The sequence below is a fragment of the Metopolophium dirhodum genome, chromosome 1, assembly GCF_019925205.1.
Source record: "Metopolophium dirhodum isolate CAU chromosome 1, ASM1992520v1, whole genome shotgun sequence".
Lineage (NCBI taxonomy): Eukaryota > Metazoa > Arthropoda > Insecta > Hemiptera > Aphididae > Metopolophium > Metopolophium dirhodum.
The window spans coordinates 58,014,081-58,070,370 of record NC_083560.1 but is presented as its reverse complement, the minus strand read 5'-3'; the positions used below and the strand labels follow the sequence as shown (position 1 = coordinate 58,070,370).

The following is a 56,290-nucleotide window of genomic DNA, read 5'->3' as shown; positions in this document are numbered from 1 at the left end:
GATTTTGCTATCTGGGACTGTAACAAAAAAATATATAAGCACAGTTTTTTTCATTGTAATTTTAAGTTAAAACTTGGACGAAGTTAGATGTTTAAACAAAGATTAACGATATTCATTATTTGGTTATAATTCAAAAACATATTCGTGGCAACTTATAACTTTTACTTATATTATTATATTTTATACATACAAAGAAGTTTTATAATGCAATGTTTTAAACAAAATTTAATTCAACACATTGTTTTACTATTAGTTAAATAAATAACTTAAATAGGTAGTGGCAATATAAATATAATATCATCTATTTGCCTATAATAGACTATTGTAAGTATCATATGAAAAAGATATTGGTAGGTATTAAAACTAAAGCAATTATTAATGCTTTTACTTAATATTTTATTATAGTACAGTACTAAAAAAGGTATTATGATAATATTAAAAATAGAATATAACCATTAACCAAAAAATATACATATATTTACATGGGTATAAGAAAAAAATGTCATAGTTCTAATTTTTACTGAATGGTATGATGTACCTAGCTAAAAGCTTATTTAACTAAATCAGTGACTGTGAATATCGTTTTAAGATGATAATAACTTGGTTTTCATTTTTAGGAGGCTTGTTCTGGAGATTAACTTAATTGTAATGTGTTAAAATATTAAATAATGCTATAATGTAAAAATAATGCAGTAAATATTATAACTTGTGAAAATATTTTTTAGATTAAAAATTAGTGCGATATGGGGGGGGGGGGGGGGTCCCCACGACTTAGTTCTAATATCCTATGGGGGTAGGTGGGTATAAGTTATTGTTCATTGCCACACATACAAAATTTAGTTCGGCGCCACTGAATTCTTGTGAATAAAACCAAAAATCAATTTTAGTTGTGATTTAACCTGATACAGCCACACACAATTTTAAGGGGTTTTATATAGTCAAATTTTATGAACGTTCAAGAAAAATTAAAATTGTAAATCTTAAATATATATTCACCTACTAATTCAAAGTATCTACTTTGAAAGTGGTACCATGTTATAAGTTATAACATTCTGCTTTGATATTTTAATTTTCCGTTGTTGGTATTAGTTTTTTTATTTTGAAATATTTTCCATCAAAATGAGTGGAATAAACAAATTATTTTTAATTTCAGAAATATTAATATTATATTACATACAATCTGAGTTAGTATAGTAAAGGCAAACGTTCGTAACATAGTGACTTACAGTCCGCACTCCGCAGAACACCAGCAGGCTGTGTAGCCGGCGGTGTTTGTGTAAACACCTAATCTACTAATTTTGTCGTGTTCATTACCTACTTAATTGTGAAAGTTGATGGGGGGAGGGGAAGGTCAAAAGTAAAAATTTCTCAGTAGTTTTCAAACGCGACGTGAAAAACAAAAGAAAAATTAAGGAAAAACGGGAATTTTTACACAAAATCTGTTTTCGAGAAAATCGATTTTGGTTTTTGGTGCAACTCTAAAACAAATGACCGTAGGTACTTGAAATTTTGACTGAATGTTTATATTAGCATTTTCTATACACCATAACATTTTCCAAATATTTTGACTTATTTTGAGCTGTTTACGGACATTTTCAGTTTCCATTTTTTTTAGTTTAAAATTATTAAACTAAAAAAAAGGTAAAAAAGCTTGAAAATTAAATAGAAGGCTCCTAGATTATTGTTTCAAAGGCAGATGAAAAAAATTAAAAATTCTTAATCACAGTTTTTATTTATAAGCATTTAAAATCAAATTTTGACAAAATTTATCAAATTTAAAATGTAATAATTATTTTGTAGTTAAAAATGTATAAAATGTTCAACTTTTGTAGCTAAGGATTGAAAATTTAAAACAAGGTTCCACATAAATTAGTAAATATATAAATTACTTTATTCACAATAATATCATCAAATATACTTAGTAATATCATAGGCTGACTGACCGTTTTCGCTCAGAATCGTTTTTCTTATACAATGATATTATATCATTGAATTCAAATTTAACACCATCCTACTAACCCACTTGTAACCTACTGTACAGAAGAGCGACATCCACTTACCCACCTTTTTTTTACTAATTGATAGTTGGAATATATTTATATTTAGACGTAAGCGGGGACGTACTCATTGTATGTATAGTTATGTATTTATGTATGTTGTTTGTGCGAGTGTGTATTGTGAAGGGAAATGAACATTTTAATATTGTTGTATGCACAACAATAATAATAATATAGTTTAATTTCTAAAATCTAAAATTAATACAAAATCTAAAAACAACAACCAAATGGCACTCTTATTAATAATCATTGAGGACGGACTTCAGTTAACTTGCGACAGTCGTGTATGATTCATCTATTCTGGGTAGGTATTGTGTCAGTGGAGACATTTCAGTTTTCAATAGAGGGGGGCACAGGTTTTGACCGGCCCGAATGGGTAAAAAAACAGCAAAAATATTAGTAGTTTATTAGGATATCTACTTTTTTTATTTTTGAAAATATAGCAACTGCATTATCTATAAATCAATTTTACCTGATTCATTACTCTTATTTAGGTATATGATATATTTACAAATTAATATTATCTTAAATTATAATATATTTTTTTTTTATTGCTTGCTTACCGGCTCAAGTTTTGTCTGTTTATTAAACATACTAGAAATTATTTTCGATACTTTTCGAGCAGTTTGCGGTAATTTTATATTTTAGCCGCACCACACATTTATTTTTTTTAGATCATATTTTGCCCAAATTAAAAGATTAAAGTAAACATGCGTCACGAAAAAATTAATTTTAATTTAGGTAGAATAAGGTACTCAACTAAATTAACACAATACGCAGAATAGTTGAATCATACACGACTGTCGCAAGTTAACTGAACTAGTGAACTCTGAAGTACGTGATCAATGATAATTGATGAATAATAATAGTGCCAATCGGTTGTTGTTTTTAGAATTTTTATTAATTTTAGATTTTAGAAATTAAACTATACGAGATTGTGATCAGTGCCGCAATAACTGGGTATGTTGCGTGTGCTAAACACACGGGCTCGGGGCACCAACCCATGATGGGGGGCCCAATGATAAAAATTTAAAAATATATAGAAAGAAAAAAATAAAACCATTTTGTTATAATAATAATTACTAGTAAAGATTGAACAATAGATCGGTTTGGTTTTGAACACAACATTATCATACATCAACGTTTCTTTTGAGGACTGTAAAACCGAAATTAAAAAGTTTGGTTGCAATTGTTTAAAGTGCGTCGTACGAAGGAACGCTCATTTTGACCGGTTTAGTTCGAGTGTGCTTACGCGTTTCAATTATTGGTGCCTATTTTTATTATGCGAGAAAAACACATTTTATATTGCACGTTCAAAAGACGGGTCTTCTACGGTCGGCGTTTTGTAGTCGGTCAATAAGCTATCCATTTCGATAACGTATGTGAAAACTTAGTTGCGATATTTATTTGAATAATTAAATTTATAAAATAATAAATAAATGATAGCCATAATTTTTTAAAGTGAGTAAAGTATTTATTTTTGAGTTTCTAATTGACTGTTAACGTATGGTACCTATATTCAATTTATTTGTAGTTTGATAATTATTTATATTTAAAATGAATAAAAAAGGCTACAAATTATTACATTTATTTATTTGTAAATACTTAGGTACCTACGCGTTTTAATTATGTTAACATTATTTTGTACGAGTAAAAACTCAAAATTCCAAAGTATGTTTTCAAATTTGGAAAAATTAATTTTACAATAGCCGATAGATTAATTTTTCTATTTTCAAAAGTAAGGGGCCCATTCATTTTATTTACACACGGGCCCAAATTGGCGTAGTTGCGGCACTGATTGTGATACTAACTGTTAATTTTCCTTCAAAAAACCCACTCACACAAACAAACATACATAAATACATACCTATACATACAATGTGTACGTCCCCGCATACGTCTAAATATAAATATACTCCAAATATCAATTAGTAAAAATGTATCATTGTGCCAATAATTTCTTAGTACATACTATAATATTTTCTGAAAATATTATAAAATATCCCAGACAGCAAATGTTTGACTAAAAATATTATTATAACATTATTGTAGGCACGTTTTTGCGCTAATAAAATATAATAATGGTAAAACGGCAACAACTGGGCACCGGCCCATAGGGTCGCTTTTAAAATCAGACAGGGGAAAATGCCCACCTTGCGAACCCCCCCCCCCCCCCCCAATTAAGGCCACTGTATTGCGTTAATTTAATTGAGTAGGTATCTTAATTAAAATTTAATTTTTTCGTGACGAGTGTTTGCATTAATCTTTTAATTTGGGAAAAATATGACTTAAAAAAAAAATAAATGGGTGGTGCTGCTAAAATTATAAAATTACCGCAAACTGCTCAAGAATCCAAAATAATTTCTGGTATGTTTAATAAACAGACAAAACTTGAGCCGTTGAGCAAGCAATAAAAAGAATATATATTATAATTTAAGATAATATTAATTTGTAAATATATCGTATACCTATAGAAGAGTAATAGAGTATAGACTATATATGTCATATGTGATGAATCATATAAAACTGATTTATAGATAGTGCAGTTGATATATTTTCAAAAATAAAAAAAAGAAGATATCCTAATAAACTACTAATAATTTTGTTTGTCAATAGACATATTGCTATATAATATTTTGTAGCCTTTAACTGATATAGGTACCTATACAATTGTTTTTATAAAATATCTGCTACCTTATATTTAAAAATGATGTACCTAGTTAATAAAAAGGGTACCTACCATAAAAAAATGTAAGTAGATAATAGGTATGTGGTTGCGAGCGAAGCTAGCAGTTTTTTTTTTTACCCATTCGGGCCGGTCAAAACCTTTGCCTCCCTCTATTGAAAACTGAAATGACGCCACTGACTTACATGTATAATATTTACTGAAAATTTACAACATTTTCATACTTACTAGAAAAGAAATTTATCTGCTGTAGCGTTTTATTTATTTTTTATATACATTATGGAATATGGATTATTGATAAATAAATGAAGAAAAAAATGTTACTGAATGTATAACCAATTGTCTTTAAGTTACAAAAAAATAAAATTTGAATTTGTTGTATCGGGTTAATAACTATACAACAGGGCTTTCATTTGAAAAAAAATTCCGTTTTATGTTATTTACAATAAAAACGTTACACAGTTTTTGCGTTTATCGTTATTCAGAATTAAAACGTTATCCAAGTTTTGCGTTTATTGTTATACAGAATTAAAACGTTATTCAAGTTTTGCGTTTATCGTTATTTAAAATAGTGTTAATACCTATTTAATTTTAAAAATAACAATAATGTGGACAGGTAATGGGCCGGATAAGGAATATAATAATATAATCGATTCTTAAATTGTTTGCATGAAATAAATGTTTCTACGAAACCAATAGACCTTTTAAATAAATAGATTTTAAAATATTTCGTTTTGTGTCATTTTTAGTTCAATGATATTCTATAAATTATGCTTTGCGTTATTTTTCGTTTAATGATATTCTATAAATTACGTTTTGCGTTATGTTTTGTTTAATCGTATATAATATATTTTGTTAATCGTTATGTTTTGTTTTGTGGTATTTAATTATTTTTGATTATCGCTTTCCGTTATAATTACGTTTACAAATTTCAATAATCGTTTTTTTGTCAAATATAACGTTATTATAATTTATAACGTTTGCAAGCCCTGCAGTATGAAATTAAATATATTAAATATGCTCTGAATGAAAAAAATGCATGATGAGGCTAAAATAATAAGGAATTATTTCACTTATTTGTAAATTGTAAGTAAAACTTACCGGGTTAAGTCTGGTAATACGAAATATAAACAGTAACCACTAGCAATAACATAGGTACTTAACACAATTTTATAATAAAATAAAAGATGATTATTGTTTGTTATTCAAATGTACATCGTGACTTAAAAACTAACATACGAAATACCACCTGTTATTCCCATAAAAAAGTTTAAACGTTCCGACAAATAAAAGAGGAAGCAGTTTGTTCTGATACCGAATACCCAAGAAACAAAAAAATATTATTTTAATGTTTTAAAAAAGATTAAAAATAGGTTTTAAATTGCTTTCAAAAAGATTTTTAAAATGTTATAATGGCCAATTTTACATTAACAATACAATGTAAAACAAACACATTTTAAACATTTTTTATACGTTTTTTTTTCCAATGTTTTCTGCTTATAAAATATCAATTAAATATTTTTAAATACCAATTTAATGTGTCTAAAATATTTTTATTTAGTCAGAAACTCCATTTACATATATTTTTGATATAACATTCATGTCATAATAACTGAATGATAAGGTAAATAATAATAAATATGTTAAAAAAAAATTATTACCTATTGAAAATTTAAACTAAGGGTAATTATAACTATAGTTTATAATATATAAATTACTTTAATACACAATAATATCATCAAATATACTTTGAATTCAAATTTTACACCATCCATTACAGTAACCCACTTGTAACCTACTGTACAGCAGAGCGACATCCACTTATCCACCTTTTTTTATTTTATTTCACATTTATTTTACTTTATTTCACTAATCAATAAAAATGTTATAATAGAATTAAAAATTAACTGCGCATACTCAAACATTAATAGTTTTATAATTGTTTACTTTTAGGAATTCTGGCTAGTTTCACCAAAAAAAGTTTAAATAATGAACTTTGGCCTGAAAAAATAATTTATTCTACTATATCTTTATATATAAAAATAAGTGTACATTTTGAATAAATCTTATAGCTCAAGATCCACCGAACCGATTTCGATAAAAATTTCAGGGCATATTAAGATTGATATGTAGATGGTTTCTGTGAAATTTGTACGCTGTGCGATATGTGGTTCCGGAGTTATGGCCTCTTAAGTTAGTACGATGTTTCGCGCGCGCGGTTTCAGCGTACGACGTGCGTGCGTGTGTTTCCATGCGATAACGCGAATAGGTTATTATTATTATCTATTAATAATCTGTTATTTATCGACGTCGTACGCGGAATGCGTACAATACTAATAATAATATGTGATAATCGAGATAATAATATAATTTGTATCGCTATTTTTGTTCGCTTCAATTTCCGAACCGATTTCGATGAAAATTTCAGGATATATTAAGATTGATATGTAGATGGTTTCTGTGAAGTTTTTACGCTGTGGGATAAGTGGTTCCGGAGTTATGGCTATCATTTTATATATTAGTATAGATAAAAATGAATGTTTGTGTGTAGATTAGACCTCTGGGGAAAAGATAGGCTAATTATAAAAAGTGTTAAATTTGTTTTTTTTTTATTCATCGGATTTCAGTACGGTTGCGTTAGGCTTTTGCATTAATTGATTATATAAATCCTCCGTATGTGGAATTAAGTAAAAACGACAAACTTAGTACTACAATTTTGATACTTTAGAGTTAAATCGTACACTAACGTACAAACAGCACGCCGGGGTCCGCGATCTACCGCAGGTGGATTGCCTACCTGATAATGTACTGCCGCGAATCAGAACTTTTATCCCGGGCAACAGAAAAGTTAAGATAAATTTTGAACACCATACACCATACGCCGAATATTAAATAACGAATTGAACAAAGTTTGAGTAATATAGAATTGGTACATTTAACGGGCAACGAAGTGCCAGCGGGATCAGCTAGTAATATATATTTAGCTATAATATGAAAACAAATATGTATATGTTTTAAATAAAATTATTTATATATAATAGTTTAAAAACAAAGTAATTATTTATTCGAGTGTAATAAAGAAAATACACTGAATGCATTTTTGTGAGAAAAAAATAAATATTTCTTAACAATTTCATGAATTGGCCAAATTCGCCTTTCTGATAACTTTTCGACTTCATACACTCCCAGTGGCGTATTTACGGGGTGGGGGGGGGGGGGGTCCAGGGGTACTGGACCCCCCCCAGAACCTCTCATAAAATTCTTACATATTTGCAGAATCCGATTTATGTAAGCACGCGCGATCGCGTGGATATAGACATATAGTTTTTTCCCGTGAACAAAATATAGTTTAAAATTAGTTACAACAGCTAACACAGATACATGTTCCTGCAGCATGGTTTTAGGTAATAAGACGTATGGAAATTATACATTTATAGTTATGTTATTCTGACGACAGTTTTTCTAAGTTACGACTTAATACGAAGTGCGATAAGCCGATAAAATTAATAAGTACCCGTATCTTTGAAATATAAACTTTATCACACAGAAAAACTGGTTATTGATGGATTTGTGTGATTTAGCTCAAGATACTTTGATCGAGTTAGAAGTCATAGAAAACACGCTCAGAAAAATTTTGAAGACATTTTTTTAGCTGCCAAAAAAATTGCTAACAAGTTCAATGTGACAATGACAAATCCGAGAATTAATAAAAGACAAGTACATAGAATAAACGTACAAACTAATAATCCTGAAGAATATTTTCGGATATCGGTTTTTATTCCATACTTAGACTCTTTTATAAGTCAATTAAAATCTAGATTTCTTAATCATATTGATATTTTGTCAAGTTTTCACTCTCTTTTCGACGAGAATTCTACAAAAGAAGAATTCAAAAAATTAGCTGTATTTTATGAAGAAGATTTAAATGGTAATAATTCAATAATAGAAGAGTTCCAACTGTGGCAAAGGAAACTTAAAAAATTGGAAATAAAACCAAAAAATTCAATTGATGCACTGAAGTTGTGTAATGCAGACATATATCCAGGAGTTAATAAGTTATATCAAATTTTGTCTACACTTCCTACATATCTACGAAACACAATATCTGAGTTAATACAATATTATTAAGACATTTTAATTTTAAAACTAATATTTGTAGTTGTTTTGTTTTAGAAAAGACTGAACGGATTGGCCATATTAAATATTCACAGGGAAGTTGAAATCACTGTTGATGAAGTGATAGAGGAGTTGGCAAAAAAATCGAGACGACTGGAATTTATTTTATAACAATACTTATCAGTTATCATATTATGTAGTGCTAAATACAATATTTATTATATAATATATAATATTACATAAGACTATACTATTATTATTATATATTTTGTTCAACTTCCTCCAAAAACTTCATAAGGACGTAACTATTACAAGATATCATAGTTTATATTAATTATGTATAAACTGAGGACCCCCCCCCCAGAAAAATTTGAAAATACGCCACTGTACACTCCAATAGACAAACTATCAAATGGAATTAAATAAAAATTGTATTAACTTTAGATTCTGAAGTGATATATCATATAACTGGTTTTGCGAAAATAGTCCAGTATACTGAGTAGAGGACAAAGACTTTCTCATTTTTATATTTTAAATATAATATTGTGTACCTATTATATGATGTGAGTGCAAGCACGTGTAGTACACCACAATAAATAAGTAAACTATACAACTATTAATTAATTATTTTTTATTTGGAGGGGTTGTGAACCCCCAAAATCTACTCTGTATTATATATTAAACAACAATTTGTTTCATATACACGTGCGCTATAATATATTATAGTATATCTGCAATATTATATTATAATATTGCAGATATTAGATTATTTAAATGTGATAAAAATGATAGAAAATAAATATTTTTACTTAATCTTTTATTATTTTAAAATGTATAGAAATACATATTGAATAATAAACATCACTTTGATATGTAATTAATCTTTTATTAAAAATCTTTTAAATCTAACATTTTTTTAATATAAAAAAAATATATTTTTTAAAAATATTACTTTTGAAATGTTTTAATATTTATTAAACGTGTAAAAAACATATCATTGTTACTTGGGTATGTGTGTGATAATAATTGCAATAGTTTAGAGCGTGTTGATTTTACAATTAAAACGGTTATTAATTATTATGGTCGAAAGTAGGCCAATAATTGATGATTCTAGTTTTAAGAAATAGTGTATGACGGCCGTAAAAATTGTTTGGAAATAATAGATATGACGTTTCGAAAATGTATTGACTTGTTTTTGGAGGTTTTTTTGGTTCATAATTAATTAGGGCTCGGAAGTTGATGACCTTCAAAAACATAATAAAAATTACAAATATTTGTTTTAAATTTATAAAAATACATTTTTTTTAAATATTTTACTCTATTTTACTATACAATCCTATAAACATTTATCAAAGCTTACAAATTGCTCAAAATATGACATAAAAATGACAAATAATGTCCTTAAAAATTAAATAAAAAATTACAAATATTTGTTTTATAAATTTATCAAACCTTACAAATTATTTAAAAATCATTGCATTGCATAATTAGAGCGTTTTTGTTATCAAAAGTAAATTAACTGTTATATCTGTTAATAAATATTTATACTTTGAAAATTTCTCACCACATCCACTGAACTGATTGGGGCAAATCTGAAATGGGCAAAATCATCAGCACTGAAATCATCCGGAAAACACTCACTTCAGGCACGTAGCCAGACATTTTTCCACGAGGGGGCCAATATTTGTTGGCCCCTTTCTGTTTCGTACCCCCTTGCCCCTACACAGCCTAAACACACAACATCTATAAAAATAAATACCTACTACATTTTAACAATGTATTGTCTGTATTGGTTGGTTAAGTATTATAATATATTAAGATGTCATACTAATTATTAAGCAATATTTATTACAGACTATTTATTATTATTTTTAATTAATTATATAAAAGGCTTAATCACCAGGATTTTTATTGTCAATATTAATACATATATATTGTCTATTTTAAGAACCTCTCTCCTCCAACACAAGCTTCCGCTTAAAGGAGGAGAGCAATCTTATTGTGTTATATTTATGAAAACTATATTGTTGTTTGTTTGCAAAATATATTATTATATATTACATAGGTACATTTTATAAAAGAATAAGTCGTCTGTTTTTATGATTCACTGCAAATCTTCCAGTAAATTCATCTAAATCCAATAATTTTGAAATATGTTTTTAAATTGATAACAGTGCCAAAATTATTCAACCTAGGTATAACAAAATAAAATAAAATAAATTATTATCACATATTCACATAGGTAGTTAGGCTTGCTGTCAATTTTTAATTATGTAATTGAGATGCTTATAATTTACAAAAAAATATTCCTAGTTTGATTGTTTTTCAATGGGATATTTTTTGAATTTATGAATGAATTATTTTGTTGATATTCTGTTAGATAATTGTATTATATATAAAAGCATTTTTAAAATTTAAATAACATATTTTTTGTAGAAGAGTATAATTGTTTGAGTTAATTAGTCATATTAATTTATATATTTAAATATTAATGTGTTATTGTACTAACCTTTCAAGATATCGCATATAATTTTTAAGCCTTCTTAAACAAGAAAATGTTCTTTCACACTCAGCGCTTAAAACTGGAATAGTTATGATGATTTGTACGATTTTATGAGTTTCAATAAAAGCCAAATTGTATTTTTCTAACAGCTCCAATAATTTCATCATGGTTTTAACTTCTGTATTATTTTGTGATTCGTATCTTTTTATAGTGTTTGGTAATATTTTTAATTCCGACTTTAGTACATCAGTATTGGCCCCATAATGGTCGGCTAAAGGCTGAATGTGTGAATAATTTAAAAAATGTTTATTACCAGGATGTAAATATGACACAGCACTTAAAATATCTACTATCGGAAAATCGATTTTTAATTTCTAACAAAATGTAATCGTACCTTGAAAACAGATCGTTCAAAGTCAGAATCAACGCCAAACTTTCAACCCAACATAGTGTTTTAGCAGGCGTACCGCAATATCAAGGCGTATCAAGGCAGCGATATTGCTCCATTTCTATATATTTTCTACACTGCGGATATCCCAGTTAATCAGTTCACTCTCATCGGAACTTACGCAGACGACACAACCATACTTGCCTCAAATGCAGACCCTGCCGTTGCCAGTCAACAAATCCAAGTCCACCTAAACACCTTTATGTCTTGGTTCAACAAATGGGGGATCAAAATCATCGAAACCAAATCAACGCATATTACCTTTTCTCTAAGACCCCGAGACTGCCCGCCGATCTCTTTGAACAACTCTACTATTTCGCACTGTACCCAAGTTAAATATCTTGGTCTCACACTGGACAGAAGACTTACCTGGGGTCCTCATCTCATGGACAAACGAAAAAAGTTAAACAGCAGACTTCACCTACTCAGGCCCTTACTAAGATCCAACATCAATATCCAAAACAAAATTATTATATACAAATGTCTCCTCCGTCCCATCTGGACATATGGCATCATACTCTGGGGCCCAGCCAAAAAATCCAACGATTCAAGCTTTTCAATCAATCTGTCTCCGTATCATTGCTAAAGCTCCCTGGTACGTAACGAACAAATTACTTCATGGTGACCTTCAAATCAAAACCATCCATGATACAGCCACCAATTTCTACAAAGGGTTTCATGGGAAACTCCATATGAACCCCAACCACCTCATCTCTCAATTGGCCTCAAAAACTCTTCCTGACAACCCCACAAGACGTCTCAAACGTAACTGGTGCAGAGATCTTCTTAACCATTAAAATACATTTATATTACTCATAAAAATTTAATTTCATTGTAAAAGGGTGACTCGACTGCGAGCCTCCCTACACGTTACTCAAAGCCATTGTTTTATATTATTTATTATACCTTATCATATTTACTTATTGTATATAATGTACAGATTGTAAAATATCCTCAATAAACGCCATTATTAAAAAAAAAAAAACAAAATATAATCAATAACTGTATAATAAAGTTTGACTTTTAAATCTATTTTAGATTATTTATTAATTATATCTATTAATTATATTATGATAAACAATTAAATAAATCAAAGTTTCATTAATAAAATCATTAATTAAATAAAACAATTTATGAAAATAATGTGGTCACCAAAATGGTAAATACCAAAAGACCAGAAATATTTAGTACTACCTCTTATATCATAATATAAGAACTCTCACCTCCATCACAAGCAAGCTTAAAGGAGGTGATTAAATTTATTGTGTTAATTATGTATTTTATATATTCAATGATACATTTGCAAATTAATAAAAAATAAATATTCGATATTAATTGATCTACTTTTGGGAAGTGTTTTTGTATCTCTTATTCTCTTCCACAACCCTATGTAATCCATGGGCCAAACAACTTACGTGTTCCATTTTGGATAATACAGGATTTTTATACCTCTGACAGCTTACATCATATAGGGAGCGGCATCACTTAAAAACATCAAAATATTGTTATGCTTTATTCCTTGGGCCCATAAAATATGTAGAGATGTATTTAATAATTTGGCGATAGTGGTACGGTTAGGTTTTTCTAAAATTTCTGAATGAGCAAAAATATTTTTCCCTGGTTTCCGACTTCCAATGTACCGACAATTACGTTTGCCACATACCGTCCTACTGAATCCGTGGTTTCGTATATAGAAACCAATAGCTTTTGATTTTCGCAATAACTTCTTATTTTGTAATACAGTCTTCGTAACATTCAGAAACATGGTTATCCTTAGCGTTGATTCGTCAGGAATACTTTTGTGCGTGTTTTTTCCAAAAATGTACGGAATAATTTATTAGATATTTTGTGTATAGGAATATTGGCTGCTAAAAGAGCTTGACATAAATCGTAATTAAAAGTAGATTTTTTTGACGACGTAGTAAGAAAAGTTTGACTTTGTTTTAAATGTTTGCGTTCTATACCATTTTTATGTTCTATACGGGAAATGTGTTGTTCAATAGTGATTTTTTTTCTGAAGCCACCTTTACCTCACATACTTTACAGTAAAGAACTGTGCCATTAGAAGAAAAAATATCGTCGCTGAATTCCGACACAAATGCACGCAGACGAGCACTAATACCGACGTTTTAATTTTCGGCATGTCGAAAATATTACAAAAAAATTATAAAATGTAGGTACAATATTATTTACTATAACACGAAAATGACGCAACGACTGTAATCGGCGAGATAAAATCAGATAACTAATCTTAGTCCGTGCTAATTTCCAAGTTTTAAGTTATTGGCATATACAAGAAACGATAAGAAGTGAACTAGTGTAAAATGTGGGAAAATGACCTAGAAATGTCAAAAAATGACTTAAAAGTAATAAACACCGAAAAATGCAAAATTAAAATTAGTTGTTTAGATTCAAATGCTAATGAAACACATATTTTGTGGTCACTGGCCACTAGAGCATCGTCAAAAAAGTTCCAAAAAAAAAATGCAAAATGCATCAACTTCCTAGCCCTATTTATAATATAATCTACAATCATTGACATTTTTTTTTTTCTGTAAAAAGATTATTCGGACTATTACGAACATTAAAATAAAAATGAGCCAAATACATTGGCGCAACTAGGGGATCTAGGGGGGCTTAGCCCCCCTGCCTAAGATTTATCCCCCCACAAATATCCCTTATTGATTTAGATATAGGCCCCCTATAGGTTATCTTAAATAAATAGTTTTGTTAGCCCCCCCAGAATTTAACCCTAGTTGCGCCTATGATTGTATAAGGGGTTCCAGATATAGTTTGGAAGATGACTGACGGCAATAATGTGATTCCATTTTTGGTAGTTTGTCCAAAAATGTTCTAGCAAAGGCTTTATGGGAAGATTTTTCTACAGGCTGATTAGATTTTTTATTAAAATGTTCATTTTCAACTAGTTCTCTTCCTAAACACCAACTATGCACTTGATACTCACCTAATCTAAGAGTGTTAAGAAACATAGTCTTACAAACACTTACATGAACGTTGTTGAGCTTCAAATAGTAATAGAAAGTATGAGTTCTTCGATATGTAGCTGATGCTTGAACTCTTCGTCGTTCAACAGGAATTTTTTTTACAAGAAATGTCACATAAAGTTTTTTTTCGTCCCAATTTAAGTTAGACCAAAAGTTATTAAATATTTTAAGTCGGTCATCTTCGGCCCAAATTAGTCCAGCAGTTTTCAAGTGATGCGATTACCAACGAACAGCATTTCATTTTATTTATGTGGATAATATAGGGAGATATGACGTTACCTTTCATTAAAAATTAAAAAAAACTCCTTACTCCAGATATGCCTGATACCTATTAAAAAACATTACATCAATACATCAATCATCACCATCAACAGATGAACAACCATTTAATTTTTATCTCTTTATAGACAAATAGTGTTTATAATATTTATTGTTGTCACTTTTTTCAGTAGAGATATTTAACTGTATGATTTTTATACACTGAAGCTATGAAGCTACATATACCTATTGTATATTTATTTGATCAACAGCGTTTATATAAATAGTTATAATATTAATTTATTATTTTTATTAAAATATGATATTGTATTTACGAAGGTTATTACTAGAAAACTAATATTATTGACACAATGATAATTTATTAATATTAATAATTTTTTAACTCGAATGTATAGACGCGTTGAACTTCTAGCTGATATACAAACATAGGGACCATAGAAATTCTAAAAACAAAACGATCCATGGTTTCTATAAAACCTCTATAATAGAAGACATTACAATTTTTTAATTTTTCAATTTGTTATTAGCAGTAATTTTTCATATTGTATTTAATTTGGTCGAACCCTCTAGAAAAATCTAAAATGATCCACGGAGGTATAGTGAGGTACCAAAATAATTATGTAGCTTCCTTCTTTTTTGTTGTAAAATTAGTCTATTTTTTCTTCAGAGCGTATCAGTGGGTAGTTTATTTACGATTTTTAACCACGGGTCGCGGTGGCGGCAGTCGTCAGATGTGCAATGACCGCCAACGATGTGGTTGTCACCTAACCAGTACATGCGACAATCGCCCATATGGGGTCCTAGTATACACCTATAAATTAATGGACAGCGCATTCCACTACATCATGCTGGGTGATCATATAACTTAGAGAGAAAGAACATAAATTAGTGAAGGAGCCTGGAGCCCGCATAAGGAATTGTATACATTATTTACTTCTTAGTTTCTTTTCTCGCTCACTCTACCTCAATCGTACCTCGACTTCTCTCTCTAACCGCTGTCCATTAGTTTATAGGTCTATGGGTCGTAGTATATATCGGGACTCGAGTACTCATCAAAACCGAAGTAACTACACGCGTCAATTCAATAAGAGACAATTTGGGCAATATATTATAATCTCGTCACCTCCGCGCCCATGGTCACTGTGTTAGCACTGCTAACTTAGCACCATTATTTAAGATATTTTAATAGCCATTGAATAGGATATAGAAATGTCATCATATAAAAATAATAAATACACTCCTAAAGAATAAAAAATGTCTTTGGTAATCAACTGTACTACCGTCAACTTAAAACTTATTAACATTATGAAAAATAACGTCAACTATACCATAATTCTCTAATAATATTATAATATGTTCTTGAAATGCAATAAACCAACATAGAAAAAAAAAAAATAAGTAGTCACTTTATATTTGTCCTCTGCATAATATTAATTAAGTAATTTGAAAGAATTAAAAAAAACAGACTAGTACAATGTAAGGAATTTAAAAAAACAAAGACTACCAAGTAAGGGTGGTTTTCTAATATAGTAATATACACATTAAATTCTGTATTAATAAATAATAAATACTTCATGAGCATTCATGTTAGTGTGTTACACATTTGAATGAAAAAAACTATTTTATACTGATTATAAGTATGCCACTATTTGGGTATCTAGTTGGGTTTGCTTTAAATACTAAAAGGCTAGTATCTTCTTAATTATTCTGATAAAAATATTTCTCTAAATGTATTAGAACACCAACGATTAGGGATTGCCTAACCTTGTCAATTTATTTTAAATTTGGCACAAATTTAATTCTTTTTAATCATAAATTTAATGTTTTGTTTTTTCTGACTATTTTTAATGAGCAAACATTATGCCAAATTACTTAAAATACAGTATTTGCTATCATAGAGTAATACAAATTTAGACATACTAAAAGTCAAGATGAATATAATATAAAACACGTAAATAATTATTTTTCTTTGAGTATAATACTTTTAATACTATGGGTTTCTAGTATTTAATAAAAAAATTATCTTAAAAAATAAAAATATTATCTTGTTATAGTTAAAAAAAATAAAAAATTACGTTGTTATAGTTAACAAAAATAAAAAATTACCTTGTTATAGTTAAAAAAAAATAAAAAATTACCTTGTTATAGTTAAAAAAAATAAAAAATTACCTTGTTATAGTTAAAAAAAAATAAAAAATTACCTTGTAATAGTTAAAAAATTAAAATTATTAAATAGAAATGTATACTGTTATAATAATGAAAAAAAAACTTATGATAATATAAACTAAAAATTATATACATTTTAATAATTGTTATGATCAAAATATAATTGGATGTTTGAGTTCTGTATGTGCATGAATTATTATGCGAAGACACTTATGATACAATCCAAATGGTCGTTTTACATTAGTAAATAATAGCTTAATAAAGCCATAAAGATAATTTAAATGAAGATGAAACTCATCATAGCCCACTTTTTCTATAAATTCCTCAAATAGCTTGCACTCCTTGATCACAGTATCTGCCATACTAGGATTTAAGATATTTCTGTAAATATATTGATAATCATGTTATGTAGTATAAATAGGTTTATTACAAATAAAATATGTAAGTATATAGCATACTTTGCAGAAAGACCATTTGGTATGGAATCATATGGGGGCCAGTTTTCTATGCAAGGCTGGCAGCAGCATTCAAACTTGAAATTATCCCGGCAAATCTCTTGTCGTTTTTCTTTTTTCATCTTATCAAACAATATTGACCTTCCATAGTTAAAGAATAACTAAAAATAACAATAAAAACGTATGAAACAAACACATTGAATGTTAATATACAGATTATGGTAAAAAATTGTGTGATAAATGATCTTAAAAAGAATTGTTTCGACAAATTTAATTTTTATTATAAATATTTATTATGTTAGTGTTACACACTTTATAAAATTTAATACACAAAATTGGCAAATAGCAGCAATTTATGAATTAATGTAAATAAAGTAGGTACCTAACAATAAGTATAAATTTTAATCAAATACATATACATCAGATAAAAAGTTAATTATTTAAAATAAAAAATATGAGTATGATAGGCCACTGAAAATGTAGTAATAGATATGTTGTACTGTAGTGATATAAGAGTAAAGGCCATAAATTAAACCATTAAATAATTCAAAGCACAGACTAGTCTTTTAACTTTCATTTGATAAAGAATGGTACTTTAAACTTTTAGAATAGGTACTCCATACAACCAATTTATACAGAAAAAGATGAAATAATTAAATTCCTTAGAACCAAAAATATGTACATATTTAGCATTGTAATACATTTTTACTTAATAGTAGCATATACTTTAGTCAGAATAGCCTTGTCCACTCGGTTGACGAAAACTCTTCTCGTTCCACGATGAGCACTAAGCACTGTTTGCTGTGCTGCCACTGGTGTACCCGTTATAAACAATAATATCGCACCATTGTCACGAATAATTGTATACGCGTAGGCATTGTGTTTGCTACAGAACAATAAGGTAAATGTACAAGAAACATAGTAAAATAAAAGAACTATACATTATAACTTAGTGGTCAAACGGCTGCTCAGTTGCATGTGCTAAAGTGGACAAGGTTATTCTGAATAGAGTAATAGCACCTATGACAATGACATGAAATAATCTATCTTCTAAAAAAAAAAAAAAACAACTATAATAATAATAAAAAAGATCTATAGTCACCTGATTTCCTTTGAGAATCGGTTGAATTGCTTTAATCACTCTTGTTTTTGTAGATAATTTTCCACTTCGTTCTATATTTGGATCACAAGAATGGTTGAATAAAGCAAGACTTGGATACAAAGCTATTGCCATTGGAAAAGTCATATAGTAATAATTTTCTAATAATTGACCTTTTAGAGACGCCATGTTTGGGGCATTGGTATTTATTTTTCTAGCGTTTAAATCTAAAACACTTAGGATGCGTACCAAAGAAGTACCTACAATACCTAAATAGCATTCTTCAATTTTGAATCCACTTAACATCAAATACTGTAACATTTTAGCAGCAATACAGTTAAAAAAAAACAATACATCTATTGGCATTTCTTCTTCACTGCTATCCAAAGAATAGGCCGTTAAAAAATTATCCGACTTATATTTCCCATTCTCATTAAAACCCCTTGTCTTAGGATCTATTTTAGATTTAGAAAATGTATCTACCAACGAACAAAATTTTTTCAAACCCATTTTTGATACGTCTTTTAACAACCACTTCAAAGCAAGTTGATACAAATCAGTTATTCCTGGCAATGATCTGATAAAAAAAATAATTGGACATTCCAAATTGTGTCCATCTTTCATTGATTTATGTAAACAATTTTCACTGCAGTAAAAAACCTGAACAAAATATGTAAATTAATATATTTTGTTTAAGATATGAAAACAGAAGAAATGTGTGGACTTAATTTAAAGCACATAAAAATAATATAAAGAAGTTTTTAATTGAAAGAAGATATCATAAATAGTGAGGTTTCTTAAAATGGTTTTTATTAAGAATTAAGCGGATAATTAAGGTACCTTCTAATATTTACATTTGTAAACAACATGTACATATTATTATGAAATTAATTAACCACCAAATAGAAATGTATGTATATTTATGAAGTACGATTATTAAAAAAAAACTTACCAATGAACATCTTTTACACGGTATAGGAGCTATTGGCGATTTCTGGCAATTATGACAACAAGATTTATGTAATAGAAATCCCCCGTAAATGTAAGGTTCATCTATGGCCACAATATCTCCTAAAAATAAATTAATATTATAATTCTATCACTAACAAATATTGCTTATTAAAATATTTTAATATTATGTCATCAGTCTTGTTAAGAATACTTTTTAAATGTGGATTATTTAGAAGGGCAAAATGATACTTTTGCCTCCACAAACATTTCTGGGGAGTGCAAGTGCCCCCCTTGCCCCCCGCAATTACGCCACTGCAGCTAATGATATTTACCATATTTATCATAGGTAATATAAAATAATTGTAAAAGTTTAAATAAAATAAGATAATTTAAACTTTCCTCCCCAAAAAAAAAGTTATAAATACAGTTTAATTTTTAAAGATTTATTAATATTTTAGGAAACAAATTAATAATTAATTTTGCGGGGGCTATTACAAGTTTTTGGGGGGGCGTGCCCTCCTCCCCTTGTTGCGCTTATGAGTGTTGGGTAAGTTACTTTTGAACAGTAAAAAAATTACGCTAGTCATTACATTTAATATTGTTATTTAAATTACATTCGGGTTACCAGACATTATTTTTATATTTTTAATTATTAATTTGCGCTACGTTACTACCCAACACAGCCTGGGTACCTACCTGTAATTATTTATAAATTTATAAATATTACCAGGGTTTATGTCGCGAGTGGCATAAACACCTCGTCCCATATTTTTGGACGATTTGAGTTCCAAAAAGGCCGAGAGCGCCGGAATGTTCTTGTTTTTGCCACCCACCAGCTTGTTGAGAAACGGGTTTTCCAAGTCCGAATCGTCCGAAATGTCCAAGTCCGATTCGGCATGATTGCAGTCCTTGCACTTGTCCACGGCGACGGCGACCTCTAGCCTGAACTTTCGTTTCGCTTCAGCGGTCATGCCCGACTCGTCCAACCTTCGCAAGCACTCGGCGTAGCTCTGCTCAGCCTCCTTGCGGTGGCCCAATGTTTTGTATAACTTTCCGGCAAACTTATACAATTCGGGCCCCATCTCGGGCGGGTACTTGGACTTTAAGGCCTGGCGCACGTCCATCAAGCTTCGGGTGAACTGGCCCAAGTGGTAAAGCGCCACTGCCCGGTTAGTCATGGCTAGCGCGTGGTTATCGGTTCCCGGCTCGCCGTCGACCATGGACCGAGAAAACTGCTTGGCGGCTTCCTTATACTGCCCAGTCCCGGAAAGCACGAGCCCATGCTCAAAATCCATCTTCCATTGTTCGGTGACTGGACGCACACCGCCGCTGTCGGCAGGACGATCCAATGTCGTGGGCAACATGCCGTGTTCTATGAGCAGTGCGCGCGCGAACAAGAACTTGTTGTCGGCAGACTTCAGCTCGGACAGCACGTCAGGCTTCTTCAGCCGATCGGTGTAGTGAGCATAGTTCACCTGGTCTCCGTCGCCGACTGCCATGTCGGACACGTTATTAATACGTTATTGACCGTCGAGATTTCGTTTGGATGGCCGCTAACCACGTGGGCAGTAATAGTGAGTAATGACTATTCTTTAATGTGTGGTAAAATACGACGCCAACGTCGAGGTTAGAACGGCCAAACAGTGAACAAAGACCAACAACCAATGAACGAAGACCGAACTGCGGTAGACAAAATAATTGAGGGATTCAGTGAAAGACAAAGGAGTATAACCATTAACCAATAACCACGAGCAAGGACAATAGGATATTGTGTATTTTAATCATCATTGAAGTATCGAGATATATATACTATATAGTATAGTATATTATACATCTCGATGGAATTAAGATATAACATAGTATATTTATTGTTTACTATTATCTTAACCATGCTTAGCACCAAATACTATAGATAACGGTCTTATTAATCTAATACCTTGCTATAGATCATAGACTAATTAATTTAAGTTTTTGTTAGCAGGAAATTATAATAATTAGATATAGCGCAGTTGTATACTGGCACGGTCGTGAGTCGTGGTATAAAATACAATTTTAGTTGGCCAAAACTACTTTTTTTTAAAAAGTAAAATATACTCGAAAATGGTTGTTCATTTTTTATCAATAATTCATCTTTGCAATATTCTGAGCCTCTGAGACTAAATATAGAAAATTTCAAATTAATTAATATACACTTAATATTATAGAGCTGTTTGTCTAAAACATAATATTACCCATTACCTATACATTAGGTACCTATTTGATTGAACATTTTACGTACTTGACATAATAGCTTTCTTTTGTTATCGACAAATGGAAATTACCAGTTTCCGCCAATTTTAAAAATGGTTTGATTCCCGTTTTCGTCAACTATTACCTGCTATGGAAAATTCCAAAAAGTAAACTAATCAACTTTGAAATAGCGATTCATAATGCTGTCAAAATTAGTATGGCCTAATTGTGCTGTATATTTCATTTAATTTAATCATCAGTTTTTATATAAATTTAATATAACTTGAGTTTTATAGCTTAAATTCCTAAAAACAAAATAATTGGTTAAAGCACTCATTAGGATTGATGTATTTAAATCCAGAAGATATATCCGATTGTTTTGTATTTGATTTAATGTCAGATATTCCAGACAACCATATGTATTCACAATAGGTATACTGATTACTTATTATTATGTTATGTACCTACATGAACATTTTGAATTTTCATGTACATATTACATAAGCTTCTAATAAAACTTCCTCCAAAAATATGGAAATGCATGATGGAAAGTTTATTTTGATTACTAATGATCGTAAATCTTTTCATTCGCACTTTAATAAACGATTTTATAAATTATACCCAATTATAAGTATATTTTAAAAAAAATTGATAAATAAACTTTAAATAAATAGTGCCAATTTAAATATTCCAATAACACTTAAAGATAAATCCACTTTATTAAAAATTAAAAATACGTACTACTAGTTAAAGGATTGGTAAAGCTATGGGTGATTTTAAAAATAAAAATATTTCGCGTTACTAACATGTTAAGTGTGTTGCATTTAATTACATTAAATAATTAAACAAAATATTATTTATTTATGTACAAGTGGCTTTTTTAATTATTTTAATATTTATGGCAACTATATCAAAATATTATGTATTATAATTTAAGTTAGGTTCCTAACCTATACCTAGTGCCTTTTTTAATATTAATTATAACTTATTAGTTACTATTAATATTTATTTTTATAGAAACATTTAACATATTAAATAAATTCTAATACATGTATGTATAAAATGCAAAATTTTTCCCAAAAATATCGAATATATTATAATAATAATTTTACCATAGCATGGAGGTTAGTGGAAACGGTAAATGCCCCATCAAATGTATACATTATTTACATTTAAGGGATAATCTAAATTGCTACGATTACAAACGGCATTCACGCCGTGTCACCGTCAATATTTATAAAATCACTAACCAGCTACCTATCTAATATAAATTAAACCAAATAATATTTAATATTAATAATAATTCTGACGGTGGACAGTGAAAAAAATAATTTCCATACTAAAACAAACATTTATTTACCACATAGTATTTCAGTATTTGAACACTTTTGCAAACCTATTATTGGCTATTCAAAATAATTTTATGTTTGCTATGTTATTCTAACACAGTTTATAGGTTTATAAAAACATTTTTACCTTACAAATATTGATTTTATCTGTAACATATTTAAATTCTTAGTCATTGCTAAAATGTTTGAAAATATTTTTATTCACACGGTGTATATTATTGAATATACTTGAATATATATGAGGTCCAGGGCAAGTGCGCCTTTTGCCATTCCCCTCGGGACGGAACCACATTGTTTTTTAAGTCTAACTATTATTATTATGGTTTTAGTGAAATACCATAAATTGTATGTTTTTCAATTATCATGAAATATCTACCAAAAATGGCAAAAATAAAATGAAATAAAAACTACAATGATCATAATTATGACTTAAGTCATAACAGACATGACATATGGATGGCTTATGAGTTACTTTTAGCTCACTAGGTCACATCAAAAATCACTATTTAGATTGGTTAACATATTATTAGTTAAACCCCATGAGTTTTATATTAACAATTTATATGTCAAATCTGATTAATAATAAAAAGAGGATTATATATATTTTGATATTATCACTAATATTAAGTGTTAAAAATACTTAAAATGTGTATGACATTTTTTCAAGTATTGATTTTTGTAGATTTATAAGTTGTAAGATTATGTAATTTTAGTAGTATGGGGTATGGCCATTTACAATTAGGTTAGGTGTTAAATATAAAATAAATAAATATTTTTATATTATTCATAAATAAAAATCAAATAAATATTTGAGTGATTTTTTCTCATTTTCAACAGTTCTTTACTTTTACGGTTTTATCCCTTTATTTTAATTTTATATTCCCAATCAATTGATATTACTGAAGAGCATAGTATCATCGAACACTCATATATGAGTTGTTAAACAATAGGTAATAGATAACAGAGATCAACTTTAAATGGTCAATGATGATTTTAATGATTTTAGGCAGGGGCATATTTACATGTTTCCGCTTGTAGGCCTGTGGAAAACTAAAATATACCACACTGACTAAATTGTCATTTAATAACAGTAAATTATTATTTAATTAAGGTAATACAAACAAATTGTATTTAATATTTAAAGTGATACAGGTACTTGGTCTTATACTAAAATATTTAACTGGCTTTAACTTTTATTAGTTTGGGTGAATCTTAGATAGTTTATACGAATTTAGGTATGAAAACAATCTTTCTGTAGTATTTTAAGACGTATACTCACAACAATTCTTAATGCTTAATATTAATATTATTTATACTAGGTATATTATATTTATTATATCATATAATATTTATATTAGGTATTTAGTACCTAATCATAATTTAAAGTAAGTAAGAAAGAAAAAGTTTAGGTAAATGATTTTAATATGTTACAAATTAAATAACATATTATTAGAATATTATACATTTTAAAAAAAATTTATTTTAAGTTACTCAGAACTAAATGAGAATAAATAATAACAATGTGAATAAAATAATAAGTGTTTAGTTATAAGTTAAAAGAATCATTTTGTATATTATGTATTAAAAATAATATGTATATCCAGTCATCCAGTTGAAGTACTAATGTATTTTAAGTTACTCAGAACTAAATGAGAATAAATAATAACAATGTGACTAAAATAATAAGTGTTCAGTTATAAGTTAAAAGAATCATTCTGTATATTATGTATTAAAAATAATATGTACATCCAGTCATCCAGTTAAAGTACTAATGTACCTACTATCTACTATATAAACTACATCTAATATCACCTATAGAGTATAGGTACATAAAGAACAGTCTACTATAAACTTTAAAAGTAATCCTATGCCTAATGAAAAACCAGGGCTTGAAACCGGTAACTGGTTTTTACCGAAAACTGGTAATTTCCTGGAATTTTGGGGAACCTATAATCGGTTACCGTTATTATAAACCTATTTGTACTCCCGGTAAACGGTTACCGTGACAATTTTTCAGCTAACATAAAACGTTATATAACGTAGTATGTTTTAACTGGTTAAGAACCGATGACCGGTATTTATAAATACTGACTACGGTAACGTATTAACTATAATAATATTATGTTTAATTTATTTTAGCTACTGATGGTTTAATAAATAATAACTTCCTAAAACTATTCTTAAATCATACTACTATATCTTCGTTTTTTTTCCCTAGCACTAAATTCTTGTAATAATAATTCAAATAATTGATATTCTACATTTCTATTTTCTACCTATCTATAACATAAAATATTGTTGGTTGGTAATGACGGTACTCGATAGTCGATAGTCCCGGTCTTCCTCATTGTATATTGTACTGGGAAATCTAAAAATAGCTTGATTCCTATAACATCACGAATATTGTATCAAGTATACGGGTACAAAGGTGTAGTATAATTTTTTTTTAGAAAACCAGTATTCAATCAGTTATTGCTAACCGACATTTTATGGAAGCGATTATCACATAACGGTAACCTGTAATTTTGAATATTGTACTAGGAGTTTGTTACAGCTAACAACAGGACCGGTATAAAACCGGTAACCAGTATCCGTTATTAATTTAATGAATGATTCAAGCTCTGCAAAAAAACTAATAAAAATATGATTTGATTAATATTGTAAATTGTAATATTGGTTTATAAATAGTACAACTGGTAAAAACTTTTTTAAATGATGACAGGTAGTAGACGTGTATCATATTTTAAATTAGATCCAAAATGCTATCCTTCTTATATTAGTTGTTTATTTTTAGATATGACCCTAACTAATAAAAGAAAGTCTGAGCTTAGAGCAGTATTAAAAATGCTTATAAGTTTATAGTAGTATTCAAAATAATTGGGAAAAACAAGAATTATTTTTAGGAAAACTGGAATTATTAAGCAAATACAGTTTTTGACAAAATCGATTTTGTTGGTAATATACGTTTTCTGGATAATATAAGATAATTTACCCTCAAGTTCCCCAAACAAATTGAACTTGAAAATTTTAAAGGCATAAAATATTATTTGATATAAATCAAATACAATTTGATTTTTTGAAATTAGTAGCAGGTATTGAGTCAATAGTCAAAGATAAAAAAATAAAAGTGAACCCATACTTTGAGCATACTTGTTTCTTTAATTGTTCAACTTTTTTGTCCTGAAAAACTAGTGATGTTGAACCCTTTCTCACAAACATCATCCAATTATAAAAAATATAGTAACAACAAATGTAAAAAGAGTAAATTTTATTTAATGGATTTCATACTATTTTTTTAAAAATAAGGAGTACAAAACATAATATGATCTCCAAAAATATAATGCAAGAACAAAAGACTAAGTGGTGATTGAAAACAAGCTAAACTAAAAAGATAAATATTATTAATTTGTTCACAATAAAATATATTAAATAAAAATGATTAAATAAATCCTTAAAGTTCATTAATATCGCATAATATGAAAAAGATTTGTTACATATATAGATTTGTCTTGAATTTAACCCCAAAAACAAAATCAACTATGTAAAATATTTAAAAATATAAAATAAAATAGTTTTTTGGAATTGTCTTTAGACTCAAAAATTATAAGTTTTTTTTTTAAAGTATAATTAAATAAAATAAATAAAAAACTACTTATAAATAAAGAAATAAGAATTAGTATGAATAGTAATAATTGGCAGACTTTGGATCAATTAGCATTTAGTAACGAGCTGACTTGGTCCTTTCCGCTTTGATTTTTTCATTTGAAGTACTGCGTTTTCTTTTTAAATCATTTTTTGGGCGATGGACACCTGTGGTCTGTATTGGAGGGGATTTTTTGGCACCAAATAAGGCTATATAAGCATATAAGCAGGATATGACAGTAATGGGATCCAGCTTGGCTAATTGTTGAGTCATAGTTGGAGTGGACGAAGTTGAGATGGAACCATTGTCAGGAATAGTGGATAATTTAACTTCCCCGAGATTGGCTTTTTGCAATACCACACTAGAGAAAAAAATTGGGATTAGTGATAAAAAAAAGAACAAATAATACAATACGAGGGATTTGAATATTTAATGATATCACTAGGGATTCATTCTCAACTATGATCCCGCAAATATTGTCTTTAACATAATAATAAAGTTTTACCTCATTTCAATTAAGTACTTGGCAACTGAAACAGATTCTTTGTTTCCTGTAATTGTAATACGTCGATCTACTTTTTCCCCATTTTCAATAGTTCCTTGAGATTGTAATATATGTACTATAGCACCACTTATTTGTCTAAATAAAATAAATACACACATATTAATATTTACTATTTATAATTTTTTTTATTTTAAATTAAATAAACTTATCAAATTTTTCTATTAATATGATCAAAATATATGATCTACATTCTAGATCAAGAGTATCTTTTAAATAAAACAATTTATTCTTTATCAATAAAATAAATTATTCTAATTTTATTATAAGTACATATTATATTATATTATATTATATTATATAATGATTTTTAAATGCAGAAAAAATTATAATTTTATTTTCTAATTCCAAGCTTTAATGAATAAGAATTCACTGAACAATCAATTTTGTAATAGAAAACATTTGCTTAAGAAATGGAAGTTCGAAGTTAAAATCATATTTAGGATAACAATTTAATTGATTATAACCAGACCAATTAATGTTTTATTAAATAAATATTAATAAGATAAAATATATAAGATAAAACTTATCATTTTAGGAATACAAATTCATATAAAATGACATCTTTAAAAGGTTTCCATAAACTAATCAGTTAGTAATTAATAACACATATTTTTACATTAAGTTGGTATGATACTATGTTAGTTATAAACTTACCGAATTTTTGCAATTTTACTTCCTCTTTTACCAATGATACATCCAATTAGACCATTAGGTACATTTATTGTTGTTGTATCAATGTCTGAATTAGAATTTTTATCATATTGTTCTCCACTAACAATATGGTTTAGACGATTACTTGCTCTCAACTGACTTCCAGCTAATGCAGTCAAAGCTAAAAGTATTTATTTAATTTTACTCAATTTAATAAAAACTTATGCAAAAGGTAAACTATATAATGATGAGCTTATCAAATTGAAAATATCAGTCTACTATATTGTTTTTGATTAAATTTAAAAAAAACATAGTTGTACAAGTTTTCAAGAATTTTATTGTGCCCAAGATACAATAATGTATTAATTAACTACACAAAAATTGATTTCCAAGTACACATCCAAGTATAGGTATACAAAATATGCAAATTTCATTATGTTAACTGCAAATTAATTGAAGAAACCACACATACATAAATTGCTTAAAGAATTGTTTCTTGTTAAAAAGAACCACTGATGTTACAATAATGTCAGGTTTTTTTTTATATATATTATATTATCAAGGGTGTCGGAGCCAGCTTTTTAAATTTTCCACAATTCTGTAAAATTTGAAGATTATTCGTAAATATTTTGAAATATTCAGAGTACCAACAATTATGGGTAATTTTAGTATTTTAGTTGGTAGTTTTAATGATTAATATTTTTTGAATTAGGTGGGTAGGTACAACAAAATAATGGACATTTTTATTTTGTTTAAAAATTGAATATTCAATTTAGGCAACATTTGAATTTTAAATACTAATAAAAAATGTACTAGCCTTACGTGTTAAGACTTAACTTTATTTTAATCCCAGTAAGAGGAATGTTGGCGATAATTTTCAAGCCTCAAACCCCTAGTAAATTGACCGATTATCAAATTTAAAGATAAGAATATTAGTTTTCTATTTTCAAGTTAAAGTTTAAAGACTTAAAATTGAAAATCATATTAGTACATACCAGCTGGATTGATACCTCTATTTGTTGCAGTTCCTGACCCAAGAGCTGCAAGATTGGTCAAAGGAATATTGCGTTCGGCTCCAAACTAAAATAGTTAAACAAAATTTACTTAATAAATTGGGTTTAAATAATTGATAAAAAACTTACATCTTTAATAAATGTACAAGTTTCAAACACTGAAATTTCATTACATGGATGAAAAGGGATTGATTCACAACGCGGTGGTGGAGACTGAAAATTTATAAATTATATAATATTATAGTATTATACTCATATTATATCTTAAAAATTAAAATATACAATATCAGGAACAAAAATTAAATAAGAAAGTGTATTTTAAAAAAAAAAATAATGTGAACACTAATTGTAATACTAATTCCTAGTGTTTAACTACAGTTTTACTATTTAGTAAAAATATACAAACATGGTGTCAAACTAGGTAAATAGATCTAAAAAAAAATTTTAGTACATAGGTATGAGATTAATCATATGGTTCATCCATAGTTAAATTTTCTTGATCTTCTACTAGCCTACCTATTATAGAACTATTACTTTATTCAGGATAAGAACCGTACTGCACAGTGACCAGATGTTGTCGGTAGTGTAGCAATTCCAGTGAGTCTACCATCTGTATACTTGCAGTGTAATGAAACCACATCCTGCGCACAACTAATGGCGCAGAGTAAATTTCTTATCTTGAATAAAGTATACAATTATAGAAATAAGAATGAATTAAAAATCAAAATTATCTCAATTATTGTTTAATAATAATAAATAATTAAATTATGTTAATTTTTAAAAGACATTTGTTGTATCAATCTCGTGTGTCTTCCAAAACACAATTTTTCAACTATATATTTTATTTAAGGCTTAAAATAAATATTCAATATTTTCTTACATCTAATAGTACGTTGCATACTAGATAAACACAATGAGATATTGTGCATGTAGTGCCAGTAATTGAAACTAGACGTTCAGTTGAATGAGGTAACATATTTGATTCTACTAGTATGGCAGCTCTACTCGAATCCCTAATTTCCCTTATTTTACTTCCATTTTTGCCAATTATGAAACCACATTGAGATGCTGGCACAATTAGTTTAAGAGTCAAAGGTGTTTTGGGGCCAATCCAATTGCCGTTTAGTCTCTCAAAAAACTATAAAAAAAAAATAATGAAGTGATTTTAACAAATTTGGATTTTTTATAAAAATTCTTACTTCTTCGACTTTTAGTCCAATAAGTTCAGTAGCTTTACAAATTGCAATTCTATTTCCAGAAATTAGAACAATACGTTCAGGAGTTGAGCCATTGGAGATTAATACTCTAGCACCAGACTAAAAAATATTAAATTATATTTAGTATTAATACTACATTGAATAATGTTTACTATTTACCTGGTTTCTTATATTTTTTACAGTTTCACCTCTTTTACCAATCACATTTCCAACTTCCTAAAATAATACTCCATTTATTACTCTATTTATAATTGGTTAACTACATTTTTAAAAGACACTAAATAAATCTTAATATTATCTACTCACCTAAAATACCTGCAAGTAAAATTATTAAAAACAAAAAAATATTTTATAATTTAATCAATGTTAGTTTTTATTAATGTTTAACCAATTGTAATTTAAAAAAATCATCTACCTAATACATACATCACATACAACATTTAAACTTTGCAAGTTCTGTAGGTTTTAATATAAAAGTGAATTTACCAATTATGAAACCTAAGACATGAACATTAGTTGTAGTCTATTGTTGGTCATATCCAATACCATACATGAGAAATGAGAAGCCAGTGCTCGACTTGGGGGTGGACATATGGGGAAGGAGTATCCCAACTAATTTTTCAGAATTGTTTGCGTACCCTACTATTATTTTTTAAGGGGAACGCACGGTACGCATCATAATTCTGCGATTGTATCGAAATTCGCTAGATACCATCATAACTTGTCTTGTCCCTATTTCAGTATTTCATAACCATGGACTTATAAATTAGTAAATATTAACTAATTATTACCAAACTATTAATTTATTTACTTTTATTACCTATTAACTTATATTATTTTTTTTTTTCTAAGTTGATTACGAGTTGATTACTTATACATATTTTTAAGAGATTTAAAGAGGGGTACTGGGGAGTGTGGGGGCAGAGCCCCCACAGCTCAATAACTTTTAACAAGTGATAGGGACCCAATTTTTTTTAAATAAACGTTTAATATAAAAATCTCTCAACTTTAATTATTTTGCCAAGTCAAGCACAGTGAGAAGCATGTAATTAGTACTTTTAATATTATGTTAAGTGTTTGAAGTTATATAAAAAATAGTTATAAAAAAAGTATTTTTGAACAAATATACTTGGCGTGTATTTAAATACTGTTCCTATCATACAGTAAGAAAATTAATTTATTAGGTGATTATTAATAACTAATTTAAAAATGGTAATTTCACATTTTATTTTTATAAAAAACGTGAAATACCTTACCTAATACCTACCAATTAAAAAATGTTTAAAAAGAATATTCAAATGAATATTTAATAATATATCAAAAAACAATAAATCGTTATTTTTAAAGTATGTGGTTTTCAAATACAAATACGTACAAAAAGTATTACTTTATAAATAATTTCCAAATAGATAGGTACCGTTATTTGAGGTTACTTTCCTTCTTTCAAGTTAACTTTGCTCCAAAAAAAAAAAACTTTGGTGACACTGTTTGACTTTGGAAATTGTGATATTTAAATGTTTGTTCGTGTGTTGGTGGAAATACTGTTAAAGCTATTCTAAGCTATCTTACCTCGATAAATAAAGGCAGTTTTCTCCGTTTATTAGTGCAATATCATTTGTGACCCCGTTAAACGTGGGAAAATTAAGCTCTCAAACTTTTCTTATTGAAGTGGAGAGAACGTGGATTTTGAAGGCAAGATATCACTCTTTCACGTCAGAAAATTATAGCAAAAACGATGCTGTATCAAAATTTGAGTTTAGCAAAAAAACTTCAGTGTTATTCCTAGTTAAAGTTTTTAATGGTGCTGTTTCTTTTTACAACTGTTAACATTGCTTCAGTCACTAAATTATACGATTTCTTGGCCCTTTCATGAAGTGGGGCAAAGTATGCAGACCCCATGGGTAACATTGCTCCACTTTTGAAAAAATAAAAAAAATTGTGTGATTAAGATATACTTATTTTTAGGTCATAATTAGCTCTTGAGAACTCTAAAGAATTAAAACAATATATTTTTTTTTAAATTTATACACCATAAAATACTAAATCAAAAAACAATTTGAAAAATTGGAGCAAAGTAACCCCAAACGACAGTACCTATTTCATTTAAAACGTATTCTAAATACATACTATAATATTATTTAAATGCATTGAAGATTAATAATAGAACAATTTATATAGGTATAAAAACAAAACTATTGAAAATATGGAACGTTAACAGGTACAGACAAAAATACGTGTGTAATGTGCTCTTAAGTAGTTAACTAGTTAAGTAACAATCAAAATAAAATACTATACAACATACTCGGCTATTAAGTAGAATCCGTATGGTCAAATCGATACCGTCGTATTTATTGAATAGACTAGTCCCAATGGAACTTCGTTGTTCATTTTCTGTTTTTACCACAGCAGACATCGTCAAAAGTCACTTTTGAAAAGTAGGTATATTACGACTTGATAGTTACACAATTAATAACAAACAAATTTAGACGATAGAAAAACAACCGCCAACCGTCACTCGCCAACACGAGACAAGTGACAACAACAAACCGTAACACTGCAACTGTTTATTGTGAGTTGTGACATTGAAATCTGAATGTAATATGTACGGCTTTACACTGCTAAGGACTTTGGCACACTGCACACACGACACACGAAAACGTCAAAAACACGATGTACAATTTATAGTCGCCAGTCGGTCGCTCGGAATTTCGAAAACTGATAAAAATAAATAAAAAATATTATACATTACGGCATGGGCCCGGCCAATAAACGTGACACATGGTGACAAGTCGTCGTGACAATATTTTCCCATTTTATAATGAAAAAAAAATAGCAATCAGTATGACCAGTCTATAAAATCAAAGTCATTGTTGTTGAAGACGGCCGTCGTTGAATTATTATTGTTTACATAAAAAAAAGCGCCATTCCACAACTTAACTTTACTGCAACCGTTTATTATCTACTCAAAAATAGTTTTTGTGCAAATAATAACATTTATCGTATCTTTACCTCCTCGGACAATATTTTTGTGATTCCATTGTGGTTTACAAAATCCTTAATTTTATACACATGATGACATTTTCATGACGTTTATTGTTTCATTCTAACCATTTCAAAATTGGATTTTTTCTCGTCCTTGGGGGTGGGATTTATCACGAGTGAAGTATTGCTGCGAACAAAACTACAATATTGTACTGTTATGATTTTATGAGCATACCTACCTACTGAATGTAATATATAATAATTAATAGTGGCAGATATCGGGGTGACCACCCCCCCCCCCCCCCCCCTCAGAATTAGGATATATACGCCACTTCCCACTGATATATATTGTATTTATTTCATTTGAATGCAATACTTGATTTAAATTATACCCCATGAATGACGATTAATTTTAAGGCTTCCGGTGCTGGCTATTTGTTAAGGAGCAAATCATTGGCAACTTAATTTACATATGAGTTTCGGCGTCGTATGACTTCGTGAGTGTGTACTGTGTGTAGTAGTCATTTATTTATTTTATTAATTCAAACGGGCAAAGCCCAGTAACAGTTTTAAATCAAAACATTATAAAAGCGTCATAAGCGCAAATAGATGGGTGGGGGCTTTAGGGGCTGAGATGCCCAAAAAATTCCATAGCCCACCAATCGTTTCCTAAATGTAAGCATATCCGATAATATTAAAGTAGGGTTTAGCCCCCCCCCCAAATCCTATTTACTCCTATCGTAGTAGTATAATTAAATAGTATTCAATAATTGTGTAAATTATTATTGTAAGATTGTTCGCACCCACATTGTTTTGAAACCAGGTACACAGTATACGTATAATGTTATAAATAGGATGAAGTACGCCAGTAAAATACAGCTGTTGACGTGAATAATAATTGTATACATTCCTACGTATAAGAGTCAAAAACTCGGAGAGGATTATAATATACATAAGTGAAACTATAGGTTCATGGCTTGATTTAAATATCTAATATTTACTGGATAACATTCTGACTTAATTGAATTTAAAATTAACTTATTTGCATAATATTTATGGCCTGTCCTAATAAAATTTTCTAGTTTCGCTTATGATCATATAATATATTTATAAGGATGTCAACGCCACAGCCCACAGATATTATGTATAATAAATTATTAACATTATGACATATTATTATTACACATAATATCAGCGGTCAGTACAAAATAAAACTTATAATATACATATACATATATACTCCATAGTTCCATACATGTAGCGTTGCACAGCATATCATTATAACTATCATTATTCATACCTACAACTAGAGAGCCTTACTCTTTAAGAACAAATTATCAGAAATCTTGTATTTAATTTTCAAGCTAGATCCAAATTATCTATGCGGCGCAAGCACACATATTATACTAACTCTTGCTTTATTTGAGGTAATAATAAATTCTGTCATGTGGTTTATTGCATATTATATAATAAAACAACTATTGACTAATATGTATAATAATAACTCATTAAATTGCATATAAACAATTTAAAAGCAACCAAAAAAAAAAAAAAAAATTGGTGCCAGCGTCCCAATGGAATTAGTTAGGATTTTTTGTCTGTAACATATTATTAAAAGGAAGTTACATAAAAAAAATTATAAAATGTTTTTAAAATTTTTATGTAGATGATTAATTTATTAAGTAAGTACCTTTTCTTGTATACTGTTCTCTCAAAATTCTTGACGAATCTCTTATGTCGCTAACTAAAAGACGTTTGCCAAATAGTGGACTGATCAATTCAGGCAGTAAACATTCGTTATAAAATCTAATTTAGAAATGTATTGCAGTAAATAAATGTATTGATTAACTTATAATATTCACAATTCAGTACTTACAAATCTAACTGCAACTTTATTTTTGTGTTCCAAAAGTTGACATCATATGCAATAATTATATTATAAGACCAATTATCTGTGAAAATAAAAAAGTAACATTTTGTTCTTTTTGTTACATGTAATTGAGTTTGGATTTGATAATAATAGTCATGGTTCGTTTTTAATGTTACACATTTTTCGTTGTCAATTTGGCAAAATGATACCTATAACAGTTAAATTTTTTTTTTCTTATGTACCAATTTACCAAGTAATGTAACAATTTTTTGCTACAATTACTAAAGTTAAACTATTTTATGGACTTACTTTTCCATTTTTAACCGCTTCTAACATATTTACTTCAGTTATAGCAGAGAAGGGACATTTAATTTCAATAATTGAATCGTCTTCAATAAGACCATCTACACAAATAATAATAATTAATGTAGGTAATAAACTAATATAATTATTACAACTAAAAAATAAATGTGTATTATTTTAAATGTATTTATTTGATTACCTGGACTTGCTGCTATATAAGGATCATTTGCATCCACACATAAACCTACAGGTTTAATAACAATTTTAAATATTTCTTCAAACTTTTGTTTGGCCACAGTTTCCATCATACGTCCATACTCTATAGATTTAATTTTATAATTTAATTCTCCATACAGTAGTTCATGAACTGTTTTTTTACATGATGTGTGTGGTCGCATTTTGCAAATTTTTCCTACTTTAGAAGAAGTTATTCTTTTTCTCCTTTCTGAGAACCATAGTGGAGATTTTGCTTGTTCTCTAGTATCTTTTTCTAGTTTATCTATTTCAATTCAGATAATATTTTATTTAAGTTATATTTTATTATACAAACATTCTATAATATCTGTTAGGTACCTTTATCAATTTCTCTTAATTTGTTTATAAAATCAATTTTTTGTTTTTTGAATTCTTCAGACAATTCTTTTGCTAAACCATGATTCTCATCTACACCTGATTTTTTATCTCTATTTATTGATGTTGTAGGAAATAATGCCAGCCTCTTTTTATTATGAAGTATTTTTCTGTCATCATTTTCCAAAAATTGTTTTCCAAATTTTCCTAAAATGATTTATAACATACAATATCTAGTAATTATATAATATACATAATTAAAATATTAAACTAATATTTATTATCCTTCTAGAGAAACCTGGAATTTTAGGAGATATATTTTATTATTGCTCTTAAATATTGATTTAATTGAATGCAATGACCGCTATACTAGCATTGTAAGCATTTCGTTGTGATAAATAAATTTGCTTACCATCAAGGTATTTATTTATAAGACTATTAAATTGCTCATATGCATTATTACCTAAATCTGAAATCAAACATTTAGAATTAATGACTAATTGACTGATAATAGTATTTATTTCTATCATTATTCCACAATTTTCTGCTAGTAACACCCAACTTTCATCGAATAGTATTTTTTTATTGCAAAAGTATGTATCACAATTTGAACGCTGTCCCAAAATGCGGTATGTATTATACAGATCTCTAGCTAAATCTGTAACAAATAAAACAATTGTTTATTAAAATGTTATATTTTACTATAATTCATAGGCCTGTGGAGAATTTTTTCTATGCAATTATATAATTATAATGATGATATTGATTTATACATTAATTATCTATGCCAAATCTCTACTTAGAATCACTTAGTTTTCTATGCCTATATTTACTTATATTTATTATTTATACGTACTTGAGAATTGTTGTGTTTCTGTTACATTCTCTTTCTTTCTATATTGTATTGCTTTTACAATAGAAGTTCTAAACCACATCAGATGTTGAAAAATGAATTTCCTTAAATCAATTGGAAGTGTGTTTTTATTGCTATTGCAGTCAATTTTTGCATATAATTCCATATTATAATAATATGGTTACAACTTACAACTCTTAACCCGTCAGTGGTCGTGATATGAGCGGCGCTCACCTCGTTATTATTTTGAGAGCCACTTATTTATTTATTACTTGATTCATCTGATATTATTTATACCTTCAATTGAAACATGTTTAAATATACTTTTGCAAATATAATAATTTTATAGATAATTTTCGATTAGATATTGACATGCAATGTTGTTAATATCCATAAATTGAGCATTGCACTCACTCAATAGATCGACCTAATACTATTTCGTAAACTCGGAACGTTAGACCTATTTTTAAGGAGCACACAATATTCATATGTGTATACTGTATAATAATCAGCAAAATATTCCAGACAACTAGGGCCAAGTTGAATGATAATGATTATATTATGTACAAACAATTATAAATTAATTTTTAGTGGTGAACAATTTATAATTGAGAAAAATTGTAAGAAAATTTTTTGTAAAAGATTAAAATTTAAATAATTGGTTGTTGGTTTCAATATTTTATGTTCATTGTATAATAAATAATGATGGAAAAACAACGAGGTGAGCGCAGCGCTCACTCAATAACAATGGCGGGACTCTGCATAGCGATACCAACGACGGGTTAATTTTCTCTTCACAAAAATGAGGAGCCATAAGGTAAAATTTCTTTGGTTAGGTTAACTTAGGTTAGGCTGGACTAATTCGCAATTGTTGTAACTCCGAAAACTCAATTATGAGGTATTTACATTTTAATTTATAGACAAATAAAAGTAGACTTTCTGTTAAAATTGGACATTTTAGGAGTAGCAAGAAGATTAGGTATGAATAATTGTTTTATTAATCTTAATGATAATAATATAAAATATTAACGAAACGTCTAACAAGTATCATTTCTCCTGAAAAGTAATTATTATAATAAATTATGGAGTTGCAAAAATTGTGAACCAAAAAAAAATATTAATGTACCTAACCGTTTTTTGTCTCTGATAAGTACTTAGTCTATTCGACAATTGCGAATTAAGCCGATATAATATAATATCATTTTATATTATTATGGAAATAAAGAGTGAAAAAAAGCATCTATAATACCTACATAATTGAACGTGGCCTTTGTGTTTTTTTATTATCAAATAACAATGGGTATGAACATGATTTGTACTTGGTATAATTTATTGTTCTGTAGTATGAAGTATGAACTATGAAAGTATGAACAACATTGGAAGCACGATTAAATTAAATTAAATAGTGCTCCCGCTCCGAAGTCCGATTGTCCGAACCGAACAACCGAACGAAGGTTATCACTTATCAGTTATCAATCTATGATCCTATTTCGTAGACCAGGTGTGCGTTGGAACGAGTGTACCAGTACCACCACCGTCCGTATTACGTGCATGACCATTGACCGGCCGACGGTTAAAAAACTCGTTGTCAAATATTATTAAATAAATAATAATAAATAATAATGTTGATTAATGATTTGTTCGACGGCGTGTCGGCGTATTGAAACTAAGTGTATTAACTATTATACCTAACTATACATAACCTTTTTAGACGTCGTCTCGCTCGTTCACCAAAACGTATTGTAAACCGGTTCACTTATCCAAAGTCGTTTATATTACAAACATGAATGCTGTTTCGAACGAGGAAACCGATCATAATAAAGTGAGCTTTGGCCCAAATGGTTGTACGCCCACACGAAAATAACATTTCAATAACCTTTTGCTATTTACATTTATTTTTTTAGATGTCAAAGAAAGGCATAAGGAAGTTTTTGCACAACCTGCAACCATCAAGTTCCAGCAAGGAAAGCTTGGTGGGTGCTGGCAGGACAGCGCAAGACATAGCGTAAGTGTTTGTCAATGGTGGAATCGCTTATACTTGTGTTTAAAATATTTTCCTATTCTTTTGTGTGTAGAATCGACGGTAAATCCTCAAAACCTGAACAGACATTTGACAAGACGGAAGAACATGCTAAAGAAACATCAGCTTCTGTTGTTTCGTCGCTGTACGTACAATTGTTAAATGAAGATCTTACTTCTGAAGGCAAGTAAACAAATCCAGTAGAATCAAATAAATTTTATGTTTTTGTATGCCCTTATTTTTCATAGCTGGCCCGAGTGAAAAATATTGGGAAGTGGTCTCTGAACGTCGAAGAAAAGCTTTATTAGAGGCATTGGATGAACATCAACAATTACAAGCAGCAGCTATTGCTTTAGAAGAAGAGAATTTGTCTTTGGGGGTATTGGTTGATAACACTACTCATCTTGTCAACACACTTAAGGTAAAGATTTTCATGGTATTTTAAACCTAGTATATTATCAGGTAAACAAATGGTTTGTCTTGCTGTTAATGATGTATGGAAACATTAATATTATTATAAAATATTGTAAGAAGACGTCTACTCGCCAGTTGCAGCACACCATCGTCAGAGTACCACTATTATATTATTATTAACACCGTTAACAAAGAGTGTGTATATGTGGCCTGCGAATAGGTGTATTGGCACAAAAGCCAGAACTATGTTGAAACTTGAAACTTATAAGAATTTATAATCAATATTGTTAGAGTGGAGTGGTTTATAGATACCCCGCTAAATATGTTGGTCTACTACTCTGCCAAAATCTTTTATAAATATTTATAAGTAATAAATTAACTATCTAAAGTTTGATATTGGATGGATCAAAATGCTCCAAATTATTATATATACTCTGAAATTAAAAATGTATGTTGTTATTCAAAGAGTAAAACATTTATAAAATAGTAAATTTATTATAGTATTACTATAATGTTTTTCCAAAAATATTGTTTATGTAATGTCTTAAAATATTGAGTGTCTTACATTAAATTAATCACCCTGTGTAATTAATGAGGAACAACTAATATAATAATTACAATAGAAACTGAAAAAACATTTTTTTTTTTTTTTTTAAAACACTGCTCACGGTTTAAAACTTTTGAAAGACAGATATAACTAATATATAATATTATATAAATATTAGGTGTAAACTTAGTTTTGTTAATTTTTAAAAGTTTCACTCTTAAAGTACCCGTTTTATTATTTTTAATATTATGTACAAAAAATAATTTTTTGTATTATTTATTATTTTGTTTGTTACTGAGTTGTTTTTTAATTTTTTTTTTTTTTTATTAAATACCTACCTCAATTAATGTTATTTAAATGATTTTATTTGCTATTATTATTTTAATGTGTTAATGCTTAACACTTTTAAGGGTGATAAAGTTATATTAAAATATATTTGAAGTCTATTAGGTTAAAACGTTGTTATACAAAATAATGAAAGTTAATGATTTTTTTTTTTTAAATTAATTATTTATTCTAATAATGTATCAATGATCAGAAAAATGTTAAATACAATTAAATCATGAGTTGTTTATCTTAAAATAAAAGTTTTTTAAATAACTTTTCACTAAAAATATAAAAACAATTTCAAACAATGTAACATATAAATAACCATTTTATATATAAATTACACTATAACTCATATGTAATTATAACATTTTATACGCAACAATTAGACAACAAAGTATTATTTTTTGGATTTAATAAATAAAGAATTTCTTTTGATTATTTAGTTATTGGTTTCTCATAAATACAAAACTAGAGTAAATATAATTTAAGTTCATTTTAAAGTCTTTGTTAATTTATAGAACAGTTTTTAGTTCTTCCTGATAAATTGTACAAATTTGAGATGTCTGATTGTTGCTCCAAAGACTTCAATTATTAGTCATGGAACATTTGGTCCTTGGCTTATTGACTGTGAGACATTTTGTCCCTCCGGTTTTGATATATTAATATATCTACACCGGGTAATAAGATTGGTATTATTGTCATTGTCTTAATATTTAATTATTTCTTAAGAAATGTATAAAATGTATTATTTAAGAAGCCGGGAGACCTAAAGTCCTATAATCAATACATCATATGGCTAACAATTTCCATAGACCAAATAACCAATCTTAATATTTAAAAATTAAAAAATATCAGTATTCATTATTTTTTATTCGGGATGAAACATCCTAGATTTGTTTTATCAATATTTTAATGTCATCGGAATAGTAGTAAATATTGTAGTGATTATTTTTCAAATCTTGATGTGTATCTACAATAATCAGAATCTAGTATTTATTTTAGTGCATTATAATTACAATTTACCTGCTAAATAATTCTGGTCAATGAGAATATTCTTTCTAGATATATAGAATAGTTTTTATATGATTTAATTTGATTGCTCGTATATACATTAATTATATAATTTTCCTAAATGTATGTACATTTTGCTCATACTACCAGACACTAATTATGTTCGACTATTGTGTAGTATTGATTAAATAATTTTCATTTATTTCATTTTTAAAACATTTAACCTTTATTATTTATATTTATTACTCTCATGACTTTATGTTTCATACAGGAAATGATAAATGAAGAGACTTCTGATGATAATCTTGAACCATCTAATGAACAGGAAGACAGTGATTTAAGTACGCCCGATAGTTCTTCAAGTGTTAAACATATACATAAGAAAATGAAGACATCACCAGATGATATTTCAGATATCGACTAAGAAAGTTAATTTATACCTATACTTAAGAATTATAAGTTATAATTTACTAACATAATAACATTATTTTGCCAAAAATCACAAGTTTCTAGTAGGTTTATGTTAATTTATTTATAGCCATAAGGATATTATATTAATTATGTTTAATAAGTATTATAAGTATATTTTTATTTCACATTCAATCATAGAATTGTTTGGTATATTGAAGTAATATGGTACTACCTTGTACTCAAGGTAGACAAAATAGTTGTTTATATTGTTAAAAAAAATAATTGCCAATCATTGTAACTGTGGCATTATAAAGTTAATAAATTATATTGAAAAATGAACACAGTATTTATTCTAAAAAAATGTATATAATATAATATATTATTATATATTTATATTTTTAAAAGTTCAAACTTTTCTACATTCTAATATCAATATAAATAAATAATTATTTATAAGTAACGACTATTACTCGGGTAAAATGGGCAAATGACAAATTTTAATGGCAAAAAAAATTATTTTTATTTCATTAATATATTTTGTATTTAATGAAAAATAGTTCTTTATTATTTCTAAGTGATAGTTACTAATTATAACATTTTGTACTTCAAAACAAAAATAGCTTATTCTGTATTTTCAATATTTGTTTCAATTATAGTCTAGAAAGATTTTCTATTTAGATTATCAAAAATTCAAAACAGGAATATATTTATAGATAAAGCTAGTATTACTTGTGTTATATTAAAAATACTCATTGTATATAAATATTCAATTATTAAACCCGAATAAAATTCAAATAAAATGTAATACCCAAGTTAAATTCAATTTAATAAAGAGATTATATTAAAATGTTTTTGAGTCTCTAGGTACTTAATATTTGAATATTTTTTAAAAATTAAACTTCCTCTACCCTGGTCCTCACGAAAAAATGTTTATAAATACAAACATAACATTGTTAATTTTTTCTAAAACTGATTGAAAAATGTTTAGAAGTTCACTCGAAAGAAGTGGGCCAACCCTTTTATTATTGGTACAATGAACTGATAATATTCTGCTTTTCAGAAATAACAAAATAATATATTTTAATTTTTTAAATAAAATAGTTTTATTTTTATACTTAAAGTTGTACTTTTTAAACATTTTATTAAAAAACATTTATGTGCAATAATAGCACTATATAATTAACTTTTAATTTGAACACAATAGTATTAAAAATTCACAAACAAATTCTATAAATCAGCTTTTGATTTATTATAAATGGCTAGAAACCAGCAAAGTCATCATATTCATTTTCTTCATCATCTTTGTTCCAACCTATACTCCGGTCAATCGCTTTTTTCCACAAAATGTACTCGGATTTTTGTTCTAGAATAGAAAAAATATTAAAGATTATTAAACTTAAGTTTTTTTTTTATTATTTATCAATTTTATTATCAATTTGTGTATATTTTTAAATTTACAATAATCTGATGAACATTTAATTTATTAAATACTTGCCTTCTTCTGATAAAGTCTGAATAAAAGTGTCACAGTTTGATTGAACACTGTGCATACTCCATATACCAACAGCAAAACCAGCTGCCAGAGCAGCGCCTAGAGCTGTAGTTTCCACCATTTTAGGGCGCACTATTTAAAAGACAAATATAAATATTAGTTGGGTTTGGTAGTTATATCTAGGAATTAAAATAGAGTATAGACTAAAATATTAATAGGCAAAAACAATAAAATATGTTAGGTATTCAACTATTTTTTTTAAAAATTAATTATTGATTATAAACATACTTGTATAATTAGTACATTACTTTAGTAAAAATTATTTTATATTTAAAATAAAAGAAAACATTGACATGTAGAAAACGTCAGGTTGCTGAACGCGATGTTAGTTATTTAACTGAAAATATATTATCGGTAGACAGTATTAATAAAACTATATTTTCAATATTTGTGGAGTTGTATACTAAAAATGTCTAAAATATATTGTCAGAAAATAAAAAAAATTGTTTGCACTTTGTTTTTATTCTATAATGGACTAACTAATAAAAATTTGTATTTTGAATTTTTGAATTCGTTACGAACAGTTTTGAATAAAATTAATTTTTTTAAGCTTGCCTGGTCGAGAGTATATAACAAAAAAATGCAATTTCTACAATTTATGAGCTCTAGTTATTACTCTTTGATAGTAAAAATTTGCCATAAGGATTACAATATCATGATTATATGATATTAATTCTATAGAATGTGTATGTAGCTCAATTACTACAGCTTGAAACAAATAAACACATACATAACATTGTGATCTTAATTTTGTTTATAGTTTGTGCACCACCAAATTATGTCAGGTATTAAATCTTTTTTTCTTTAGGTTAATGTCAAGGGGAAATTTTAGCTTACATTTGATCTAATATGCTTGTGATTTGAACAACTTACCGACAGGAAGACAACAAACATTCGTGAGAATCTTCAAAAATGTATCGCTAGTAGACATACCACCATCAACATTCAATGCCGTAATAGGATGGCCAGTGTCTGACTGCATAGATTGCATAACATCTTTTGTCTGGAAACAGATTCCTTCGAGAGTTGCTCGCATTAAATGTGCGTCTGTTGTCTCCATAGTCAACCCTGTGATAGTTCTGTATAACATAGAAGGTTAAATCAGGTTAACTAATCTTACAAAGAAACATGAATAATACGAGACATTATTTTTATATAGTAATTAATTAACAATTGCCTTTCTTCATCAAAGAAAAAAATTAATATGTAGACCAAACAGAATTTATTATTAAAATAAAATATGAATTAACAGCGACCACAAAAAAACGATAAAGTATTTGTTGTTATAATGCTACTAACCCGCGTGCATCACTTTTCCAGTATGGTGCATAAAGTCCAGAAAAAGCAGGAACGAAATGAATTCCATTTGTGTCTTCAACACTATCAGCCATTACCTCCATGTTCTTGAAACTATCCACGATACATAGATTATCTTTCAACCACTTTGTAGCAGATCCAGCTACAGCCACTGATCCTTCAAGCGCATAAATGGGATCAGTGTGTTTGCCCATCTTGTAAGCCACGGTAGTTAAAAGGCCGTGAGTTGAAATCACTGGCTGAATAAAAGAAAATAGATCATTTTTAAATCTGACAGAATAAAAAATAAATTAGTTTTACTAATTCTAAGTATTTTGGGCAGTTTAGTAAGGTAGTGTGGAAATGGAGTCTAGTATTTTTTTTATATTTTCCTTAATACATGCAAGAACTATTAATAATTTTCAGAACTACCAGAATTGTTCTGCAATAATTTATCATCACTTTCAATAAAATATCAAGATTATTATAATATTGATAAAGTAAGCAAAGCTGGATGAATCTCTTAACACCAGGTGTCTATATTCTGTCTAGAATTTTTATTTTTAACTTAAAAGAATAAAACAAAATATCATTCTCACCTTACGACCAGTGTTGTATAACAAAAAGCACCCAGTACCGAATGTGCACTTGGCTTGACCTGCCAAAAAACACATTTGGCCCATAAGGGCAGCTTGCTGATCACCTATGCACTATAACAATATATTAATAAAAATAATACAAATTTGAGAATCCTCAATGAAGGTAAAAAGTATGATTTTTAAAGTTATAAATAATATTTATTTATTACCCCAGATATTGGTGTTTCTGATAGTGGTCCGTCAGTCATACGACCGTACACCTCTGAACAGCTTCGTATTTCTGGATATAATAATTTGCTTGGCATTTCAAAAAATCTGAAACAAATTTAAATAAATTACAATAACAATGTTCAATAAAATTAGATTATTTATAGCAATAACATAATATACCTACATATTCATATTATTTTGAATAATATAGTTAACAGTAATTGTAGAGGAGGAAGGAGCAATCTAATTCACATATTTATATATTTGAAGTTTAGTAAATTATTATTATTACTAAATTATTTAGTTTAAAGCAGTTTTAGGAAAAGATAAAAAAATTAACCTATTCATATGTTTAAAAAAGACTAAGTTAAAATAATGATTTAAAATAAAAAAAACAAATGTTGGCTTCTTGATAATCAAAACAACAATTTTCCTATATATTGTTGTACATAATACTAAAATAGTATTAATAATATTACAGTCCATATAAACTTACAACTATTACAAAATATACATACTCAATCAATGCCTTATCCCATCTTAATGAGTGAATATTCATCAGCATGGTCCGAGAAGCATTAGTAACATCAGTTATATGAACTCCTCCATTTATACCGCCTGTTAGATTCTACAAACAAAGTAAATACCACTTAGTAGTTACAAGTGAACTTTAGAAAACAACACACAGCACAATTAGTTATTTTTTCTAATTTTATATAATATTTAATAATGAATCCAACCTAAGAAAGTGGAATATTAACAGTTTTTACTTGGATGATGCTATAAATTATTTATTTTTTTAATTTTATTCATAGTATATATAATAGAAAAAATGAATACATGTTTTTTAAAGATTTATATACACTTTTGAAGTTCAATTTATTTTTAACATGTTTTTGGGCTGGGTAAAGATATTTTTATTGTCTATCCGATTTTCCGTAACGCTTTGTTTATCACCATAGAAAAGGAAATGTAAAAATTATCTAATTTCCACTAGGTATATAATATACAATTAATGATTGCTTATTAATACATATTAATGGTTAATACATTTTCTTCAAAGTGAAAATATCGAGTAGCGTGCTACGTCTATGTCACATGATCAACACACCTGTAATTTTTTTTATTAGCTTTCAACCAAAATTATTATAGCTCAAAAATTATAGTTTACCGAGTGCAAGCAACAATTACAGACAGAACTACAGAACATTTTGATTTCATTTCAGTAAGTGCACTTCTAACTGATAATATATATAACATCAGATACATCAGATAACACTGAGGAGGTTAACTGGTATCATTAAGAAAAGCTTTTTTACAGCACAATTATCCAATGAAACCAAAATGACAGTTTAAGTTGAATAACATCAGGTTTGTTATTATTATTAAATTATTTTTTGCATTTTTCAATTGTTTTCATTTTTAGAGCATTTTTTGATATTATAAGTGCATTTTTTTCTTATTTTTACACACTTCATGATATTATTAGATAATTTGATAAAGTTTATTTTGATTTTCTCCTGAAAGAAAAAATATAAATTCATTTTTAAAATGTATTATGACTTTATCGATTATTATTAATTTTTTAGAAATAATTTTTAGGATAGACAGAAGATAAGAGAAAAAGAAAAATATTCATTAATCATTAAACATGCATATAATAAAGTTTATTTTTCAATGTTTAGGGCATTTTTTTTGTTTTATAGAGAATTTAAACCCTACTTACGAGTATATTTTTGCTTTATTTTAGGTACATAAAATGCATATTTTTAAGAATATTTTGTGTGATTTTTAGTGTTAATGTTAAAGTCTTACTCATTAATAATATACATATTAAAACTATTTGACAGTATGTTACATTGTTACAAGGAATATTTGCTAGCCAAACATTCAATAGAATGGAATATGTTATAACTTAATGTAATAATCTTTAAAAAGTTTTTTTTAATACCATAAAAGATGCTAAATTGATTTCTATTACATTAACAATGTATTAGATTCATTTTAATAATTTTTAATCAACAGTACACTTTGGTTATTAGTTATTACCCAAATTAGCCATGAATCCATTGTACCAAACATACACCTCTCTTCTTGAATAGCTCTTGAAACTTCGGGTACGTTTTCCATTAACCAAATTAATTTGAACACACTAAAGTATGGATTCATCGTTAAACCACATTTGAATTGTAAATGCCTATCAGATGATTTACGAAAAAACAAAAAACAAATATTAGTAGTAGCACATGATAATAGAACTATGATACAATTATAAAAAAATATATGTACTTTTGTTATGATATGATCTGATAGTATCTTACAATGTAAAGTAAAAGTGAAGAATAGTAAATGCAGTTAAATTAAAATTTAAATAGTAGTGTTAAGTATATTAAACTAAGATATGTAGAAACTAATTTCAATAGAATAGTGTCTATAAATATTAAATCAAGTTAGAAGTTTTAAAATCAATATTAATGACCTTACTATAATACAATGTATATTGTTCCGTTTAAAAATTAACTCACCTTTTTTTTTCGTCCAACGTATGACAGTTAGGAATTCGTTTATTGATGAATCTATCAACTATTGGTTGTGTTCTCATATCCATCCATACTATATAATTGAAGATGTTTAAATTTAAGATTTTGTGAACATAAAATTAAAATGTCTTATAACTATTACTGTTTATTTAGACAATAAATAAATAGAGGTATAATAATGTACTTACTTATAGCATTGTATAATGGTTTCCCTGTATACTTGTCCCACACTAAAGTAGTTTCTCGTTGATTTGTCACGCCTATTGCAGCGATTGCTGAAGGTGATATATTCATCATTTTCAGTTTTTCGCATGTTACAGCTATAGTTTCTTTAACTTTCATTAGTATATCCTCTGGATCTTGTTCCACCCATCCTTCATGCAATGTTATGTTATTTGTACTTATTTGATGACTGGCTATTGGCTGGTGAGTTTTTGATGAAAACACCTATAAAATACATAATTTTAAATGTAAGATTATTTTTTAAGTAAATAAAGCTATAGTAGTATTAATCTGTAAGCTATTTAATTCCCAAGTATTATTTTAATCAATATTAAATCAAACAATAAAAAGGTTAGTTCATCAGTCTTGAAGAAATAATTGTTAAGAACATTAATAATTGTATTATTATATTTAATACATACCAAGAAACGTGTACTACTAGTGCCTTCATCAATAGCACCAACAAATGTTTCTTCAGCAGCAGACATCTTTAATATAAATAAACGAAACATAACTAATTATTATGATGGATATTCACACATTTTTTATAAGTATGTTAACATATTAGTATTATAAAAATATTTCAATGTATACTGTACCGATTTTTGTGCATTATTTTTCTTATAACAGATTAAGTTATGTATTTTGGACATTGTAACAAACTATGGACGTTGATCTAACTGTTATTACAAACAAAATGATCATGAATTAGAATATGTATTCTGATTTCTTAAAAGATTATTAATAATGAATATGATACAAAATTACTTAGTATTATTGATTTTGAAGCCAATAGCAATAAAAAAGAAATATTAAAATAATTGACCAATATAAATTTATATATAATATATATAAATAATAAATTATATATCTATACATACATGAATATGAAGATTTTTTTAAGTAATGATTCCAATAATGTTTAGGTCAGGAATAATGATAAACTGTTATTACTGCATTGTGTATCATATTATTATCATTTGGATAATGGTCCTATAATATCATATTATAATTTATAAATTTATCATGTTCATAAAACACCAATTATCATTAATTACAATAATTAGTATTAATTATACTAGACTATTATCTTTATATACTATGAAATCATTGTTGACATTGCATTGTTAAATGAAAATATTAAAAGGATATTCTAGTTCTTATGTTTAACAATGCCATGTTAGGGAATTTTTAAGACAAAATCTATTAGAACACATGTCTTCTTTACTTCATTGTTATTAAGATTTTTTGTTTTTGTAAATGATTTGGATTTATTTTATTTTGTATTGAAAATTGGGTTATTTTCAGTCATTGTCGTTGATACTCTGCGACAACAAAAATAATTATATTTATGTTTTGTTAGATAGTTGTAGTATTGTAGGCCAACCGCGCAGTTATGTGGTGAAAATATAGAGATAGACAATAAATTACTTTACGCTTCATTTTATTTAGTTATTTTCTGTTTTAAATGATTGGATGTGGCAATCCATCCCCACTATTTAAAACATAATTAGAAAATAATAATCATTAATGGCAAATTCTACAGAATGCCTAATATTCTATCTATCTATGTAGGTATAATTGAACAATTCAAACATTATCACTTTTTGGAGCACACATTGTAAAAAAAATGAATGCAAAATATTCATTGAAATTTGTTGACGTAACTTCAAGAGCATACCTATTGGACAAAATGGATATTTAATAATTTAGGTAAAGACAATTTTCTTAAGCTCAAAGCTGTTGAAAATACAAGGAATAAAATAATAAATATAAGACAACACCATAAGCATAGATTGTTTTCTAAAAGGACTGTCACTTCAAACATTTTAATGGCCAGATGCATAAACAACCACTAAACATAAAATGTATAAATAGTGCTAATAGCAAATGGCAGTCCCTCAAACATGATTGATCCATTAAATGAATCGTTAGTTTATGTGACTCGGTATTAATGTTTAACCTCAAGATCAAGAAACTTATATGTATTTTAGTATTCTACTAGGTAGGTATATTTTATGTATAATGCATACTGTTTGAATCCTTCATCATAAATGCCAATAAGACCATACCCTAATGGTAGCTAATACTACTGCAGTCACAAAACCAGATGGCCGAGGTACTCACGCGAAGAAGATGAAACAACGGCGGTCCAAACGTTAGGTGCCCGATCTGTGATGGTGCAGCGATGGCGATGGCGTACGTGAAACACGCACAAAAGAGACTTGTGTGACAGACGTTGAGTGAGCCCGAAATAATGTATCCATGTAATGGTTGCCAGTCACGGGCAAACTACCCAGTCGACTGCTCGCGCTGGGTTTCCACAGCGATTGAATAATTATGCCGCGTCTTGTAGTCTTGTTGGCGTCACTCACTCGACGACGAATGTCACCGCTAGTGAAAACAAAATTTCAGTCGAGGTCCGAGGACAATACTTACGAAATATAACAATAATAGTACCTATAGAAAAAAAAAATAGGAACACAATACGATTGTATTCGTCGTGTTTTTTGTCTGTTTTGGTTTTTTTTTTTTTTTCTTCTCTCACTAGCGTGTACCAACCACAGTTATCTACGCGCGTATGCGTATCATGATAACCATGCTCGCGGCTTCGTTCACGACCGCCGTATCGCGTATTGTTAAGCTGAATAAATTATTATTATTATTTCTTACGACATTCACCGACGTGTTACCAACGTAGTGCTATCTGTCTGGCGTCTACGCAGCAGGTACGTAATGAATAATGATACGAACAACACAACGCGACGATATTATTATTATTGTCCACGACGACGGGAAAGCGCGGACAGTATAATATAGGCTTGTAGATCTATTTTGTACAGAATAATAAATTATTCCAATAAATAGTCGTTCTGTGAACGAAGTCTGTACGTTTATCAATTTGGTGAAATGTACGGTTTAATCGGCATGGCGGTATGAGGAAAAAAAGAATTATAATAAATTATAATAATTAATAGGTATTCGATTTAACCATGGACATAAATTATAATTGATGTAATTTAAATGTCCGTGGATTTAATGATCGTTGTTAATATTGTTCTGCGCTATAAGTTATAACCGTAGGTCCACACATAATAAATAATTATCTATAGACTGAGGGACAAGGGTCAGTTGTAACACTGTAATCATTTTATGGTTTTCGTGGATTTATCAATGATAATACGCGTTGTGAAATACAATTGAGGTGTTTGTTAATTAATATTATAGAATAACTCCTATGACAGAGATGGGAGGCTTTCTTTTTTTTTTTAATTTGAAAACTAAACGATTGCGTTGAAAGACCATTTGCATTAACGTACGAAAACAATTGAACAGAATCTGACACTGACGTATATTAAAAAATGACGACTGCAGATTACGTTTCCAAATATTTGGGATTGTTGAGTAAACTGCACAACGACCAAACAGCATTGGCACCCTTAAGGGTTTCTATCTTGTAAGTATTGTCCGAATAAATAAAATAATATTTCGTACCTATAGGTAGCGTTCTAATAGCAATCTAAAAATTTTTAACTACCTAGATAACTGTTAGATAATATTATTTGTTTAATCGTTAACTTATAATTCAAAATCAAACAAAAAATCTATATAGGTACTGTTGCACAAATTTTAGTACTTATTGTGCCAAAAATTACAGGTGGGTTCGAAGTTTGAAAAAATGAACCAAACTTTAGATGTGCGGTTTGAGTTTAAAATTCGAACCAAGTCTTTCAAAAACCAAACTGAACCAACCTTAAGCAAAAAATTTGAAATTCTATAGTTAATTTGAACTTCTAAATAGTTCAAACTCCTAAATTCTAACCTATCAAACGTTTGGAACCAAAAATGTTCCCGGTGTTAATAATGCATTTGTATTTTGTCTATCGTCTATTTAATGTGGAGAGTTGAATGTTCATTAAAATAAAATTGCATTATTGATTAATGTTATTTCAATTTTAATATTAAAAAGTAAAAATAAGACAATGATACTATTGCACATGTAACTACTAATTCACATGTTTGCTGTGATGACATAAATATTTATTTGGTATAGCTAACACAAACAGGTAAAATATCAAAATATTTTATGTTCTTGAGGGATTAAATTAAATATTAAATCATGTATTAACTCACCAGATTAATATGAATATTTTATAGTGGATATTATTCATGTAAGGGTAGATCATATTTTAATATTATTGTTCAATAATGTAAATGGATAATTAATAATAATAATAATAATAATAATGGATATATATGCAACAATAACATAACTAGTTGGTATATTTTGTATTGTATTAAACCATACTAAAATTAAAGCTAGAAATAGTAAAAAAAAATGTAAAATTAATATTAAAAAAGCCTTCAAGTATATAACCACTCTGCTGTATAGTTGGTGCCAAGTGTACCTCGTCATTGAGTAAGCACTATAATGGATGTGCTCAATTTGAATTTTAATACAAATCATTGTACACAATGAAAAATGATTTTGAGCGGAGAAGGTCTAACTTTTTGAAACCAAGGTTACCAAACAATTATTTTAACAATAATAATATTAACACCTAAACATTTAATCGGTATTCTTTTTATTTTTCCCTATTTTAAAAAGTACTAAGAATTTTCTATTTTGACTACCCAAAAGTATCAATTAGATCTAATTTGCTACCATAAACCTCTTTTAAAGTTTATGATCAGAGCATTTTTTCTAGTAAAAAAAGTGTCAAGTGTCTTCAGACAATGATAAAAAAAAAATAGTAAAAACATCATTGTGAACATACATAGTTAAGTCCGTTCAGAATTAAAAAATTGAATAAACATAACAAATGTATAGTGAAGAATCAAGGATCAATTGTATACAATTTAAATGATATAAACATTGTTATTAATACATTTTTTCATATTTTAGATTTTGCAATAAAACTTTCTTAATTCACAAGGTTTATAAATTTACCTATCGGAAAAAAAAATTAATAATTGAATTACTTTAGGTCGTAGTGGTCTTACAAACTTATTATGACATAGGATAAGATGTTTAGTAAATTTAAATAACTGTCATCTAACATAAGTCTCAAACAAAACTGTTAGGTAATTCTACAAAAAATATTTATTATATTATATAAGATAATCAAAATAAAAAATTACCTGAAAAAAATAATATTGTTCAGTAATTTTATAAATTGTTTAATGGTTATAGAAAATATTGCAAATAAGAACAACAATTTGATATTAGATTAAATTTAATTAAACCTTAGTGATATAATTTTAAAACATAATATTATATGTAAAGTAGACTGCAAAATATATTTCATAAAATTTAAACTGTAAAGAAAACACCTTTTTATAGTCTTTTAAAGTCTTAGATAAATGTATACAAATTTGTTTATATGAGTTTCTTCAAAAATCATTTTTATTTCCTGAGAAATAATAGTATGGTTTTTGAAGTATTAAGGTCGTTTTCAATGCACCACAAACAGCAGTTAGATGTATTCATGACAAATTTAATTAATTTAATTTGTTATTCAGAATTTTTCATGACGTCATAAAAGCATTCTACTGCATGGATCATAATATTCTATTGAATAAATTGGATAAATATGTTATACACGGAATATATAATAATCTTAGGTATTAGAAGTTTTTTATCAATGTTTATAATACTTTTATTGTATTAGTTTATGAACTCTTAAATATATTGTAGTCACTATTAATAGGTTTTAAAAGTAGGATATTTATATTGGGATATGTTTTCTACGTTCTTATGAATATTTTTTATTGCCTAATACTTAGCATATGGTTAATTTATGACTTGCACAATCTTAATACTCATATATGCAGTGACGTAATTTAGTTCACATTTTTGGTGTCGCAAACTTTTTTGGTATAGTGGATATTAAATTCCCCTTTTATGTCCCTCAATATTCTCAATTCTTTAACTCAAAAATGTGTGTATAGGGGTCACTAAAGTTTTTAAAATATTTTCAAGGGCGTCAGAGCTGGCACTTTTTTTACTACAAAATCATGTATAACTAGAAAAACTCTCACACTCAGTAAAATAGTCGGATTTTGTTAATTTTTTTTTATTTAAAAGTAGAACATTCTGCAGCTAGGATTAAAGCCCAATTTTCAAAATTATAATTATAGAAGCTAAAATATGCAATTGAATAATGCACAATATCTATTTTTTTTTCAAACATATTTTTCTAGCACGGTTTTAAGTAAAACTAAAATTTTATTTTTAAAATAAAAAAATTATCAAAATTCGATGTATTAGGTAATGAGGTGTGAGAGTTTTCCTGTAAAGTCGTTTTTGCTAACCGTTTAACCTGCCACTCACCCCTAAACAAGTATCGGGTAGTAGATAAGTAGAAAAGTATTATAATAGCAATATCTTTAAAATGTTATAGAATTGCTGAAAATTGGAAAAAAACGGCACCAACCCCCCTAAGCTAAAACTAATTCTGAACTGAATATAAATAATATTAAACAATTTATTATACCTATCATAGTACAAATACATTAATAGATTAATAGCATGTTAAATAGTAAACCCATATGTTTATAAAAACATATAAACTTGAATATTTTTGGTGTTGTAAGTGTATTATTTTGAAATATGTACCTTAAAAATTTTTTAGTGTTGAAGTGCCACATTTGCAACACTCCGAATACGGGGATGCATAAAATATATTATTTATTATTATACTTATTTTTATACACAATACAATAAAATAAATAGTTGACTATTCAAGCACACATTTTTATTCAATGGTCTTCCTTATTAATATGAGTTTAATATTACATTTTTTTTATAGATGTTCTCAGCACAATCAAAGCAGTCTACTAGATGAAAACAAATCTACAAACACAGAAAACTATTGTCAACACTGTTTAACTCCCTGGAAGTATGGACATTTTGTTATGAAAACTCTTCCAAATCGAAAAAAAAATGATAAAATACAAAAAAAGCGTTCTACTATGTTATTTAATATGGTAAATTTTGATAAATGTGATTATTTACCTATAACAATAACATATTCATTTATTACATTTTTTCTTTAGGGAATTAAGTGTATGGTGTGTTTAAATACAACTAGTTCAGTGTACAAGAAGAATAAAATATTAAATCAAAAACCTACTGAAAAATTGCTAAAGAGTTCAACACCAAATAAAAGTATTGAAAAAACATCAAAAACTGAAGAAAAAGTTGAAACTATAGTTAATAAAAAAACAAAGAAAAAAAAAAGAACCCTATATGCTGGCTTAAACCCATTAGTTTTTAAAAATTTAAATAAGAACACATTAAAAAATCCAACTATGAACTTATGATAATGAGTGCAAATAAAATCTTTTATGTAATTAAGGCATCCAATAGTTTATTTTAATTACATAAATCATAATACATAATGATTTAAAAATATTGGCTAAATCTTGAGTTAAAAATGCAAAATTCTTTTGATATTATTTACTGTGTTATTTGTTTGGATCAGTGTTTTCCAAACTTTTCCTCTGCTAGACTTCTTAGAGTGTAGTAAAATTATTGCTCGTAATAAAAATAATCTTACCTAACACTAATAAATAATAATAATTTGCGGACTCCCTTTGGTATAATACATTTGATATCATATTCCCTTTTAATACTTGTACTCGGATACGAATCAAATATCTAAACTTTGGAACTATATACTACTGCTAATCGCCTACTAAGGAATAAGCTTGTTCATGTATAGTATTAAAACAAAATAAATTAATACCTACTGAAAAAATTAAAAGTAATTTGTTTTTTGACTATTTAGAAAAAGTAATTGTCTGATCAATGTATAACTTTTATTAAAAATTAGATGATTATCTAAAATTTTAGTTTTTAAAACAAACTATTTTTATTTCAAACATTAACATTTCTTTCTAGATAATAAACTTCAATATGTATTTTTCTATGATAGTATTTAAAGTCAAATGTGAACTTAATTGTCTTACCAAGAAGATTAACAGATGTAACATGAATACATAAATTAAAAACAAAATTAAATAATAATATGTAATAATATTTTTTTTTTAAATAAAATAAATATTTTTTTTGTGATAAAATTACATTTATTTTATAAAACTGTAATGATATTTCATAAAACCC

At 27.7% G+C, this 56,290-nt stretch overlaps 6 protein-coding genes across 13 annotated transcripts; 2 read left to right on the top strand and 4 right to left on the bottom strand.

The window, feature by feature from the left end:
* Positions 1-17,094: 17,094 nt before the first annotated feature.
* LOC132934993 (SET and MYND domain-containing protein 4-like) lies at positions 17,095-21,421 on the bottom strand. Of its 2 annotated transcripts, XR_009663132.1 has the most exons (6): positions 20,493-21,421; positions 19,767-19,885; positions 18,818-19,474; positions 17,719-17,876; positions 17,296-17,641; positions 17,095-17,263 (listed from the first exon to the last, which is right to left on the bottom strand). XR_009663132.1 is itself a non-coding variant. In XM_061001427.1 (5 exons), exons 1-5 carry the CDS (start codon positions 21,262-21,264, stop codon positions 17,413-17,415), a joined length of 1,935 nt encoding a protein of 644 aa, XP_060857410.1. In that variant the 5' UTR covers positions 21,265-21,421; the 3' UTR covers positions 17,095-17,412. The 2 variants fall into 2 exon arrangements, 1 of the variants encoding a protein (XP_060857410.1); XM_061001427.1 differs by having other exon boundaries at positions 17,095-17,641.
* A 5,138-nt stretch (positions 21,422-26,559) lies between these two features.
* LOC132935581 (poly(rC)-binding protein 3-like) lies at positions 26,560-33,577 on the bottom strand. 6 transcript variants are annotated; one of them, XM_061002175.1, is made up of 12 exons: positions 33,442-33,577; positions 33,177-33,391; positions 32,735-33,067; positions 30,592-30,648; positions 30,415-30,531; positions 30,096-30,353; positions 29,773-29,892; positions 29,345-29,428; positions 29,198-29,282; positions 28,206-28,383; positions 27,492-27,626; positions 26,560-27,347 (listed from the first exon to the last, which is right to left on the bottom strand). In XM_061002175.1, the coding sequence occupies exons 3-12, from the start codon at positions 32,843-32,845 to the stop codon at positions 27,062-27,064; spliced, it is 1,431 nt and encodes a 476-aa protein (XP_060858158.1). In that variant the 5' UTR covers positions 32,846-33,067; positions 33,177-33,391; positions 33,442-33,577; the 3' UTR covers positions 26,560-27,061. The 6 variants fall into 6 exon arrangements, with proteins under 6 accessions (XP_060858158.1, XP_060858159.1, XP_060858155.1 ...); XM_061002176.1 differs by having other exon boundaries at positions 33,182-33,391; XM_061002172.1 differs by having other exon boundaries at positions 32,735-33,391.
* Positions 33,578-34,871: 1,294 nt separating this feature from the next.
* On the bottom strand, positions 34,872-38,441 carry LOC132935583 (uncharacterized). The gene is made up of 9 exons (XM_061002178.1): positions 38,264-38,441; positions 37,014-37,114; positions 36,570-36,815; positions 36,161-36,364; positions 35,787-36,086; positions 35,594-35,688; positions 35,291-35,493; positions 35,105-35,220; positions 34,872-35,012 (listed from the first exon to the last, which is right to left on the bottom strand). Coding segments are annotated over exons 1-9 (1,281 nt in total). The 5' UTR covers positions 38,266-38,441; the 3' UTR covers positions 34,872-34,998.
* Positions 38,442-38,558: 117 nt separating this feature from the next.
* On the top strand, positions 38,559-42,665 carry LOC132933676 (geminin-like). The gene is made up of 5 exons (XM_060999954.1): positions 38,559-38,832; positions 38,915-39,015; positions 39,086-39,213; positions 39,279-39,451; positions 41,604-42,665. Exons 1-5 carry the CDS (start codon positions 38,794-38,796, stop codon positions 41,754-41,756), a joined length of 594 nt encoding a protein of 197 aa, XP_060855937.1. The 5' UTR covers positions 38,559-38,793; the 3' UTR covers positions 41,757-42,665.
* Positions 42,666-42,968: 303 nt separating this feature from the next.
* Positions 42,969-50,867, bottom strand: LOC132933675 (glycerol kinase). 2 transcript variants are annotated; one of them, XM_060999953.1, is made up of 14 exons: positions 50,290-50,867; positions 49,044-49,155; positions 48,762-48,842; positions 48,585-48,650; positions 48,129-48,387; positions 47,926-48,013; positions 47,450-47,597; positions 45,919-46,028; positions 45,400-45,505; positions 45,191-45,301; positions 44,595-44,851; positions 44,169-44,374; positions 43,239-43,367; positions 42,969-43,106 (listed from the first exon to the last, which is right to left on the bottom strand). In XM_060999953.1, the coding sequence occupies exons 3-14, from the start codon at positions 48,813-48,815 to the stop codon at positions 43,003-43,005; spliced, it is 1,638 nt and encodes a 545-aa protein (XP_060855936.1). In that variant the 5' UTR covers positions 48,816-48,842; positions 49,044-49,155; positions 50,290-50,867; the 3' UTR covers positions 42,969-43,002. The 2 variants fall into 2 exon arrangements, with proteins under 2 accessions (XP_060855936.1, XP_060855935.1); XM_060999952.1 differs by lacking the exon at positions 49,044-49,155 and having other exon boundaries at positions 50,290-50,556; positions 50,623-50,867.
* Positions 50,868-50,939: 72 nt separating this feature from the next.
* On the top strand, positions 50,940-55,518 carry LOC132933677 (uncharacterized). Its single transcript, XM_060999955.1, has 3 exons — positions 50,940-51,619; positions 54,975-55,152; positions 55,222-55,518. The coding sequence occupies exons 1-3, from the start codon at positions 51,525-51,527 to the stop codon at positions 55,486-55,488; spliced, it is 540 nt and encodes a 179-aa protein (XP_060855938.1). The 5' UTR covers positions 50,940-51,524; the 3' UTR covers positions 55,489-55,518.
* The last annotated feature ends 772 nt before the right edge of the window (positions 55,519-56,290 follow it).

Bases quoted from the DNA above. Each gene is read 5' to 3' on its own strand.
- LOC132934993 (XM_061001427.1), bottom strand. From the start codon at position 21,264: ATGGCAGTCGGCGACGGAGACCAGGTGAACTATGCTCACTACACCGAT. The intron at 19,475-19,766 runs GTAAGTTTTTTT...TATTTTGTTCAG, and splicing joins CGTGTAAAAGATGTTCATTG to GTTTTTTACTGCAGTGAAAA. The intron at 17,877-18,817 runs GTGACTATAGAT...TGTTATTTTTAG, and splicing joins CGATTCTCAAAGGAAATCAG to TTATTCTTTAACTATGGAAG.
- LOC132935581 (XM_061002172.1), bottom strand. From the start codon at position 32,845: ATGTCTGCTGTGGTAAAAACAGAAAATGAACAACGAAGTTCCATTGGG. The intron at 29,893-30,095 runs GTAAGAAAATAT...ACTTTATTCAAG, and splicing joins TATGCAACGTACTATTAGAT to ATAAGAAATTTACTCTGCGC. The intron at 28,384-29,197 runs GTATGTACTAAT...AAATACTTTTAG, and splicing joins TAGAGGTATCAATCCAGCTG to CTTTGACTGCATTAGCTGGA.
- LOC132935583 (XM_061002178.1), bottom strand. The intron at 35,689-35,786 runs GTAATCAAATAA...TTATTTGTGTAG, and splicing joins TTATATAGCAGCAAGTCCAG to ATGGTCTTATTGAAGACGAT. The intron at 35,221-35,290 runs GTAAGTACTGAA...TTTCTAAATTAG, and splicing joins ATAAAGTTGCAGTTAGATTT to ATTTTATAACGAATGTTTAC.
- LOC132933676 (XM_060999954.1), top strand. From the start codon at position 38,794: ATGAATGCTGTTTCGAACGAGGAAACCGATCATAATAAA. The intron at 39,016-39,085 runs GTAAGTGTTTGT...TTTTGTGTGTAG, and splicing joins AGGACAGCGCAAGACATAGC to AATCGACGGTAAATCCTCAA. The intron at 39,214-39,278 runs GCAAGTAAACAA...TATTTTTCATAG, and splicing joins TGAAGATCTTACTTCTGAAG to CTGGCCCGAGTGAAAAATAT.
- LOC132933675 (XM_060999953.1), bottom strand. From the start codon at position 48,815: ATGTCCAAAATACATAACTTAATCTGTTATAAGAAAAATAATGCACAA. The intron at 48,388-48,584 runs GTATGTATTAAA...TGTATTTTATAG, and splicing joins CTAGTAGTACACGTTTCTTG to GTGTTTTCATCAAAAACTCA. The intron at 43,368-44,168 runs GTAAGTTGTTCA...TCTTTTAAATAG, and splicing joins TGTTTGTTGTCTTCCTGTCG to TGCGCCCTAAAATGGTGGAA.
- LOC132933677 (XM_060999955.1), top strand. From the start codon at position 51,525: ATGACGACTGCAGATTACGTTTCCAAATATTTGGGATTGTTGAGTAAA. The intron at 51,620-54,974 runs GTAAGTATTGTC...TTTTTTTTATAG, and splicing joins CCCTTAAGGGTTTCTATCTT to ATGTTCTCAGCACAATCAAA. The intron at 55,153-55,221 runs GTAAATTTTGAT...TTTTTTCTTTAG, and splicing joins CTACTATGTTATTTAATATG to GGAATTAAGTGTATGGTGTG.